The following is a 59,019-nucleotide window of genomic DNA, read 5'->3' as shown; positions in this document are numbered from 1 at the left end:
TGATTAAGATCATAGTTATGTGATACATATTGGTACAAAGATCATAGTTATGTGATGTATATTGGTATAAAGATCATAGTTATGTGATGTAGTATATTGGTAATAACTAATAAAAGAATCTTTTTACATCTACATATCAACTATTTATAATTTCATATTTTATCTTGTATCAATGGTTAGACGGTATTGGAGAAAGGCTTGAGTTTTTTATTTTCGTTTTTTTGTTTGTAATTAAGTGTTTGAAAACGGTATTTATAAAATGGTAGAATGAGATATCAGAAAAGTAGGAGAAAAAACGAATACAATAATGTCCACTTTTGATTTTCTCAAATAATACTTTTGATTTTTTTCAAATAATACTTTTGATTTTTTGATTAAGATCATATAATCATAGTTATGTGATGTATATTGGTAATAATTGACTCTTTTTACATCCACATCTACATATCCACTATTCATGTGATTATATTTGTTTATACATATCTGGTTAGACAGTATTGGTCCTATTGGAGAAAGACTTGAGTTTTTATTGGATTTTTGTTGTAATTAAGTATTCGAGAATGATATTTATAATAAATTAAAATAGTGTAATATGATCTAAAAAAATAGAAAAATGAATACAATATATGTTATTTACTTTAGTCGTTTTGTACAACTATAAAATTAAAAAAAAAAAGATAGGAGAAATGTATTATTTTTATCAGATTATATGATAATTTTATTATAATAAATACATTTACCAATACAAAAAATTATGATGCTAAAAATATAAGAAATGACAATGGATGGTTCAATTTGACCACTCTAAAATCTGAGATAACATTTTAGGTGTTTTTAATATTTATACGAATTTAAAAAATAGAGAAGCCTAAAAATTAGGTTTAGATTGGCAAAAAGTTAAACTGTGAATACAAATTATAAGAAGAATAATTGAATAATTTGACGAAGCTTTGTTATAGACTAATATACTAATTTGCATCTTAACTTGTGAGTATAAATTAAAAGAAGAACAACTGAATAATTTGACAAAGCTTTGTTATTAGACTATATATGTACTAATTTTATAATTAATAAATAATATGTATCCACCAGACTATATATGTACTAATTTTATAATTAATAAATAATATGTATCCACCAGACTATATATGTACTAATTTTATAATTAATAAATAATATGTATCCACCAGACTATATATGTACTAATTTTATAATTAATAAATAATATGTATCCACCATTTTTTTTATTAAAGGGTTTTCTTACGATATCCACCATTTTTATGTGGATCTTTTAAGTATATCCATTTTTGTATTGCCAATTATTACTTTTATTAGTTATTTTTGGAAAATATAACTTTTACTGACAGAAAGATAAAATCGAACTGATAGTTGGAAGATGAGTGAGGCGGCAGAGTGCTAGAGTCCAAGTCCACGGATCAGCACGAAAACTCTCTGATGTAATTCAGATTGCTTCTTTTTGTTTCTTACAGAATCTTACAGTTACACAAACACAGACTTATATTTATTTCCCGACAAAAACAGAAACTCATTTCTTTCACTCACTCAACTAAACTTTTAAGAAAAAAAAACCAAGCCCTCAGGTACTTTTTATTTCCCACCTCTTCAACAACACAGAAGAGACTTTAATAAAAATTTACTGAACTCAGTCAAACATTGCTTCTTGTCTCCCCCACCGTTTCCAAAGATTTAACTTTTTTTTTTTTTTGTAAGTAAGTAAGAAAATGCTGTAAAATAGAAACAAAAGAGCAAATACCGAGAACCGAATCTTCCATGTCATCTCAAAGGCATTTAATGATGTGCATCGAGTCTCACATGCTTATTTTTCTCCGAGGTGCTCAAAGATGTCTGTTCTCTTCTCTCTTCTTTCTTTTAGTTTGTTCTCATTTTAGTGTTTAATTAAAGTAATTTAGAGAATTATTTAGTTCTTTTTTCTTATGAATGAATCTATAATACGTTAGCAAGACGAACCACTTCCCAATGTGACAGTTCTAATTCTAAAATATATCTCTCCATTAGCACCTAGCTAAACTATTTATTCCTCCTCTAGAGTGGTCCTGTTAGCTTAGTCCTTTTTATTTTCTACATTTTCCTTTTTAGCTAGTATGCAATAATACAGGAAATACTCTTCCACTAAATATATGTACCATGTACGTACGTATAGATTTTATGATCGTACGTAAGCTCAAATTATATTTCCTCTCGGACTTTGAATAGTTTCAAATTGTTGTGGGTTAAATAAGTAGAAATACCAAGTTAGGTATTTTAATTTTAGATTTTAGTTTTCCAAAAATAAGAAATTTTATATATCTTTACTATCTCTAAATAAAAAGCAAAATCATATCTGAGTTATGACACTTCAAAAGTTACCGTGAAAACTTAGACAAAAGGAAAAAATATATATATAAACACTGAAAATTCAGTTAAACAAATTCATCCATTGATGATGTTGGCAAGGATATTGAAATTTTGTCACAAAGCAATCATTCATTAGAAAATATATGTTGATCATAAGTGTAGTATTATTTTATATAATCATTCATTTTACTGATTAAGAATTTGACATTTCAACAGCAAAAAATAATTTAGTTGACTGTTGGTCTTGTAGCGTTATTTAGGGGTTGATTGTGATTTGGGCACTTAGTTTTTGAACCACTTTTAGATTAGTTCAAATATGTAGGCAAATCTTGAGATGCATGCTATTTTTTAATAAAAGTTGATATCAGTTTAGAGGGGCTAGAAGACAAATTCTAGAGAAATCTGATGCATCATACATTAATTGTGGGGGCCTAACACATCCAAGTTGATAAATTTTGGGGAATAAAACTACTCATTAATTATTATATACAAATGCTATCAAGCGAATATGGTTGTAGAGATTATTGTGGGCGATGGTCACAAACTAGTCAAATGGTTATTTCATGCATGTCCCCGCTATTTTGGGGTTAAAAACATTCCTTAGATGCACCACATGAATTTGATATATTATTAAGAATCATAACCACTTTCTAACACTATAGTTTCTAGGGTTATGGAGTATGTTTTTCTTGGTAGATGATATTTTCTATTTTAACTAAAAAGGTTTAGATTCTTGATTTAAGATAGTGATCAATTTAGGTCGGAGATCAAATTTTGTTGGACGTATATAATCTAGCAATCGTAAAGTTTATATATATAAGGGACAACTACAATATTTTGATATTAATATATATTTTCTTCTAAACAAAAATGTAAAGAAGTAGATTGATTAGTGAAAGATAAATAACCTTTTTTTTTTTTTTTGACAAACATGAAAGATAAATAAGCTATGAGAGTAAAAGAGAGGAGTTTCACTTGGGAAACAGTGGTTAGAAAGCTTGGACTCATGTGGAATTCATTTAATGTGATGGTTGAAACTTTTCTTGAGGCTTTTATCAAAACCCCATTTTTTTTAAGAATCTCTTCAGACATTAAGTAGGGTTTTCTAATTAGCCTTGTGTCGGATCTCGTTTTATGGGTCTTGCATTAATTTCCTCTGGATTTATGTTGTTATTTTAATTATACTCACACAATGGACTCTTACTTAATCCCTCTCAAGATCAATAGTTAGAAAGTGATGCATGTATCATCGATCTCCTCATTAAGTATGAGTAATAATGTTGATGATGTATACTCGTCTTTCTTATAATACGTATATAAACACAAAACTATATAAATATGGTAAACATATATGTTTGAGAACTACAGAATATGTGAACAAACCATGATAGTTTAGTGATCGACAAATGACATATCAATTCTCATCTATTATAGTGTTGTATTGGCTATTGTACACGTGTTACGTATACTTTGATTAACATGTGTTTTAGATTTATATGAAACATAAACAATAATTTTTTTAGAGGAAAAACTCAATTTTTTTTAAAAAAAATCCGTATAACCTAATCACTAAGTTCTTTTTTTTTTTTTTTAACTCTATTGTAAAATAAAAATATATTGCTATTATAAGAAAATGCTTAGTTTGTATTTGCTCTAACCAAAATTGAATTTTCTTTTGTTGATGAAAATAAATAGCATCAGCCGAATATTTTTGTGTTTTAACTCAAATTTAAAGATTCAGTTTATCAATTTAGATTAAACGTTGAAATTATTATTTGATGCCTATATTTCTGTATCTTTTTATATACCTCAGAAAATAAAAGATAAGTGAACAGGTATATTTACAAGGATATTAAAGAGCATCTAACCACAACGTTAATAAAATGCCGTTTCAAACAACAATGTAAAATATTAATCAACACAGTCTAATTTGTTATTTCCCTTGACAAAGGTCTTAATGTTTTTGGTACGTAGATAGACAGAAGTCATATGGGGCTTGGCTAGAAAATCGAAGAAAAAGTGCACAAATACTTGTTCTTCTTGGATTCAAAAAGGTTAGGTCTTTGGATACTGTGTAAAAGAAACTACATCTACAAGACTACAACTTTTGGACGTTAATTAGGTTATTTAGGTTGTTCAAAACGATGTTCAACATCTGTCTTATTGTGGATTTTTAATGGATTAATTATTAGTCCATCATCTCCCTTAATATTTTATCACACCTCTAAACTTAACATCCATATTATTAACTATGTCATTCATTGTATGTTTTAACGAAATTCAAATTTGTTGTTACTCATACTTTTCACAACTTTTATTATCCATCACTTATATATTCAGAAAATTTATTCTCTCTCTAAACTCTTACATTCTACATGTACATCAATCTAAATTGATAAATCTAGCTACAATTAACCTTATAAATAAAGACTTCTCTACTTGGTGTATTTATGAGGAGACATTTAATCTTGTTTTCAAGCCAAAGGTAAAAGCAAGACAACTTTTTGACTGCTATTGTGCAACAAAACCTATGTTTTACTAGAAATGTGTGAAACCACACTCATTCGTTAATGCTAGATAAACATTAATTTGATTTTGTGGTGCCAAGAAAAAACCATTAGTCTGATATCTTCTTTAAGTTAAAGAATTGAGGCGTTTACCATGGTTTTTGTCTTACTTTGGTTTTAGTTAAATAAGACAAAGGTTCATCACCAAAGATAAGAGTTTGTGAATTTTTAAATTTTGGCTCTCCGTAATCCGATAAAAACAAATGTTGCTTTTTACGCATCGAAGTCGCTGACCTAAGATGCTTCGCAGAGATTCTGTCCCGATTTTTAATATTTTTCTTTAAAATCGGGGGAGAAAATAATGATAATTATCCCAAAGTTCTTAATTCAGTCCCTCCTCTTGTTTAACTAATCAATGTCTTCCCATAAAAACTCGGGCCTAGCTCCCAACATTATTATTCTCATAATCACTTTACAAAAGATTAAATTAGTGTGAGAGTATAGTATTAATTAATAAGGAAGTGTGTGTGAAGGAGAGATTGGTTGAAGTTTTGATGTGAATGTCTTTCAAGGCAACAAACATTCACGTTGGAGGCCATTTCTAAAGGAGTCTCGGTCCTAATTAGGGTTTCACGTCATTCTCACTTCCATAGTGTATTATCCTAACATTACCCACTCTCTCTCTCTCTCTCTCTCTCTCTCCTAAGTGTATTTCTTTTTCTTTTCATTTTTATTTTATTTTATTAAGTTATTGCCTAACCAACTTTTTTGTTTCGTTTTTCTTTTTGTGTTAGGAAAAGTCAAATAAAGGCCGCCATTTGAATTTTTGTTTTCAAAGCATGTAATATGACCAATTATGATTTTTAATAGTGTTAACTGGTAATTAGTGGATTGATGCATATCGTATACATATTTTAGTTGTTCTTCTCACTTCCGGCCTAAATATGATATCAAGTCAGCATAATTTAGTGAAAAGTTTAAAATAAAACCTATAATTTATGGTATTAGCGGTTTTTTATTTTAGCTTTGTTGTTAGGGTTGTAAATTCGAAAAAAAATTTGGATAAATTCTTACAGCGTGAATAAGAAAAAGAGATATATATTTGAGGTGGTTTCTTTTTAGTCTCTATGAATTATTTTTTATTGTGCAAATAGTAACTTATAAACCCCAAGACTTTTTTTAAAGCCGAATATAAAATATAGAATCTTTGTCATGATAACTCCAAAACTACGGAAGTTATTGATGATGTTGGTTGAGATATCTCAATTAGATGTTGTTAAGAAGGTGTTTTAATCAAGCTCTCAACAATGAGCTGGTTTAGTGGTGATGATCTTAGTCAAGTAGAACCACGATTTGAAACCAACTGGTTTGGAGCCTTGGAGCTAGGTCGTTCATTATACCGTTGAGCATGAACCAAGTTGTTAGAAAGTTGGAACAAATTCTGTTGTTATGCTCTCTCTCACTTCCTTAAGCAAGCGATTCTCGAATTTGTAAGATCATCAAGTAAGGTGTTGTGTAAACCTCTAAACATACAAGATCATTTTGAATTTGTAAAATCATTTGCGTTAATTTGTTCGTGTTGTCCAAAAGTTTCTAATTACACAACCTAATAAATATATTTCTTTGTGACCACCCATCTCACTCTCCTCGACTTTTGTAATTTAAAAAAGAGAGAAGATTAAGATATCGAGAGACTAGAATACAAATAAATAAAGAAAGATAAGAGAGGTTAGTAATGGTACGACTGTCGTGTGTGTTAAAGAAAGAAGAGAAGAGTCAAAGGACAACGTGGGGAAACTTCTCATTATGCATCGGACGCCAACCTATCACGCGCCTTTGCGGTGCTCACTTCTACATCTTTTTTTTTCTTTTTCTCTCTCATAATTTAGTATTACCATGTTAAAATGGGAGTCAAAATCTTCATTCTTAAGGTCAGAAACGTCATTACCAACGTCTTTTCGAAGGATCTATACACTGTTAATGTGTATACACGTTAATGTGCGTACACGTCCATCTTATAGTCTGAATTAAGGATCTATACACTGTTATGACGCTGTACAAAAAAATTCGTGATTAGTTTCTCGACGGTATGCTGCCAAAAAAAAACGAAAAAAGAAAATTGTCGACGGTATATAGTGAACTAATAATCAATTAATTACTGAGCTTTTTGAGTTTTTAGACACCAAATTACGTAAGATATACTCTTTCACCTTTATTTTATATGACGTTTAAAGTTCCGGCACATAAATTAAAAATTATTTAATTTTCTGTTTTCTGTATTTTAAAATATTATTTTGTTAGTTATCATTAAAAAATTTAACCAATTAGAAAAACAAACTGCAGAATTCAAAATTTTATAAACAATGAATAACAATAAATTTTGTATAAAGAATGAAAAAATCATATAAAATGAAACAAAACATTCTTTTTATTTAAACATCACTTGTTATGAAACATACGGATCTCGGAGTAATAAAGAAATAAATATTATAGAACTAGATGAATTAGGGATTATATATATTGAAAACCTTAGATTGATTAACATTAAAATAACAAGTTAATGTAATTGTAACGAGAAAAGCATTAATATTAGATAGTTACAGAACATATTAGTGGAATTTTATGGCTAAAAGGAAATACAGTATAACTTGTCCTAAGAAGAATATGAAAACTACAGGGATACAATATAACTATAGGTAGTGTTTTCATATTCAAGTTAAATAAAAATATATACACCATTTAAGTTAAGACGTTAAAAGAAAAAAAACATTTAAAGTTAGAATTAAATGAACACATGTGAACACCAACCTCGCTCTCTCTAGAAGAAAGCCTTCAAAAACCTATTATAAATACACACCTCTCACAACTCTCTCCCTTTAACTCTAAGCTTTTCTTTCTTCCTTCGCTATTCTCAAAGTACAAGAGAACTCCATACTTAGTAACTTGTAAGAATTCCAACTCCTGTTATTGGTGTGATCCTGATCATAGTAGAATATGGCCGGTCCGGGATCATCGCCATGTGCTTCGTGTAAGCTTCTTCGACGACGCTGTGCAAAAGATTGCATCTTTGCTCCTTATTTTCCTCCTGACGATCCTCACAAATTTGCCATTGTTCATAAGGTCTTCGGAGCAAGTAACGTTAGCAAAATGTTGCAGGTTCATCTCTTTCCCATTTCCCCATAACTATATTCTATTTTGGTTATCTTGTTTCGTTGAAAGCTTTAAACATTTTGCATATGCTTCTTTAAGTGGGTGTTTGGTCCCCTCTCTCTACCAAAACATTCAGTGAGTGTTTGGTCAAATACCAAACTTCTTTAATACATATAAACATATTTTACTCCAACAACCCTTATTAACTTTGATATTATTCTGAATTTATGCATGCTACCTAGAATGTTATATATAAAAAATGGTTACATGGTTTATATAAATTTTCACAGGAGCTACCGGTTCATCAAAGAGCTGACGCGGTGAATAGTCTGGTTTTCGAAGCAAACGCACGAGTTAGAGATCCGGTATACGGATGCGTAGGAGCAATCTCCTACTTACAAAACCAAGTCTCGCAGCTTCAGATGCAACTAGCAGTGGCTCAAGCCGAGATTCTTTGCATTCAGATGCAAAATGAGCCAACCTTACAGTCTCATCATCAAGTTCTTGAACTAGACCAAGAACACAAGGCTCTCTTGCTACAAAACAACAACAACAACATCAATAACTGCAGCAACAACAACAACACCAATAACAACTTAGGTTATGCCATGTCTTCTGGGCAGTTCAACTCTAACTTTGCATCTCCAAGCAGCATAATGCAAATGCAGATGCAAATGCAAATGCAAGACCCTCTTAAGCAAGAATCTCTTTGGACTTAGTTTATTAATTTTCTTTGGTTAAAAAACTCAGTGAAGTTTCGACAAGTTTACTTCTTGGCTATGTTGAAAAAGAGAATATGGGAACAGGTTTCGTGTAAGGAAAGTAGTATAAGTCAAAAGGTTAAATGCATGCATGTGATGGTGATGAGATGTAGTTAGAGAAGCTTTAGGATTAGAGATCTGTTTTTTTTGTTCTTCTTCCTTTTTTCTCTTATATAATTTGGTTTCTCACTTCCAAATTTTTCTTTTCCTTATCGTTTGAACAGTGAAAATTAGATCTAATTCCAATCCAAATTTTATTTTATTTTAAGTCTCCAAGAAATTGCTCTACCAAGTACCAACTACACTTTTTTCTCAAGCAAACCGACTCAAAACTTTGTCGCGTTCAAATTAAGAGGAAATTACAATATGGTTTTTATGGATTAGTTTAAGAATAGACTAAAGTCTCAGATATTAAATATCTTTATTAAACTTATGTTAATTAAAGTCCTACACATGCAAAAACAACACTATACTTTTTCGAGAATCAACTTTACTATATACTAAAAATGTTGTTTTTGTTTCTACTTGCGATAAACTGAAGTTGAAATCGAAGTAATAATAAAAACCTCAAGTTGCAATCTACATGATTCAACCTTTACGATTTGACTCTCAATAGATTTATTCGACCGACTTGATTTGATTAATCATAAGCTACACGTTAGAACATAAAGTCGCCTCTACTGTTGCTTTTGTACTAATCCATTTATATAAATATATAGATTTTAATTCACCAAAATTAAATTAGAAAAAGAGGAGGTGGTGGTGTTGAATTTGATTATGTTATCTATTGCTAGTGTTCATGTGATCAGTAGTCGAAATAAAATTATCAAAATACTGCCTGTCGTCGCTGTCGACATGGGAAAGAATCTGATGACTAAAAATAATCGATCAATTTCTTTCAAATTGCAATGATCTAAAATTTTCAAATACCTTTAACTTGTTTTTGACGATCGTACCACGCCAGAGAACTTATAACTGTCATAATCATATAATGTATATGGTATGATATAATTATTGAGTAATTATTGAGATAAATACTCTATCTTTAACTTTACGCGTAACAACTTCTTAGTTAGTTTGTTGAAAAGCCTTCTCTTAATTTGTATAGTATACTAGAAATTAGTAAGTTAGACGCATGTATACATCTAATTAATTACACGTAGACGTGCATGTGCTCCATGCACGTGAGCAAATTTATTTTCTTGGCCATGTGTGAACTGTTTTCTTATTTGGCAAACATAGGTTAATTTTAACAAGAAGCTGAGAGGGTGTGATTAGACAAAATTATATGATTACAATGGCAGAAAAAGTTAAGATTTTACAAAGAAATCCACATTGTTGCCTTTACTTAATTTATGCACACCTCAACGAACTTTCCCGTTGGTGCGCTAACGAATTCTGGCTCTGAAGTTGAAACAAAATATATTTTCACATAGGCGATTTTTAAATTGTTTACATGACAGAAGCATGTTAATTAATAATTAACTTAAGTTTGTGATTATAATAGAGAACCTAAAATCTTAATGTAAAAAGCCTTCTGGACAGAATGTGGTACCTACCTAGACCATAAAAAAAAATACAAATCGCCTATGGAAAACATATATTATCAGCTAATACAAATCGCCTGACGAAGTCTTTTTTCAAAAAAATATAGACTGTAAACTCTTTCTTATTTAGTAAATACTAAATTTAATTTAATTCATCTTCTCATCTGAACATGCATGAATGCAAATACAACATGCCCGGGACGAGTACTTACGGAGGACATACCACAACATCATTGAAGAAATTATATCTGAGTGTCGTCGACCATGGTCCCCTTCCCAAATTAGAGTTTGAAAGAGAAAAAGAAAAAAGATAATGCAGCAAACCCATCGATGGGACGAGATATATATAGAGGCCCATTACTATTAGTGTTTGCCTTTGTTTAGTCTGAGAAAGAACAATTTAACAATTATGGCTTCGGATTTGGTAATTGGTGACTTTCACTTTTTAAACAATGTTTGGACAAGTGGACCACCTCCATTGTTTTGACATGATGAGTTTATTTATACCCGGACTAAAAGAAGGACGAATCTAATTTCTCTTTGGGGTCTGAGTGTCTGACACTTTTCTTCGTTAAACCAAGGTTTTAAAAAACGGATCAAACCGGTAGGTTCGATCAGTTTGACCGAGAACCATCTCTTTTTCATAGTCCGGGTTGAGTTAAAATCTTAAAAGTGATAAATATTGGGTTTACAAAATTTTAACTAGTTAGAGTTTGTTTTTTCTAGTTTACTGGTATTTTCTAATTTTAATAGAATCTCTTTATATTTTGTTCACCTTGACGCTATCCCTAAGCATTACAGTCTGACTCCACTTGTTCATAATCGAGTAAAAGATCCCGTGTGCTCTATCGACAGAAAAATGAAGAAGAAAACCTCTCTTTGTTTATTATCTATACATAAAAGTTTACAAAAAATGATACAATCATTAGTTTAAATATTTAAATATTATAAAATGACTCCATAATATACCAAAACAAACGATTATAGTGAAGAATTAACAAAGAAATTATAAAATATGTATGCTTTCATTTCTGTAACCATAGTTTTTTTTTTTTTGAAAAACTCGGTCCGACCAGTTATATATACCACTCCAACCAGTCTGTCACTAAACTATACTACAATACCAAATCGGTGTTCGGTAGCCAAATCTTACCCCTCCACACAAAACAAAAATTGTCTGCCTTTATAGGAGACGAATGATAGAAAAATCGAATTTTGTAATCGCTTTTGCCTTTAAAAGGGTCAGACGCCGTGTACGGCACACCAATAACCAAAAGTTTGACCACCTTTTTTTATTATATACTTTCTTCACTCACACGAACCAGAGTCATACACTTCGCACCCGATGGATCCAACTGAATCATCACCAAACCAATTCCGCCACGTGGTGGCCATGCCTTATCCTGGTCGAGGCCACATCAACCCAATGATGAACCTCTGCAAACGCCTCGTCCGTCGATACCCTGACCTCCACGTTACTTTCGTCGTCACTGAAGAATGGCTCGGGTTCATCGGATCCGACCAGAAACCCGACCGGATCCACTTCGCAACTCTCCCGAATCTCATCCCCTCCGAGCTCGTCCGGGCCAAAGACTTCATCGGCTTCATTGATGCCGTCTACACAAGATTAGAGGAGCCGTTCGAGAGGGTTCTTGACCGACTCAATTCGCCGCCTCCTAGTGCAATCATCGCCGACACTTACGTTATATGGGCAGTACGTGTCGGTACAAAACGGAATATTCCGGTGGTTTCTCTCTGGACCATGTCGGCCACGATTCTCTCGTTCTTTCTTCACGCTGATCTACTCGTAAGTCACGGCCATGCTCTGACCGAACCATCAGGTAAACATCACTGAATTAGCCTCTCGAACGGCTCCTCTATATGGTTTCTTCTTGAATCTTGGTTTGTTCTATAATTTAAAGGTGATGAAACTGTTGATTATGTCCCCGGTTTATCTCCAACAAAACTACGGGATTTGCCTCCGATATCTGAGGGTTACAGCCACCTACTCTTCAAGAAAGCTAAGTTGTGTTTTGATGAGCTCCCGAGAGCTAAGTGTCTTCTCTTCACTACTGCTTGTGAACTTGAACCTAAAGCCATTGAGGCTTTCACCTCCAAGCTCGATATCCCGGTTTATGCTATCGGTCCTTTAATACCATTTGAAGAACTATGCGTTGGGAATGAGGGTAGCGAACCCGATTACATCCGGTGGCTTGATGAGCAACCGGTAGGTTCTGTGATTTATATATCTCAGGGGAGTTTTCTTTCGGTCTCTGAAGCTCAGATTGAGGAGATAGTGAAAGGAGTGAGAGAGAGTGGAGTCCGGTTTCTATGGGTGGCTCGTGGGGGTGAGTCGAAGCTAAAGGAGGCTTTTGAAGGTAGCTCAGGTGTAGTGGTGAGCTGGTGCGATCAGCTGCGTGTGCTGTGTCACAAATCTGTAGGCGGGTTTTGGACGCATTGTGGGTTTAACTCAACATTGGAAGGGATATATTCGGGTACACCGATGCTGGCGTTTCCGTTGTTTTGGGATCAGCTTCTGAACGCGAAGATGATTGTTGAGGACTGGAGAGTCGGAATGAGGATCGAGAGGAAGGAGGAGAAGTTGTTGATAGGGAGAGAGGAGATTAAGGAAGTAGTGAAGAGGTTTATGGATAGAGAGAGTGAAGAAGGGAAGGAGATGAGAAGAAGGGCTTGTGACCTCAGTGAGATCAGTCGAGGAGCTGTTGCGGAAAGAGGTTCGTCTGTTTCTAACATTGACGCTTTCGTTAGGGGTATTACCAATACAAATTAAGGCTCAATGAGCTTTTGTTGTTCGGCACATTGTTATTACAACTAATAGTTATAAATCTTGTTATGTCTTATTGAAGTTAGAATTCGAGACTTCAAGTAATAAAGAGATACACTAAAAACTAGGACGGTCGAATAAGATACCACATGTTTTTTTATCAGTAACAAACTTTTGTGATGTCGAAACAAGAGCAGAATGGTCAAGTTTTGTTGAGTATCTGTAGGTATGACATGACAACGTGCAATATTGACGATAATTTCTCATACTTGTTGTCTCGTGATTCACTGCAAAGAATGAAAGAAGCCTTTGCCATTGTACTGTGCGATATAACTTTGAAGACCCCAACGCAAGAGAAAGCGCATCCCTTTGAAATTGCTACTTTTGCGATACAAACTTATAAATTACTAGTAGTCGTCCCGTGCGTAGCACGGGTTTAGTTCACATTTTTTTGGAATTTTTTTTTTGTAATTTTAGAAATTATTAATTTTTAATTGTTAATTTAGTAATGATTATTTTTAATATATACTGTTTTTTTTGGGGGGTGTTTTTTTGTTTGGTATTACTTGAGCTATAATTGTTTTAACTTGTTCCTTTATTGAATAAGTAAAAGTAACAAATCATGATGCTTTATTAATAAAAAAATATACTAAGCTTAGAATAATTGTGTTCTACAGATAGATGAAGTTTATTATACATTTATGGTGGAATTTGTGATTGCATAGTAGAGTATTTATGGTTTTCTCTTTTTAGATCTTCAAGACATATTGAACATTCACCATGTTCTTCTTATATATGTCACTTTCGTTTGGACCATTTCAAGGTCTCCTATAACCACTCCAACATCTAAAAAAGTATAAATGAAGAAAATTTTAGATGAATGAAATTTGAAAATTTCCTCTTATTTTAAAACTAACCATATATATATATATATCATATTTTAATTGTATATATCATATAAACCAGTCAAGCTTCTTATACACATAATAGAATATGATGCATACAAATTAAAATTTAGGAATCTTTTAACCTACAAAAATGACTAAGAAATAATTTAAGGCAATGTTAGATAGATACAAAAAATTACGAAGGTTAGTATTTAGTAAGATGTGTGTCTTCCTATTTATAAGAAAAATTGTAGTTAAAAGCATATGTCAAATTCATTATATATTTGGGCAATAAATACACTATATACAGTTTTATATCTATAAGGTAAAGGTAATTTTTTTTACAACATTACAAACTAAATGCCTCTCTTTCATTGTTACAGGAGTTACATAAACTATTTGAGAGTTACAAATATGACATAAATACATTTAGTATATTTTCTTAATTATATGTAATACTAGCAATTGACCCGCGCTACGCGCGGTAGTTAGATGAAGGTGTATTCTGGATTTTGTTGTGTATTTTATTTTTTTGGTTACGTAAAGCCATATTTACGTTTGTTGTTGCATTTGATTTTGGTAGCTTATGTTGTTTTGTTGGATATTTTATATACAAATAGGTTTTCCTATAAAGTATTGCTATGATATATGTAAAAGAATATTGAGCCAAGATATGAGCGAATCAAAACTGTTATAAAATCTTCTGCAATATCTCTATTATATTTAGTAACAAAACGTCGTAACACTTAGTATCTGGTTTTTGCCTATAAAAGAAAGCAATACATGTCATTTGTGAAGATATCTTCTTCAAATATTTTCCCCGAAAAATTTTATAACATTTTTCAAGAGAAATGGGTGAATATGATAGAGTCAAAGATCTACATTCATGGAGATCTGGCTGGAAGATTCAAATGAAGGTATGGAGGAAAGTTACTCAGGAAAATGCCACAATTCAACTAATTATGTGTGATGCATTTGTAAGTATATAGATATTTACCTGTTAATATCATTTAGATTAGTTTAACAATTAGCAACATATGTTTCAGTAATTGTTTTGTTCATTTGGTATAGGGTGACTGAAACAAAGATTACTGAAGATATGTTCGAAACATTTGATCATCAAATAGAAGAAAATGATTGGAAAATATTTTCAACTTTTTCTGTCTGTTACAATGACCGAGCCGTCTTATTGTGATTACAGGATCATGTCCATCAATGAAACCACCGTTGAGAACTCAGCAGTGATTTCCAACAATCACTTTTTTGATCTCGAAAGGTTTGATAGAGTTTTCGAAGGATATCATGCTGTGAGAAATCTCCCATTAGGTATGTTTTTAATATATAATCGTATTTGTACATTCTTATATTTTTTCTTCTTTCTGTAATCAATAATTTTATACAAATATTTGGTTTTTTTTTAACAGACATAATGGGTGAAGTCGTGAATGTGGAACCTCTCTTTAATCTACATGATCCAAATGCCGAGATGCCAAATGAGATGATTAGGATCTTACGGTTTTCTCTAAGAGATTTGATATCAACAAATTCATATGTGCAAAATCAATGAGAAAGTTAACAAACCTCAAATCTCTTATGTAATTTCTATTTAAAACTTATGTAATTGTCTCTTTCATTTTAGTTTGCAACTATTTGATAGATATATAGAGATTTAAATTAATTTCATCTACAATTATATACTAATTTTTTTACAATTTTCTTCCTAATGCAGGATGTGCTAATGCGTGGAAAAAAGAGAAAAAGAAGAGAGAAAACGATTCTCCTGAGTTTTAGAGATTTCTAGACTTTACTTGAAAAATCTGAAAAACCAAAAACACACACAAGATGATCTCAATTTTTTTTAGAAAAAACAGCATACTAAATTATACTTACTGCAAAACCTATTTCTATATAAAATATATACAAAACAACATAAGCAACCAAAATCAAATACAACAACAAACGTAAACATGACTTTACGTAACAAAATAAAATAAAATACACAACAAAACCCAGAATACACCTTCATCTAACTACCGCGCATAGCGCGGGTCAATTGCTAGCTGAACGTGTGTTTTTAAGTTTCAGACGTGTTGGACTGCTAGCTGGAGATTGTGCTGCTAATTCCACAGAACTTTCAGCCTGTACTAATGTTAATAAATAGTGAAAAAAACAATGAGGGGATACCTCTCGAGGAAGAAATATATGTTGTCTGAACCATTACCTCTCGGAAGTTTGGGCTAGGTGCCTCTTCCAAAGTCTAAAAAATTCGAGAAATAGTAAATAACTGGTGGTGTGGAGTGAAGTTGAAAGTAGTAAGCTTAAGTTGGAATGTAAATTTCTTCCCAACAATATCAGAGACTAGTTTGAGAAATTGATGCTTCAGTTTCGGAGTTTTGATGAGCGTCAGCCTTGAAAAAAAAAAGAATAAGGAAGAAAGAGTGAGTGATAGGTGGTAGATGAGGGAAAAAACTGAGAAAACGTTAAAAGATGAGTGGATATATAGATACCATTTGCTTGTATGTTGGTTAACTTCACCATGTCTTTATCAAAGGCGACAAAGACGCCGCTAGTTTTGCCATCGTGAACGACCAGGTCCACATGGTATCTTGCATATTATGACAGAGTGAAGTAGAAAATGGTTAGAAATCAAATGAATGGCTTTAAAAATAAATAATTGAGCTTTGTGGTGTTGTTAGTAATATTACTTGATATCTCCAATTGCTGATGTTGAGCGGCACTTGAAGTTATTGCATGCTAGGGACGCCTCCTGCTTCACCATTTTTGTGCCACACTCTGCACAAGAAATGTAACTCCACCCACGCTGAGTTTGTATGTCCGTCACTGTTGCGGTGCACAGAAATTCAGCTTCCTATAATTAAACAGAACCCAAAAAAATATGATGTTGTTAATGTCGCAGTAATGTTGTACTATAACCAAAAAAATAAGGAAGATAATATGGGAGAAAACACCTGTGGATTAGCAGCGGCAACAAACTGACTGAGTTTTTTAATGGATACATGTTCATTCTTATGTGATAGACTCCTGGATGAGGATCTACTCCCAATAACACACTTTGCAAGGTCTTGAAGAGGAATGAACGAAATGATGTTGAAGGATGGGTGAAAGATGCAATGGAATGGAGAGATGAACAGCGGTGAAGGTGAAAGGGGATGATTGCAGCGGATTGAAGGGGAAGAATGAAGTGTACTTCTAAGAGAGATGGAGATCTCTTAGACTACAAGCTTGATTACAACTTAGATATGACACACTAAGAAGTAAAGAAGTTGAGAAGATATTACACACTTCTCTGATCAAACAATAGAAAGAAGATTTTTGATTAAAATGTTTGATGAGAAACAAATGAGAACTACATTGTCTTTTTATAGGAGAAGGGGGAGGAAAGAGAAGAGGAGAGAAGGGAGAAATAAATGCCTAGGAAATCATGCAAGAGCATTAACAAAATCAAGCTCATGCACAATTAGGAAAATACAAAAACAATAAATGCAAAGTTTGAACAAGAGAAAAATAGAAAATGGGCCAAGACAAAGAGATGGGCCTTGGACCACGAATTGGGTTGGCAAAGGGGGCTTTGGAAGTGCTACTTATGTCTGATTAAAAACCTTGTCAAGAAAACCCAATGGGACAAAACTTGCAAGGGAAAAAGAGTGCATAAGCAACACTTAACCTTTTACCGAACACCTTGAGCTGTGAGCAATGTCCAAATGGTTTGAACCACATCTTCCTGCTTCTTGTCCAGCTCCTTGATTAGTCCATTGATAGCTTGGTTGAACCTTCTGGATTTTGATCTGGTAAGAGGACCCGCCGGAACTATTAATGCCTCCTCTAATGCTTCCGCTGGTACAAGCTGCTCCTCCAATGCTTCCTCTGGTTCAAGCTGCTCCTCATGTCCATGTTCTTTGGTCGAGCTTTCCATGGTCTCATCATCCTCTACCACTTGAAAAGGATTTGACCTCAAATCCAAATTATCTGCTCAATAAGGAAGAAGATCAGAAACATTGAAACTGCCACTAACTTTGTACTTACCTTGGAGATCGAGTTGGTAGGCATTGTTGTTGATTCTTTTGAGCACTTTGAACGGTCCATCAATCCTTGGCATTAGTTTGGATGCTCGCTCCTCCGGGAAAGGCTTCTTCCTAAGATGAACCCACACTTGATCACCCTCATTGAAGATGACTTCTTTACGCCCTTTGTTCGCATACTTCTCATAAAGCTTCGTCCGGGCCTCAAGATTTTCCTTAGCCTTTTTGTGAACCTGTTTAACTAAANGAGCTTTCCATGGTCTCATCATCCTCTACCACTTGAAAAGGATTTGACCTCAAATCCGAATTATCTGCTCAATAAGGAAGAAGATCAGAAACATTGAAACTGCCACTAACTTTGTACTTACCTTGGAGATCGAGTTGGTAGGCATTGTTGTTGATTCTTTTGAGCACTTTGAACGGTCCATCAATCCTTGGCATTAGTTTGGATGCTCGCTCCTCCGGGAAAGGCTTCTTCCTAAGATGAACCCACACTTGATCACCCTCATTGAAGATGACTTCTTTACGCCCTTTGTTCGCATACTTCTCATAAAGCTTCGTCCGGGCCTCAAGATTTTCTTTAGCCTTTTTGTGAACCTGTTTTACTAAATCGGCCTTTTTCTTGCCATCAAAACTTAATCTCTCACTCAAAGGTAAAGGCATTAGATCCAAAGGAGATGTGGGGTTGAACCCATAAAAAGTTTCAAATGGAGAAAACTTAGTCGCAGAATGCATAGAATGATTATAAGCACATTCAACATGCGGCAAGAAATCTTCCCAAGTCTTAAGGTTCTTTTTAATGAGCACACACAACAATGTAGACAAGGTTCGATTCACAACTTTAGTTTGACCATCAGTTTGCGGATGACATGTAGTAGAGAAAAGCAATCTAGTTCCTAACTTAGACCACAAAGTTTTCCAAAAATAACTAAGGAACTTAGTGTCACGATCAGAAACTATGGTCTTAGGTATGCCATGCAAATGAACAACTTTCCTAAAGAACAAGCTAGCAACATGAGATGCATCATCAGTTTTATGACATGGAATAAAATGCGCCATTTTAGAAAAACGATCAACCACCACAAAGATAGAATCCTTACCAGCCCTAGTCCTAGGCAATCCAACCACAAAATCCATAGATATATCAGTCCAAGGATGCATAGGAATAGGTAAAGGGGTATACAAACCGTGGGATTGAACCTTAGGCTTAGCTTGTTTACAAGTCGCGCACCGTTCACATAGTCATTCAACATCTCTTTTCATGTTTGGCCAATGGAAGTGTTCTTGCATCACCTTATATGTCTTAGCAACTCCAAAGTGTCCCATTAAACCACCACCATGAGCTTCCCTTAGAAACAATTCTCGCAAAGAAGAGTGAGGCACACAAAGTCTATTTTCAAAGAACAAATAACCCTCATGGCGATAATATTTCCCAAAGGCAAACTTCTCACAAGATTGAAATATTTTGCTAAAATCAGAATCATTAGCATACAAGTCTTTTATCTGCTCAAAACCCAGTAATCTTGCATCCAAAGAAGTAAGCAAAACATACCTGCGAGATAATGCGTCGGCTACAACATTATCTTTACCTTTTTTGTACTTGATCACATATGGGAAAGTTTCTATGAATTCGACCCACCGCGCATGACGTTTTTTGAGCTTTTGTTGACCCTTTAAGTGCTTGAGAGACTCGTGGTTAGTATGAATGACGAACTCCTTTGGCCATAGATAGTGCTGCCAAGTTTGTAATGCTCGGACCAATGCGTAAAGCTCCTTGTCGTAGGTCAGATAGTTGAGTGTCGCTCCTCCTAGCTTCTCACTGAAGAAAGCTATGGGCTTATGATCCTGCATCAAAACAGCTCCAATACCTATCTCGGAGGCATTACACTCAATCTTAAAAGTTTTCATAAAGTTTGGAAGAATTAAAACATGAGAATTAGTAAGCTTCTCTTTCAAGGCTTGGGTGGCATTTTCTTGTGCAGCTTCCCATTTGAATCCAACATCCTTTTTAATGACTTCCGTAAGCGGGGCGGAAATGGTGCTAAAATCCTTGACAAACCGTCGGTAGAATCCTGCTAAACCGTGAAAGCTGCTCACCTCGCTCACATTTGTAGGACTTGGCCATTCTTTGATTGTCTTGACTTTCTCCTCATCTACCTTGATTCCATCTGCACTCACAACAAAGCCTAGGAAAACAAGATTATCTATGCAAAAGTTTCACTTCTTATAGTTCGCATAAAGCTTTTCCTTTCGAAGCAAATCCAAAACGAGTTTAAGATGCATGACATGATCCTCTAAGTTCTTGCTATAAACCAAGATGTCATCAAAATAAACCACAACAAATATTCCAATATGCTTCCTAAGGACATGATTCATCAATCTCATGAAAGTGCTAGGCGCATTAGTTCACCCAAACGGCATGACTAACCATTCATATAACCCATGTTTGGTTTTAAAAGCCGTTTTCCACTCATCACCTTCTTTCATCCGGATTTGATGATAAACACTTTTAAGATCAATTTTTGAAAAGATGCTAGAACCATGAAATTCATCAAGCATATCATCTAATCGAGGGATAGGGTGGCGATACTTAACCGTAATATTATTGATGGCTCGGCAGTCCACGCACATTCGCCAGCTCCCATCTTTCTTTGGTACTAGTAAAACCGGAATGGCACATGGACTCATGCTTTCTCGAATATGTCCTTTGTTCATAAGCTCGTTCACTTGTCTCTCGAGTTCTTTTGTTATGGTTGGGTTGGTGCGGTAAGCTGGTCGGTTCGGTAGAGCGGCTCTCGGTACAAAGTCGATTTGATGCTCGATCCCTCTGATGGGCGGTAAACCAATGGGATTGTCCTCCGGAAACACGTCCTTATATTCTTGCAAAACCAAATTAATCTTTCTCGGTAGCACCGGTTCGGGGTTAGTTGAACAAGCAAGAGTTTCTTTGTAAACAAAGAGTAAACTATTATTACTTACCTTGTTCTTACCCTTGGTATCGATTGGTTCGGTTGGTTTGGTGGCCTGTTGTTTCATGCTTAGCTGGTCTAGATAGACTTCATGTGGGGTCATCGAAATGAGAGTCGTTTTTTGGCCATTGTGTTCGAAGGTGTGTCGATTAGTGAAACCATCATGGACAACTTGTCGGTCTGATTGCCATGGACGTCCAAGAAGAATGTGGCTAGCGTCCATCGGTAGTATGTCGCACAGGATCTTGTCCTGATACTTACCAATTGAAAGAGGCACCTTGACTTGTTCCTTGACGGACATCTCACCTTCTTCATTAAGCCATTGGAGCGCATATGGTCTCGGATATTTAAGCACTTCTAAGCCAAGCTTCTCAACCATAGTCCTGCTCGCAACATTAGTACAACTGCCACCATCAATAATTAAACTACATACCTTATCTTTGACCAAGCATCGCGTGTGAAACAAGTTTTGCCTTTGCGTTTGATCCTCAGCCTTAGTTAGAACACTCAAAGATCTCCTCGCAACAAGCAACTCTCCTTTAGTGGGGGCTTCCAAACCCTCTTCCAAAGAGTCGTTTTCCAAACGCTCTTCTTCAGATTCTACTTCGCCATTATCTTTAAGGACCATGATTCTTTTGTTGGGTCACTTGCTTGCATAATGCCCAAGTCCTTGACACTTAAAGCATCGAATATCCCTTACCTTTGTGATCACCTCCTTACCCTTTCCTTTTGAGTCTGAATCTAGCGGTGTGGCTTGACGAATGGCTTGTAGTCTTTTTGGTAGCCGGACTTTTCCTCCTTTTGATAACTTGGTTTTCCCGAGCTGTAGTTGGTCTTGGCGGTGTTGTAGCTGCATCGGGAATTCCTTCTTTTGATTTGCTGTTCGAACATGACTGCCTTGTGAAGCATCTCCTCAAGTTCCACATAGTGCTGGGTTTCTAGACGGTCTTGGATTTCTTGGTTAAGACCTCCCATGAATCGAGACATGATAGCTTCTCCATCTTCTTGAATATCAGCTCTTAGCATAAGGGTTTCCATTTCCTTGAAGTACTCCTCGACTGACTTGCTTCCTTGAATCAAATTCCTCAAGCACTGATGTAGATCACGGCTTTCAGCTGGTTCCATGTTTCGATCGGAATTTCTCCGGCACGTCTGCGGCTGGTAACAAGTTGATCCCACCAACTTAATGCGTAGTCATAGAACTCAGTAGCAGCAACTTTAACCTTGTTGTCCTCAGTGACCTCTTAAGAAACAAAGACTAACTCAATTTTCTGCTCCCACTCCAAATAAGTATTTGGGTTGCTGGTTCCATGGAAAGCAGGAATCTTGAATTTTAAACCTCCCAATGGATCTCTAGGTTGCGGTCTGTCTCGTCGACGTCTGCGTTGACTACTGTGAGAAGAGGCGTGACTGTAGTACTCTCTTGTCTCATCATTTAGCCTTGGTTCCGCCTGCTTCTGCCTTTGTTGCTGATTTGCTTCTGGGTTGACTTGATTCAAGTGTAGAGCGCCTAGTTTTTTACTGAGCATCGTTGACATAGCTGCTGTGACTGATTTCATGATTCTCTTTTCCAGGCTAGAGGTGGATGACTCTTCCTCTTCAGATGTCACCATGGTACCTGAAAATAAAATCAAAGATCCAACAAGTAAATTGTTCCAAAAAACACGTAACTAGAAAACAGATTTGGAAAAATATGAAAACGAATCCAAAAATTCCATAATCAATTTGTAAAAATAATAGACTCAAAGAACACACTTTGCAAGGTCTTGAAGAGGAATGAACGAAATGATGTTGAAGGATGGGTGAAAGATGCAGCGGAATGGAGAGATGAACGGCGGTGAAGGTGAAAGGGGATGATTGCAGCAGATTGAAGGGGAAGAATGAAGTGTACTTCTAAGAGAGATGAAGATCTCTTAGACTACATGCTTGATTACAACTTAGATATGACACACTAAGAAGTAAAGGAGTTGAGAAGATACTACACACTTCTCTGATCAAACAATGGAAAGAAGGTTTTTGATTAAAATGTTTGATGAGAAACAAATGAGAACTACATTGTCTTTTTATAGGAGAAGGGGGAGGAAAGAGAAGAGGAGAGAAGGGAGAAATCAATGCCTAGGAAATCATGCAAGAGCATTATAAAGTCAAGCTCATGCACAATGCCTAGGAAAATACAAAAACAATAAATACAAAGTTTGAACAAGAGAAAAATAGAAAATGGGCCAAGACAAAGAGATGGGCCTTGGACCACGAATTGGGTTGGCAAAGGGGGCTTTGGAAGTGCTACTTATGTCTGATTAAAAACCTTGTCAAGAAAACCCAATGGGACAAAACTTGACAAGGGAAAAAGAGTGCATAAGCAACACTTAACCCTTTATCGAACACCTTGAGCTTTGAGCAACGTCCAAATGGTTTGAACCACATCGTCCTGCTTCGTGTCCAGCTCATGGATTAGTCCATTGATAGCTTGGTTGAACCTTCTGGATTTTGATCTGGTAAGAGGACCCGCCAGAACGATTAATGCCTCCTCCAATGCTTCCGCTGGTACAAGCTGCTCCTCCAATGCTTCTTTTGGTTCAAGCTGCTCCTCATGTCCATGTTCTTTGGTAGAGCTTTCCCTGGTCTCATCATTATGTACTGTAAATGTTTGTATAAACTGATGAATATTATTGAGTACAATGATCAACTTTTATACACATAGACATTCCTAGAGTATTGTTAAGAAAGTAATGACATGATACTATTTACATAATTGGAAGATACTAACTAGCGTGTGATTGATTTAATCATTGATGATGATTGATCTTGAAGAATCCTTGATACTAACTAGCTAGTGATTGATCTAATCATATATGATGATTGATCCTTGATTGATGCTTAATACACCTCCTCAAGATGGAGGGGCTTGGCGTAACTCTAATCTTGTTGGTGAGCAAAGTGAAGGTAGGCCGTGAGAGAGGTTTCGTTAGAGCATCGGCTAATTGATCCTTGGTGTTGACATGAACCACACGAACCGCTCTAGATTGAACTTGGTCTCGAATAAAGTGGTAGTCCAAAGCAATATGTTTCATTCGGGAGTGGAAAACCGGATTCGCACATAAGTAAGTCGCTCCCATATTGTCACAATACATGGTAGGAGCTTGTGGTAGTCGGATACCCAGTTCTTGAAGCAAAGAACAAACCCAAATTAACTCAGAACTGGTGTTGGCAACTGAGCGATACTCAGCTTCGGTGGAAGAGTGAGCCACGCCTCGTTGTTTTTTTGAGGACCAGGAGATGGGATTGTGACCTAAGTAAACAACATAAGCATTGGTGGAGACATAGTCATCAGAGTCCCCAGCCTAATCAGCATCCGAGTAGGCATGAAGAGAAAGAGAATTATGTCGACGGAGAAATATACCATGAGTAAACGTTCCACAAAGATACCTAAGTAAACGTTTGACAAACGATTTACCGCATCTGATATGTCAGGCCGTGTAAATGCCAAATATTGTAAACTCCCTACAACACTGCGATACTCCTTTGGATCACTCAATTTAAACCTAGAGAGAAGTGTAAGCTTCGGACTAGTGGCCATGGGAGTCTGAACGGGCTTAACATTGAGCATATTCATACGTGCAAGGAGGTCAAGAGTATACTTCCGCTGGTTCAAATGCAATCCCGCAGCTGTTCTTGTTGCTTCTATGCCAAGAAAGTAGGATAATGGTTCATGATCTTTGACAGAGAAGCGTGTGGCTAAACTTTCCAACATCTCCGAGAGAAGGGCATTGTCATTGCCAGTGACAATTATGTCATCGACATATACCAGCATATACAGTATGGAACGACCACGACGAAGAATAAATAAAGACGTATCGGCCAGTGAATTGACAAAACCAACAGAGAGGAGATAGTTTCGTAGTTCCATATACCAGGCGCGAGGGGCTTGCTTAAGACCATACATGGCTTTCCGAAGTTTGCAAACATGATGAGGTTTATCGGAATCAACAAAACCAGGAGGTTGAGACATGTATACCTCTTCCGTTAAACGACCTTGGAGGAAGGCGTTATTGACATCAAGTTGGCGGATAACTCAATCACAGTCAACCGCGACGCCGAGGACAATGCGAATCGTGGTAGATTTAATAACTGGGCTGAATGTCTCCTCATAGTCGAGACCTGGTTGTTGATTATAGCCTTTGGCGACTAACCAAGCTTTGTAACGGCTGACTGATCCATCGGAGTGATACTTTGTGGTGAATATCCAACGATAACCGACAATAGTGACATTAGGTGGAGGCGGCGGAACCAAATCCCACGTATGATTACATATTTGGGCGTTGATCTCGGCTGTCGCAGCACGTCTCCATTTATCATCTTTCAATGCTTGAACCGCCGTAAGAGGTTCACTAGCAGAGGAAGCAAGAGTCGCTGTTAGTAAGTAACGCTTGTTAGGTTTGGTGATACCAACCTTTGCTCGTGTAGACACAGGATGATTATTGGCATGAGGCGCTGGAGCAGGTGGATTGACCGGCGGTGGAGCAACTGTTGTGACCGGCGGGGAAGAGGATGATGACGAATACGAATTAGACCGGGTAGGGGATTGTGTTTCAGTGTTACTTTGGTCAGTTGGTTAGTTTTGGGAATGGACCGATGGGTCTGAATTTTGTGTTTGGGGCTGCTGAGAGCTATTTGGATTGTGGGCCAAATTTTGAGAAGATTGTAACGTTTGGGCCGTGGGTTGTGGCCCATTTTCAGTGGGAGCAGTTCGCTCAGCGGAAGAAGGAGAAGACGAAGAAGGAGGAGAGGTAGAGATAGAATCACGTACCTAAGATCCCGACGATGATGTGGCAGCAGTCGAAGAGGAATGAGTTGGAGTAGCAGCAGCGGGAAGAGGAGGAATCGATGACGATGATGGTACAATGGAAGACGAGTGAAGGACGGAGCATGGGGGTAATGATTGTACGAGTGGCAACACGGCGGGAGTGACATAGTTAGACGTAACCGAAGATGCGGCGGAGGAGCGAAAAGGGAATTCAGACTCAAGAAATTGCACATGGCGCGACGTGTATATACGACTAGAGGAGAGGTCGAGGCAGTAATAAGCGCTTTGAATCGAGGAATATCCCACAAAAGCACAACGACGAGATTGAGCAGCGAGTTTGTGCACAACATAGGGACGCAGCCATGGGAACCAAGCACACCCAAAAACATGCAGCTTGGTATAATTCGGCTCGGTGGTAAATAGTTTCTTGTAGGGGGATGTATTTACCAGAAGTGGTATAGGAAGGCGATTGATGAGGTACACGACAGTGGAGAAAGCATAAGACCAGTATCACATAGGCATGGAGGCTTGTGAAAGTAGTGTAAGACCTGTCTCAACAATGTGACGGTGCTTTCGTTCAGAGATCCCATTATGCTCCGGGGTGTGAGGTGGTGAGGTGAAATGAGCTATGCCGTGAGAGAAGAGGTAATGTCGCAGCGCAATATATTCTCCAGCATTGTCAGAGTACAAGTTTTGTATTTTCTCCATGAACCGATTCTCGATAAGAGCTTTGAATGCGGTAAAAATATCACGAACATCAAACTTATTCCGCATAGGATAGAACCAAGTTTACCGTGTATAGTGATCACCAAGTATGAGATAATACTTATAGTTGTCACTAGACACAACGGGGGATGTCCAAACATTAGTAAAAATATATTGTAGCGGTCGTATAGAAGAGATTGTTGAGGAAGCAAAAGGCAACTTGTGCGTTTTATTAATCAAAAACTCCGAACAAGACATAGGTGCGACGGTAGAAGGTAAAGGTAAAGAGTAATCGGAGACTAGATTCTGTAAAATAGAGATAGATGGATGGCCGAGACGATTATGCCATGAGGAGAGTGTCGTCTTTGGACCAGGAGATGCATACAACGCTGCAATATGAGACTTCGATAGGGGCCACTCGTACAAAGCATTTTTAGTTCGGCCTAGAAGCAATGGAACCCCCGTGCTGAGATCCTTCACCTGAAAATAAGCAGGAAAGAATTCCACCGACACTTGATTAGCATTACAAAGACGATACACCGAAATGAGATTTTTGTGAATATTGGGAACACATAAAACATTCTTCAATTTAAAAGGTTTTGAGAGAGTTGAAAGAAAGGTTGAACCCGTATGAATGATTGGGATGCCAGAACCATCGCCAATCAAAACATCTTTGCCACCAGTATATGGTTGATGCAAGGATAGGTTTTGGAGATCAGCCGTAAGATGATGGGTGGCACTGCTGTCCATAATCCATGGATCAGAGTTGGAGGAGGAACAGATGGCCATGTCAAGGTTGCCATGGCGTAAACGGACTGGTCTGGGAGGAATCGGTGGACTGGAGACGATTAATGAGTTGAGGACACCGTTTAGCTGAGTGACCTTGAATATTGCAAAATTGACATCGGCCTTGATATGGACGAGAGTTGCGATTGTTGTTGTTGTTTGAATGCCATGACCGAGATGAGGAGTTGTTGGAGCGCTGTCTGTTGGAGCCGTGATGAGAACCATGGAGAGAATTGTTGTTGTAGTCAGTGTTGTTTTTGCATTGCGTAGCGAGATTGGCGGTGACAGGAAGAAGCGAGGGAACAGTAGCAGCGGCAGAGAGAAGCTTAGCTTCTCAGTTAAGCAAGCGTTCATGAATACGTGAGAGTAGGTGGGACGTCACGACTCTCAATTTGATCAATGATGGGACGATAGTCTTCAGATAGACCATCAAGAATAAATTCAATTTGTTCTTCAGGATCCAAAGGCTTACCAAGATTGGCAAGGGTGTCAAAGTGTGTGGTGAGACCTTGAAAGTACTCATCGATTGTTCGATCAGCCTTCTTCCAGACTTTCAACTGATCGCGGAGTTGTTGGATGTGACCACGACTTGGCTTCGCATAGGTGGCGTCAAGAGTAGACCAGATCTCGGCAGAGGAGGTTGTCCTGGAGAGGAGAGGTTGAACAGAGAGAGACATTGAACCGAGGAGGGCTCTGTAGAGAAGATCATCTTGTCTTTTCCAGATCGCAAGAGCTGGGTTAGGGACGTCAACGTTATTGACGGTGGTTGTTGATGGTGGAATCGTCGTGGATCCATCAAGGTAACCAAGTAGACCATAGCCAGTGACAAGAGCACGTACTTGTGGCTTCCACATGAGATAGTTTGTGGGAAGCAGTTTGGTAACGTTGGTCATGTTGATCGTGAGAAGAGCACCATCGGTTGTGAGAAGAACATCAGTAACAGAAGGAGTTTCAGCCATGGCGTCGAGAAGAGAGATAGAGGAGAAAGAAAAATATATATATTTTTTTTTGTATAAAATTTATAGATCGTGAGTGACTCTTGATACCATGTAAATGTTTGTATAAAGTGATGAATATTATTGAGTACAATGATCGACTTATATACACATAGACATTCATAGAGTATTGTGAAGAAAGTAAAGACATGATACTATTTACATAATTGGAAGATACTAACTAGCGTGAAATTGATTTAATCATTGATGATAATTGATCTTGAAGAATCCTTGATACTAACTAGCTAGTGATTGATCTAATCATTGATGATGATTGATCCTTGATTGATGCTTAATATGTACTCCATGATATGGTGCGATTGAAGAGGTGCCATCTTTTTCTCTCCCCTTCAGCCTGTTTGGTGGTGTAGTTAGACATTGGTGTAGGTTGAATATTAAGATTGAATGTGTGAGTGAAATACAGGGGATTTTAAAACAACCCTTCCAATACCTTTCAGCGAACTCTTGTGTCGTTGTCAAGTCTCCATCAGAATAAAACTTGCTCCCAGACGTAGCATTAAGATAAAGTTCACCTGGAGAGTATGGCTGGGTTAGAAATGACATAATATTTTAAAACAAACTGCACATTTTATTGATGTCAGATAATTATGAACATGAACTGCTTCACCTACAAAGATATTTGGGTTTATATTGGTCGCTAAGAGTATATAAGTCCCCTCATCATTCTTGCTAAAGACTTTCTCCATTGAGGTTGCCTGGTCGTCAAATGCACTTAGACGGACATTCTGACCACTATAACAAAAGGCAACATGTGGTGAATGTAATCAAATGCTTAAATGGAGAGGAGAAGTTCTGTATCTTGAGAATTTGATGAAAGACAGTGAGGGCAAACCTTTGAAGACGCAGATGAACTAACATCCTCTCCAAAGTTTGTGACATCCCATTACGATACGCTTTGGTGGAAACTACTTCGCCCATGACATCTAATAAGAGCAAAACCCATATAGTTTAATTTTAAATTTCCAGGAAAATATACTATAGATGCAACAAAGTTAAAACACTTTTCAAGGATAGTCAACATATTAAGAGTTAGAAAACTTAGACAAACCTGGGAGCTCCGTATTGGTGTTTGCAAGCAACACTAACTCTTCATGAGTCCTTAAGCGGANAGATAAAGTTCACCTGGAGAGTATGGCTGGGTTAGAAATGACATAATATTTTAAAACAAACTGCACATTTTATTGATGTCAGATAATTATGAACATGAACTGCTTCACCTACAAAGATATTTGGGTTTATATTGGTCGCTAAGAGTATATAAGTCCCCTCATCATTCTTGCTAAAGACTTTCTCCATTGAGGTTGCCTGGTCGTCAAATGCACTTAGACGGACATTCTGACCACTATAACAAAAGGCAACATGTGGTGAATGTAATCAAATGCTTAAATGGAGAGGAGAAGTTCTGTATCTTGAGAATTTGATGAAAGACAGTGAGGGCAAACCTTTGAAGACGCAGATGAACTAACATCCTCTCCAAAGTTTGTGACATCCCATTACGATACGCTTTGGTGGAAACTACTTCGCCCATGACATCTAATAAGAGCAAAACCCATATAGTTTAATTTTAAATTTCCAGGAAAATATACTATAGATGCAACAAAGTTAAAACACTTTTCAAGGATAGTCAACATATTAAGAGTTAGAAAACTTAGACAAACCTGGGAGCTCCGTATTGGTGTTTGCAAGCAACACTAACTCTTCATGAGTCCTTAAGCGGAAAAACTCTTTTGGAATAACACAGAAAGACTCTTCTACCTCCTCAAAAAGAGTTGCTGCTGTGAACCGTATAGAAAAGTGGAAATCCGACAATTTAAAACGGGTGTTGCTTCTAGTGACGTCAAACGCAGATATTCTATACATAGCCCCATCACGCAGAGCGTGTTCGAATTTGGGAAGGTGGGTGACGTAANTGTAATCAAATGCTTAAATGGAGAGGAGAAGTTCTGTATCTTGAGAATTTGATGAAAGACAGTGAGGGCAAACCTTTGAAGACGCAGATGAACTAACATCCTCTCCAAAGTTTGTGACATCCCATTACGATACGCTTTGGTGGAAACTACTTCGCCCATGACATCTAATAAGAGCAAAACCCATATAGTTTAATTTTAAATTTCCAGGAAAATATACTATAGATGCAACAAAGTTAAAACACTTTTCAAGGATAGTCAACATATTAAGAGTTAGAAAACTTAGACAAACCTGGGAGCTCCGTATTGGTGTTTGCAAGCAACACTAACTCTTCATGAGTCCTTAAGCGGAAAAACTCTTTTGGAATAACACAGAAAGACTCTTCTACCTCCTCAAAAAGAGTTGCTGCTGTGAACCGTATAGAAAAGTGGAAATCCGACAATTTAAAACGGGTGTTGCTTCTAGTGACGTCAAACGCAGATATTCTATACATAGCCCCATCACGCAGAGCGTGTTCGAATTTGGGAAGGTGGGTGACGTAAATGGAGCTTTGCTTCAAAGTAGACTGCAAAAGAGGGAAATAAAAACAAAAGGGTAAGTAAATAATTCAGAATGAATGAAGGGGAGAATGGAGATTGAGGGTACCTTTTCGTCAATCAGAAGGAAATAAACCCCCATGAGTTGTCCACCTTTTTTAACGTTTCGAGCAGGCCAGAAACAGAGGATCCTACCTACGATTTGTTGGTCAAGTCTACCAGCTTTAAGGTCAGCGAAAGAAACAAAAGAGGAGTTCATACTTCTAAAAAGAGAATGTAAGGCCAAGTGTAAGTTGAAGAAATGACAATAGCAAGAGATTGGTTTATATAACAGAAGGACTTACGACAATTTAAGGAAAAAGTAGTGGACTGTCCATTAAATCAGAGAAGATGGAAGAACATAATTAGCAGTTACGAACGAAACCGTAGCAATTGTGATGGAAGGATAAGTGAAAGTGTAGAGGATTGGAAGACTTGGATTCACATCAAATGGTGAAACGGCATGGATCGTGAGTTAAGGAGAAGAGCACCGGTGGAGATGGAGCTTCCTTGACAGAGCGGAGGAGAGGCATTAATAGGTTTAATCCATAGGATAGAAAATCGTGTGGGCCTGAATTATCTCTGCAAAACTTTGGGCTAAGTACAATCAGAAAAAACCCAAATTATTAAAGAAGAAATGAATATGTGGCTGCACAATAAGAGAAGAAAAGGTAACTTTATATATATATATTTCTAAGTGTTATTAATCATTCATTGCATTACTATAAATACTATGGAAGTTACAAAATTGAGAGTTACAAAATATGAGACAGAATAGAAAAGTTCATAAAAGTATATTATTGTGAATTAATAACCAAAATTTATTAGTTTATTTTAATTGGACTTAAAATGGAAACAAATAATGTAATATTCAGATCATGTAGAATTTTTATATTAAAGTGAGGAAATAAAACAACCAATTATTATTACTCACCACTTGACGTTATCCTATACAACCAATATATATATATATATTTACAATCTTATAATCTATAATTTTAAATTATTTAATCATCAAAGTATTTTTAATTTTTTTTAAAAATTATCTGAAGCAAAATAGATGATATAAAGAGAAATGTATATTATGAAAACACATTCTTTATTGTCTTTGCATCACAATAAAAATTAATAAAAAATAAATTTATAATTAAGTAATTTAAAAATATTCTATATTCTCATAGCTTATTTTTAACAGGTGATTTTCGTAAATTATTTTCTATTTTTCCTACATTCTAAGATTAATATGCTTTACAACTTTTCTTTAACCATTTAGAAAGGAAAAAACTGATGAAAGTAAGTGTTTTAGTTTTCACTATAATCTGTAAGACGAGGTGTTTGTGTGTGGTAGTTGATTGCTTTTAGAAAACTAAACTTTATAAAAAACCAAACCAAACTTTTTTTTGGTTTTATGGACCTGTAATTAATTAGATCCAAACTACTAATGAGTTTTGTTAATAGATCCATACAACAAATGGATACAGGTGTCGGATATATAACACGCCAAGTGTCATCTTAGGTTTTTTTCTTTTTACAACATTACAAACTAAATGCCTCTCTTTCATTGTCATAGGAGTTACATAAACTATTTGAGAGTTACAAAAGAAAAAAAAACTATTTGAGAGTTACAAATATGACATAAATACATTTAGTATATTTTCTTTATTATATGTAATATTTCTAAATGTTATTAATCATTCATTTCATTACTATAAATACTATGAACGTTACAAAATTGAGAGTTACAAAATATGAGACAGAATAGAAAAGTTAATAAAACATGTGTGAAAGTTTATAAAAGTATATTATTGTGAATTAATAACCAAAATTTGTTATTTTATTTCAATTGGACTTAAAATGAAAGCAAATAATGTAATATTCAGATCATGTAGATTTTTTATATTAAAGTGAGGATATAAAACAGCCAATTATTATTACTTGTCACTTGATGTTATCCTACACAACCAAAATATATATATATATATATATATATATATATATATATATATNGATGTGTCACTTGACCATTATATATATATATATATATATATATATATATATATTAACAATCTTATAATCTATATTTTTAAATTACTTAATCATCAAAGTATTAGTTATTTTTTAAAAAAATATTATGTGAAGCAAAATAGATAATATAAAGAGAAATGTATATTATGAAAACACATTCTTTATTGTCTTTACATCAAAATAAAAATTAATATCAAATAAATTTATAATTAAGTAATTTAAAAATATTTTATATTCTCATAGCTTATTTCTAACATGTGATTTTCGTAAATTATTTTCTATTTTTCCTACATTCTAAGATTATTATGCTGTACAACTTGCCTTTAACCATTTTATCTTGGAATTGAGGCAACCGATTAAGAAGGGAAGAACTGATGAAAGTAAGTGTTTTAGTTTTCACTATAGTCTGAAAGACGAGGTGTTTGTGTGGTAATAGGTTGCGTTTACAAAACTAAACTTTATAAAAAAACCAAACCAAACTTTTTTTTAGTTTTATGGCCTGTAATTAATTAGGTCCAAACTACTAATGAGTTTTGTTAATAGATCCATATAACAAATGAGTACAGGTGTCGGATACATAACACGCCAAATGTCATCTTCTGAGCAAAAGTTGAGAAAAATCTTCTCATATTATATAATATATATACTAGATGAATACCCGCGCTATGCGCGGGCTTATAGCTTACTGTTTTTTAAACAATTTTGCTACTAATTTGGTTTTTTTGTGTAGAGTTTATCTATTTTTTAATTGTAGAAATCTTGAAAAATATGATTTTGACTGTGATTTTTATTAATACTTTAAATAGATTTTTTTATTTTGCAATTGAATTATTAGATACATGCATGGACAAGTTTGTTTTGAGAGCTTAAACATTCTACAATTCTTGTCTAAAACTTCTAAAAAAATATTCCAAATGAAAGCTTGATCTAAGGATGCATATTTTGTAACAAAGAGTTTTTTAGCTTCTCAGTTATATACTATGAAATACTAACATTTTTATTTATCAAGATTGCAGCTTGGTTAACTCTTTAATAGATATAATTATGATAGACATCTTCCTTTCATGTTAGCTCTTCAATTTTTTGAATATAACTCTAGAATTTTTTTTAATATATGAATTTCGTTTAATTTTCTTTTTGACAACTTCTAAATATTAGAATATGAAAACACTTTCCTCTTTGTCTATGTATTTTGCTAAACCAACATTTTACAATTTTATTCAATTATCTTCCATTTGATAGTGAACAAAACTCCAATCTTCTTCAAAAAAATATTTTTTTCAGGGACAAACTTTCATGAATTTCTCTACAATATTAACAAATATCTCTATCACTGCTGCAACTCTTCAAACTATTGACAAAATTGTAACTCCTAAACCATATATCCATAGATTCATGGTTTACGCCGAAAATTTAAGAAGTGGCTCTTTGATTCAATCCCGATGTCTTTTTTGTCTTTTGGTGATGCATCTACTTTCTTGGGACATGTTATAAGCTTCTCTAAATTTTTTATGTAAATATTGAAACTGTTTTTGTGATATAAAAAAAAATACATAAATAGGTCTCTTTGATTTTAATGAGCATAAACAGATGGCACTCTCTCCACTGCTGATGTGTCACTCAGATGGAGAGAGTTGGCCATCTTTCATAATATAGATATATATATATATATATATATATTGACAATCTTATAATCTATATTTTTAAATTATTTAATCATCAAAGGATTAGTTATCTTTTAAAAAATATTATGTGAAGCAAAATAGATAATGTAAAGATAAATGTATATTATGAAATCACATTCTTTATTGTCTTTGCATCAAAATAAAAATTAATATCAAATAAATTTATAATTAAGTAATGTAAAAATATTTTATATTCTCATAGCTTATTTCTAACATGTGATTTTCGTAAATTATTTTCTATTTTCCTACATTATAAGATTATTATGCTGTACAACTTGCCTATAACCATTTTATCTTGGAATTGAGGTAGCCGATTAAGAAGGGAAGAACTTATGAAAGTAAGTGTTTTAGTTTTCACTATAGTCTGAAAGAGAAGGTATTTGTGTGGTAATAGGTAGATTTAGAAAACTAAACTTTATAAAAAACCAAACCAAGCTTTTTTTTAGTTTTATGGCCTGTAATTAATTAGGTCCAAACTACTAATGAGTTTTGTTAATAGATCCATACAACAAATGAGTACAGGTGTCGGATATATAACACGCCAAGTGTCATCTTATGAGAAAAAGTTGAGAGTAAATATTGAAACTGTTTTTGTGATATAAAAAAAAATACATAAATAGGTCTCTTTATTTTAATGAGCATAAACAGATGGCACTCTCTCCACTGCTGATGTGTCACTTGACCATTATATATATATATATATATATATATATATATATATTAACAATCTTATAATCTATATTTTTAAATTACTTAATCATCAAAGTATTAGTTATTTTTTAAAAAAATATTATGTGAAGCAAAATAGATAATATAAAGAGAAATGTATATTATGAAAACACATTCTTTATTGTCTTTACATCAAAATAAAAATTAATATCAAATAAATTTATAATTAAGTAATTTAAAAATATTTTATATTCTCATAGCTTATTTCTAACATGTGATTTTGGTAAATTATTTTCTATTTTCATACATTATAAGATTATTATGCTGTACAACTTGCTTATAACCATTTTATCTTGGAATTGAGGTAGCCGATTAAGAAGGGAAGAACTTATGAAAGTAAGTGTTTTAGTTTTCACTATAGTCTGAAAGAGAAGGTGTTTGTGTGGTAATAGGTTGATTTATAAAAAACCAAACCAAGCTTTTTTTTGGTTTTATGGCATGTAATTAATTAGGTCCAAACTACTAATGAGTTTTGTTAATAGATCCAAACAACAAATGAGTACAGGTGTCGGATATATAACACGCCAAGTGTCATCTTCTGAGCAAAAGTTGAGAAAAACCTTCTCATATTATATAAGACTAGATTAGGATCCGCCCGATGTGCGGGTTTAGAGTTTTTAAAATAAAATAAAATTTAACAAAGAATATAAAGTAAATATTTTTAATAAGTAAAAACTATCTATAAAAGTAAATAGATACATCGAGGTGTCCAATGTAAATATCTTGTTTAAAAGGTGCGACTCTTCGGTTGAGACTATTAATCACATTTTTCTTTGAATGGCCTCACTCGTGGGAGGTTTAGGATTTATCTCTAACTCTGGTCTCATCAGAAGGTTTTCCATATGAGTCGGTGTACTTAAATTTGGATTTTGTTTTCTGGAGGGATGTCTCTCAACAGGGTGATCCTGATCAACTTCTTCAGTTAGCATGATTTTTATGGACAATCTGCAAAGCCATAAAAAAAAAATTAAGGTTTAGAGATCGAGACGAATGATATAATTGCTCAGGCTTTGGGCGATAAATTAGCCTGGGAAAAGGCGCTATCTTTTACGGCGGTCATATCGGCTCCATCTCCGTCCTCGAATGTCCATGTTTCTTCACCTTGTTGTCAAATTGATGGTTCTTGGAAAGCAACTAATGAGCATTCATGATTGGGCTGGTGGTGTTGCGTTGGTGAGGAGAGAACCTTGTTGTTGGGGGCCAAGTGTCTAAGACGGAGCCCCTCCCCCTGCATTCAGAGTTAGAAACGTTGTTGTGGGCCATGGAGCGGATACGTGCTGAGTTACTCACTATGGTGCATTCCCCTGAATATTGGCTATCCTTCTTCAACTTGTTCGATAAGTTTAATTCATTGGAGTTTTTTCACTATTCTCCATCTCTTGGATCCCACATGCGACAAATTTGAAGGCGGATTGTCTTGCCCGTGCTTCGCATTCTCTTATCTCTGAAGTTTCTTTTGTAAACCCCTTTCCTCTGGCTTAGAAAACTAACCGAAGAAATTTCTTTTAATTTATTGTTTGGTTGAAAAAAAATAGATACACTTTTAGTTAAAGAAAATAGTTGTAGATGAGTTCAAAAATATTAAAATTTAATTTAATTTAACAACGAATATATATTTAATTCTTTTTGTAAGTAAAAACAATGTATAAAAGTAAAGAGAATAAGCTTTTAGTTATAGAAAATAGTTGTTTTTTTTGCTATAATACACTAATGTATATCCATTTACAAATCTATTGTCTATATTACCACTAAAATTTTATTTGTACATACAAATATATTTTACCGTTAAAATATACTCTTTAGTCTTAACTACTACCAACAAATTGTCTTTATGAACACATTAAATAAAATGTTATATGTCTTTTCACTTTAACATTTTTATAGTTATAAAAGCACATACGTTAATCTTACATACTCCTATCATATATGTTACAATGGCAGTCTTTTGAATAAATTATTTGATTGGTGAAAAAATATGAGACGATCTTTTTTTTTTCTTTAAGAAAGTTTTACTTATCAGTTTTTTTCGTTTTACTAATTATATTATATTGGGTGAACGTAGTCGCCCATGAAGAAAGAACATGATCGTAAACCAAATGTTGCTCACACGATCGACATTATCACAAACCACAACTCTTCGTCAATTTTGATGATTTTATCTATCAGATTTGTTTTTGTTTATCAAACCGTCACTAGTAAAAATGTGTCGCATAGCCACTTCGCTGTCACGGTCACTCCGTGGCAGTTTTCAAAATAATGACGAAACAATCACATAAAGTCACAAAAATAAAAAAAAACAGCAAAAACGTGACAAAAACGTGGTAAAACCGTAGTTAAAATAATCACGATATAGTCACATAAATGACTGACACTAAAATTACTACGAAAAATTAACGTTAAATTCATGACAACATAGTCATGAAGTAAAAACGTTAATAAAATAGTGACAATTTAAGCAAGCCCGTTTTTAGGGGTGACAAGTGGGCAAATACCAAAATGTTTTTTTTGTTAAAATTCTAAAGCTAAAAGGCCACAAAAAACCCAAAAACAAAAAATTTAGTCTAATAAAGGCCTACCAATTTTTTTTTGCCTACACCCAAACTTTCTTTTAAACGGGCCTGAAATTAGTTACGCAATTGTCGTGGCTTGAGGAGTAGTCAAATCAGATAATTGAAAAACAGAGCTTCCGTCATAGTACAAGTCTGATTTAGGTGGTGAAGCAGAGAATATATTTTATTTTGTTTTCCGTCATAGTACAAGTCGGATAGAAGAGAATGACTATCTTCGTGGCTGTGAGTTAGTCACAAAAGAAACCGTGGCTCTTCCATGGATAAATTAGAGTCCCTTTATAAATAAAAAATCGATTTCTCCAGAGACATAATTGTTTTTTTGTTTTTGGTTGAAGACATAATTGTTTCAGTTCGTTTTCTCCTCTTCTCTTATTTCTTTTGCTTTTTGATATCTCATTTTCTCTTTCTTCCTCACCCTATCAAATGTCTCATTATTTTCAAAGAAGAGAATGGATGGATCGACATATTGATCCAATAAGAAATCGTGTATCAGAAGAGTTTTTAGAGGGAATTGATGTTTTCTTGTATTTGCTTGTAATTAAACATCTTACAAAGAGTCAGACACTATGTTGTGTCCTTGTGCACGTTGTAAAAATTGAAAGCAGAGAGATGCAAAAACTGTATCTAGCCATCTTTTTCGAGTTGGATTTAAGGGAAACTACTATGTTTGGTCAAGCCATGGAGAATGTTACTATGATGCTGGTGAATCCTTGAGAGCAAATCATTTTGCCGGTGAAGAAGCAATGTGGGATGAACAGCACACAAATTTCACGATTGGTAATGATGAGTCTGCAAATATTAATGTGTCATAAGCCCATGTACAGGAGAATCTGATGGAAACAACCAACGAAGAGCCATATCATGATAGCGTTTTCCAAGCTTTTGAAGCAGCCAATAAACCTCTTTACGATGGGTGTGCTGAAGGAGTTTCTCAATTATATCTTGCTTCACGTATGATGAAAGCAAAAAAGCGATTACAATATGGTAGAAGCATGTGTGGATGAGCTGTCACAGACAATCAAAGATGTTTTGCCCAAGCCAAATTCAGCTCCTGCATCATATTACGAGACAAAGAAATTGACAAGGGAACTTGGGCTGCCTGTTGAAAAAATTGATGTTTGTGAGGATAACTGCATGCTCTTATGGAAGGAGGATCGATCACTTCTATGTTGTCGGTTTTGTGGTAAAGATAGATACCATCCAAACAATGGAAAAGGAAAAAATCGACCAAAACCGAGGATATTTTATATGCCAATAACAGAGCGGTTAAAGCAGCTATACCAATTAGAGACAACCTCATCTCAAATGTGATGGCACGCTGAGCATTTATCTCCTGAAGGAGAAATGCATCACCCATCAGATGGAGCAGCATGGAAGCATTTTAATCAGGTATATCCTCATTTTGCAGCTGAAAGTCGCAATATATATCTTGGTTTGTCAACAGATGGATTTAACCCAATTGGTATGAATGGTGAAGCACATTCAGTTTGGCCTGTGATTGTAACTCCTTATAATTTGCCCCCTGGCATGTGTATGAAAAGGGAATATTTCTTCTTGTCGATATTAGTTCCTGGGCCAAAACATCCAAAGAAAAGTCTAGACATCTATCTTCAGCCATTGATTGAAGAGTTGAAGAGTTCGTGGAGTGATGGTGTTGAAACGTACGATATATCACAAAAACAAAAGTTTACGATGAGAGTTGCATTGATGTGGACAATCAGTGATTTTCCAGCATATGGCATGGTCTCTGGTTGGATGACCCATGGCCGTTTAGCATGTCCATACTGTCTCGACGAGACACAATCGTTTTGGTTACAAAATGGAAGGAAGCATAGTTGGTCCGATTGCCATAGAAAGTTTTTGCAGAAAGATCATCCTTATAGACGAAATGTGCAAGCGTTTAGAAGAGGAAAAACAGTTACATAAGATCCTCCACCATGGTTGAATGAAGAAGAGGTTCTATACGAAAGAATAGATAACATTGTTGGGTTATCAAAAACAGTTGATTGTGGAGGAAATGGACATGAGAAGCCTGCTCGAACTGTAAATGAATATAAGGTTCATCATAATTGGGTCAAAAAGAGTATATTTTGGGAGTTGCCGTACTGGGAGAATCTTCTTCTTCGACACAACCTTGATTTCATGCATGTTGAGAAAAATTTCTTTGATAATCTCATCAACACAGTATTAAATGTTCCAGGAAAGACCAAAGACAACATAAAATCAAGGTTGGATCTCTTAGCATTGTGTAGAAGATCGAGTCTTCATATACAACAAGATGGAATGATGCCTGTGCCAAACTTTAGGCTATCAAACGAAAGTAAACGAGAATTCCTTCTATGGTTAAAAAATTATATAAGATTTCCAGATGGGTATGCATCGAAGTTTGGTCGTTGTGTTGATATAAATCAATGGAAGTTATCAGGTCTCAAAAGTCATGATTGTCACGTTATCATGCAACGACTTCTCCCATTTGCGTTTTTGGAACTTCTTCCCAAAAATGTTCACACGGCAATTTCAGGTAATATATTAGATGTTATTTATGTACTTTAACTTGATAAAAGACTAATTTCAGCGATTATATATGTGTAGATATTGCACTCTTCTTTCGAGATATATCAGCAAAGATTTAACGAAATGAAGATGTTACTCTTTTGAAAGCAAATATCGCGGTGAAGCTTTGTAACTTGGAGAAAATATTTCCTCCATTGTTCTTTGATGTTATGGAACACCTTCCGGTACACCTTCCAGATGAAGCTGCTTTAGGTGGTCCAGTTCAATATAGGTGGATGTATCCATTTGAGAGATACATGTATCATCTAAAAAAGAAAGTCAAGAACAAGGCACACATTGCAGGTTCGATAGGAGCACAATGTCTGAACGAAGAGATTTCAAATGCATCAGCAAATTACTTTGGACATCCAGAAGTTAAAGATGAACCAATAGGTCCTGGAGATATTCATTTTACATATGATGATCCAGATGTGCTGAGCTTGTTTTGTCATGAAGGTCGAGTTGGTGGGAAAGCAACAAATAAATGGTTAACAGATGATGACTACACCGTACTCCAAACGTTTATGTTGCTTAGTTGTGACAAATTTGAGGATAACATATTTAATTTCAGAACTAAAACTTTTTTTCTTTCAAAAACAGGGTGTTTGAAGAGCATATGGCAGAGCGTAACCCGGAAATTACTTGTAACAAACTGCATATAGCAAAAGACCAACACTTTGCACAATGGGTTAAAAACTACGTGAGTTCTATAAAAAAACTCAGGTTGTTACTCTATAAAAAAATTGCAGGTTCATTGAAAATATCAACTATGGTATTCAATTTTGCAGATTAACAATGCAACCGAGTCATATGAATTTCCCTTGTGGATGTTAGATTTCGTACAAGGTCCAAGACGTAGTTATTCATCATGGCCTATATATTTCTCAAGAGGATATTGTTTCCACACACATAACCATGGACAAGATAAGAAAACTCAACATTATGGCGTTTGTGTTCGTGGAACGACCGACATGGATTATTACGGGCTAATAGAGGAGATCATGATGATAAAATACCATGGTGTTGTTAGATTGAAGGCTATGAAATTCAAATGCAGGTGGTTTGATACAACAGAAGGTCAGGGAATGCGTAAACATCCAGCAGGCATTATTGGTGTTTCACCATGCAGAAAATACCATAAATATGATCCAATTGTATTAGCTGGTAACTGTGATCAGGTATGTTTTATTACTTATCCACGTGTGCATCATAACTCTGCAACTGATTGGTGGGTTTGTACGAAATTTATGCCTCGAGAGAGATGTGAAACATCTGAAATTGCTCTAATTGCATTACAAGATGATACACATAATCATGTGGTAGCACCAAGTTCAATGATGCGAGTTGAAACACATGTCGTTGAAGATGCTTCAAACTATGATACGTTGCCGGTGTCTCCTCCTAATGATGAATACGTATCAGAAGACGAATTAGAAGATTTGTGTGATGATTCTGATTCTGATACTGATTCTGATGCTGATTATGGTTCTAGATAAGTTTAGTTCAATTCTAGTGTTTGGAAGTCAATTCTCTGTTTGGTTCTCTGTTTGGACAGTAATATTCAGTTGTATAATCAATGCTCTGTTTTGTTTTATCCTGCAGTTTTTTTGGTTAAGATGGTGATATTGGTTTTGTCATGTCATGGAGCAGAGACAACACATTTATTAATCGTGTTGTTTATCACCTCTGCATAAATCTATGGGGATAAGCGGTTACTCAACTAGGTTTCTTTCACATGTAAATTTGTATTCATTATATATTCTAACTCAATATAGTGATTAAGAACACATGTTAATTATCGTGTTTTTCTAAAACGAATAGGAAGATTCTTGTGCTTTGAGCTCAGCCATGTAGACATTATGATTTTCAAAAATCTGGAAGTTTCGATGATGAGGAAGTAAGTACCAAAGTTCCTTTTTGTTTCTTTGATTATTTCACTATGTTTTCCTGTGTTTTCGTTATTTTACTGCACTGCTTGGAAGATTTGTATAAAATAGTGTAGTTAATAATATAGCTAAAGGTTCTGTTAGATTCTAGTAGAACACATGTTTATCATATATAAGAACACATGTTTTTCTATAAGAACACACGTTTTTCTATATGTTATCGTATTTTGGTAAGTTTTACCAAATTATTAAAATTGAATTGGATCAGCGAAAAAACCAAATTATTTGGTTTTTCCGGGTCTCAAAAGATTAATCACAAAAAAAAAATTGGTTTCCCGGGTTAATGGTGAAAGAATAACTTTTACACCAAAATTATTTTGGTTTCCCGGGTTAATGGTGTATTACTTTTACACCAAAATTAATTTTGGTTTGCTGGTTAAGGTTAAAAGCAAAGAAAACTCTCGCCATTTTATCTTTGCCTCCATTCCTTTACATTAACACTTAGAAAAAAAATATCTCGCTCTCAAATCTCTTCCTCAACAAAACTTTTTTCAGAAACAAACGTTTTCTCTAATTCGAATCGGGATGACTTCCTCCGGTCAAGCCTTTGACTGTCGTCGCCCACGGCCTTCTGACTTGAATCTGCCGGGTAAATCTTATTCTTCTCTTTGTCGATATGAGTTTCTTCCCTTTCAATGTATAAACGTTTAGGTTTTTTGGTCTGTTTTGTGAGTTCATTTATGTGTTCTGCAAGGTCTTCACCTTTAGGTTCTCCCATTCCTCCAGGTCCTTCCATGCCTCCAGGAGCTATTGGATCTACAAGCGCAACATCTTCAGCTGGGAACAACTACGCTCGTAGAACCGAAGACGCATTACTACGTGCTGCCTCAAGAGAAGGCCAACCACATCTCCATCCAAGGAAAATCAATGGCGCTTTATGGTAAGTTAATTAGCAAAATTCTATGAATGTCTATAGCATGAATCTATAATCTTCTTTGTCTCTGATTCTTATTTTTCTTCTGCCAGGTTTGGTATAGACCCCTGTGTCCACAAATTCATCCGGACAACTTGGCAAGGAAACTGCATGGGACCATGGTCAAGCTGGAAATTTGTTCTTCAAGAGAGGAAAACTAACTGGTGGCAAACTTTTGTGGTAAGTGTTTAGATTTTCTACTACTATTTTTTACTCTACATAGCTAAGTTTACTTACTCACAAATACTAATGTTTCTTTTAATGTTGTAGCAAAACTTTTATTGGGAGTCTCGATTTCATAACCTGGTCTACTTCCTCTGGAAACTGCATATGCAGACTACAATCTGTCAACGCATCAGCAAGAAGAAGAGGGAAGGTAAGAAACCTAAGTACATCGATGATGAGGATTGGACTGAACTGCTGGAGCAATGGGCAACATAGGAAGAAATTCAGAGGAGCCAGTCAGCTGCTAATTCCCGTACATCAGATCCTGATGGCAAGGGGATGCACAAGCATTGTGCAGGTCCTCAAAACTTTTTAAAGATTGAGTATGATATGATAATGATAAACTGTTAAACCTCTCTTTTATGTTTCTATCTTAGTATAATCTGTAATAAACATCTGTTTTTTTTCTTTTATTTTGTAGATGGTTGCTTCTGGTCTTGATCAACCACCACCTTTCATGGATCTTGTGCGGAAGACTCACACTCGTAAAGATGGAACTTTCATTGATGAACGAGCTAAGTCCCTTGTACTTGATGTAGAGGAAGCTGTTACATTGATGATGAGTGATGATGGATCTCCGACTTCTGTCAACCAAACTGACCCAAGTGTTGCTACTCCTACCCACATTCTGCTAAACCAAGAATATCTCAAGGTACTCTTGAAATAACTTTCACTTTTGTATTACATGTATGATGTTTTCTATGATGTCTGCACTTTTCATTCTGAATCCATAAGAGAATGTTAATTGTTTTGATTTAGTTTTTGTTGTGACTCGATGTTTTTGACTTCTGGTCTGAATGTTTATCTTTGATTGTTGGTTGATACTCATTTGGTTTTATATCCATTCACAGCGGGGTAAGTCTAGCAAAGGACGCATTTATGGAATAGGCAGTGTTCAATATCGGGATTTCGATCCTTCTGAGACTGTCCCAGCTTCTCTTCAACGCAATCTAGACATAGACTTGCGTATCTCTGGTTTGGAAAAGAACTCTGAAACTGTCAACACCAATGTTGAAACGCTCAAGGCTGACATGAAGACACTGAAAGATGATATGGTTGCCTTGAAGAGTGAGTTTAAGGACGAGATGGCTGCAACACGAGCTTCACTAAATGTGATTCTACAGGCTCTTGGGGTGAATTCTCCTACTCTCCAACAGGTTAATCATACTCAACCTTCTGTTCCTGCTGCAACACCTAGTAATTCCACTGCCATGAATGCCACAATGCCTAATACTGCCTCGACCTCGACTCCACCTTTGACGTCAGCTCAACAAGCTGACTTTGAACAATGGTGTGCTACTCATGACCAAAACTTTACAAGCAATTAGATAAGTGGTGTGCTTGATTGTTTATCTTTTACTTTTAGCTTTGCAAAATATTTGCATCTTTTGTAAGACTTAATCGGCTTTTGTACGTTTTTTGGTATCTCTTGGATCTTTTTGTAAAACTTTGGAAATCTATGGTATTGTATTTTAAATTTTATATTTCATGTTTTCAGTTTTTATAATTTCTATTTCACATCTCAGATTTATAAATTTAGGGTAAATGTTTCAATTTTTTATTGAATCTGCAATCCACGATTAGTCACATAAATATTTGTGACATAGTAATTTTGTCACAATGGCCATGTCACGATGGTTCGTGGTTAACAAATGCCACTGTTTAGACACAAGTTCTTTGTGTCTACTTTAGTCACTGAATAGACATGAACAAAATCGTGGCTAACTGACCACGAAAATATGCCTGACCATTTCGTGGCAATTGCTCTCACGAAATATGCGTGCCAAAATCGTGGCTAACATACCACGGAAATCTGCCTGGCTATTCCGTGGCAAATATTGTCACGAAACACGCATGCCAAAATCATGGCTATAATGTCACGAAAAGCCACGAAATATTTTAGTCCACGATCATATAGACACGATCTTTTTCCGTATCATGAAAATCTGTTCTTATTCACGGAATATTCCATGGCTATAGACTCTGTTTTTACTAGTGCATAGATTCCGTGAATGTAATAATCGATCCGAACTTAGAATCTTAACCTTTGATTATTTAAAAGATAGCGTAGACTAAACACACAATGAAGAATCATATATAAGGCCATATTTGTTGTATAAGGAATAATGCTAGACATTTGGTGCTAATAAAGTTTTAATAAGCGCAACCAAACTATACATTGAACACAATAAGCGTGGGACGAACTAGTCAAAATATTGTCAAATAAAAATCAACAATATTTTTCCTACGGCGATGTTCCCATAACCACTTAACTTTATATTTTGTAACATCAGGAGAATCTTATAAACTAATTGACCCGTTGTGTTAAATAAAATTAAACACATAATACATAAATATATATTTTTAAGAAACATAAATAAATTTTTCGTTTGTCACATTAATACTATGAACCAAAGATTTATCATAGCTAAAAGAATCATCAATCGACGGGTATGTTTTGTTCTGCTAATTAATCGGGTCGATACAATTCAGGCAAAGAATATGAGAACATATTAAAAAAGAATGAAGGTTGCAATAAAAGAATCTGACTACTTTCCAAACAAGCAACTTAGCACGTCCTCTAATGTATTTGAAAGTGCCACACACGAACCCAAGTTGAGAAGATAATATAACATTTAGACACGAAAAAAAACTATATAAAGGTGTTCATTTTCAAGTATACATCATAACCAAAACAAACACATAAAACGAGCAGTAATGGGTGTGAAGAGATCCTCAAGAACGATGGGTTTAGGGCATTGCATGGTCTATGTTGTGGTCCTCAGTGCCATTGCGGCTACAGTAACATCATACCCTTACTCATCCACCCAAACACCACAATACAATTCTCCAACCCATGAACACAAATCACCTAATCCACCTAAAAAATATTCCCCATACTACTCAGCATCACCACCACCGTCACCACAATATAGAAGACAAGGTCCTAAGTACACGCCACATCCAAAACCTTATGTTTCCAGCTCCCCACCACCATCTTACTATTCTCCTTCTCCTAAGATCACTTACAAATCATCACCTCCATCATACGTTTATAGCTCTCCACCCCCTCCACCTTATTACTCTCCTTCCCCAAAGATTGACTACAAATCCCCACCCCTTCCATACGTCTACAACTCACCACCTCCGCCATACTACACTCCTTCTCCAAAGGTACACTATAAATCCCCACCGTCGTCATACGTCTACAGCTCACCACCTCCGCCATACTACAATCCTTCTCCAAAAGTAGACTACAAATCCCCACCGCCGCCATATGTCTACAACTCACCTCCTCCGGCATACTACTCTCCTTCCCCAAAGATTGACTACAAATCCCCACCTCTTCCATACGTCTACAACTCACCACCTCCGCCATACTACACTCCTTCTCCAAAGGTACATTATAAATCCCCACCGCCGCCATACATCTACCGCTCACCACCTCCGCCATACTACAATCTTTCTCCAAAAGTAGACTACAAATCCCCACCGCCGCCATACGTCTACAACTCACCTCCCCCGGCATACTACTCTCTTTCTCCAAAGGTTGACTACAAATCCCCACCCCCGCCATACGTCTACAGCTCACCACCTCCGGCATACTACTCTCCTTTCCCAAAGGTTGACTACAAATCCCCGCTCCCGCCATACGTCTACAGCTCACCACCTCCGCCATACTACTCTCTTTCCCCAAAGGTTGACTACAAATCCCCGCCCCCGCCATACGTCTACAGCTCACCACCTCCGCCATACTACTCTCCTTCCCCAAAGGTTGACTACAAATCCCTGCCTCCGCCATACGTCTACAGCTCACCACCTCCGTCATACTACTCTCCTTCCCCAAAGGTTGACTACAAATCCCCGCTCCCGCCATATGTCTACAGCTCACCACCTCCACCATACTACTCTCCTTCTCCAAAGGTTGACTACAAATCCCCGCCCCGCCATACGTCTACAGCTCACCACCTCCGCCATACTACTCTTCTTCCCCAAAGGTTGATTACAAATCCCCGCCCCCGCCGTACGTCTACAGCTCACCACCTCCGCCATACTACTCTCCTTCTCCAAAGGTAGACTACAAATCCCCGCCCCCGCCATACGTCTACAGCTCACCACCTCCGCTATACTATTCTCCTTCTCAAAAGGTTGACTACAAATCCCCACCCCCACCATACGTCTATAGGTCACTACCTCCGCCATACTACTCTCCTTCTCCAAAGGTTGACTACAAATCTCCACCACCGCCATACATTTATAGCTCACCACCTCCACCATACTACTCTCCCTCTCCAAAAGTGACATATAAATCTCCTCCACCCCCATACGCCTACAAGACACCCTACTATTGATTTTGATTTTGAATTGTTTCATTAACAAGAAACATGATTGAAGTAATTTTTTTTCATGATTTGTTTTCTTCGAGTCTTCTTATTTTGTTCCTATGTTCAACTATCTCTTGTTAAACTTTTTATTTTATTAATAAAAAAAAATTCTTTCTAAATGTACTTTTTGTATGTTATTTGTTCGAATTAGTGTTAAAATCTCTAATACATCCATTTTACTATCTAATGGATTAAAAATATTTGGGCTAGGTTATGGATGTGTTGGTTTGTTAAAACCATTAATTATTTGTTTGTATATATGAAATTTCTTTAGTTATTTTTCTTGAAGAAAATATTTTTCTTTAATAAAAATAAAATTGAAACTTATACCAGTCCATATACAAATAATGGCATATTTCTTACTACTATTCGCGAAATATGCAAATATCTTTTTTTTAATTTTTTTTCAACTAAATTATTTTTGTCAACTTTTCCAACTAGATTTATATTGTTATTATGTTACTATGTTCAATTGTTAATCAACCATTTTAAATTAAAATTGGTAAATAAAAAGGTAGAAAAGGATAAGAAGAATTTCTTTTCAATTAATCTCTAGACACCTTCACACACATAGAGCTGACACGTTTTTTTGTTTTTGTCCGTTTTCACGTGTTACGTTACTCCTTGATTGGTGGTAAATGGACGACGAATGATAATAAATATATCTTCGTCCTTCATATTTTGTTGGGAATATCCTGGAATCAGTTGTACTTTTTTTTAATCTAATTAAAATTTTAATGTCGAGATGTAGAGATACATATGTATGTTGTTGAGGTGGGATTAGAGGAATAATGTTATAAACTTATAATCCAATTTGAAGTTGGGTTTACTAAAAGGTCAACGGTTTCCTAAACAGTTAAACCTAATTGGACTTTGGTTTGCATAAACCCACGGTTCGAAAAAACGTTTTAGGCGTCCGCCTAGACGGGGCAAAGCTATAGCGCCGCCTAGATGACCGCTTTGACCGCTTAAAATTATAGTATCATTATTTTAATGTATTTTTAAAATTTTAATTGCACAAATTTAAAATTTATAAAGTTTATTACTATAAACATAATTATAAATGTTTAATATATTGTTTAAAATGGATTGAAATAATGTTTTTGTCTATTATTTTGTTTTTAATATTTTTATTATTCTTATACATATTTTGTATAATTATGCATATAATATCAGATATATATTAATTTATAGTGTAAACGCCTAAACCGCCTAGATTTTGATTAGGCGTTATAGGCTCTAGGCGTTGGATCACCCTCTAGTTAACGCCTACCGCTTTCTTAAACATTGCATAAACCTAATGTGATATATAACCGCAACAAATCGTGAGAAGTACATCAGTCACTTCAAGTTTCTAAAAACGTATAAAACAATAAATGTGAGATAGTCAGCTACACAAGTACACAACTACTTGAAAAAGCAACTAACTTGTGTAATCATTTGATCACGTTTGTTATAAAAGTTGGCGTCGAACCAGCCTATATCCTCTGCGTCTTCTCAGTCTCTCACTCACAGACAGTAACCAGAATCACTCGTTTCACATCCAATGAATCCAATCGAACCTCAGCCACTCGGACTCCGCCACGTGGTGGCAATGCCTTGGCCAGGAAGAGGCCACATCAACCCAATGTTAAACCTTTGCAAACGTCTCGTCCGGCGAGACCCGAACCTCATCGTCACAGTCGTCGTCACAGAAGAATGGCTCGGGTTCATTGGATCCGACCCGAAACCTAACCGGATCCACTTCGCCACTCTCCCAAATCTCATCCCTTCGGAACTCGTCCGGGCCAACGACTTCATCGGCTTCGTCGACGCCGTCCTCACCAAATTAGAGAAGCCCTTCGAGCGGCTTCTTGACCGTCTCAGCTCTCCACCTCCTAACGCAATCATCGCCGACACTTACATCATTTGGGCAGTTCGTGTCGGCGCAAAAAGGAATATTCCGGTGGCTTCTTTCTGGACCACGTCTGCCACGATTCTCTCTCTCTTCATTCACTCAGATCTTCTCGCAACTCACGGCCATTTCCCAGTAGAACCATCAGGTATATATACTCTGTTTCAGATAGCAAAGTTCACATTTTTGTTTCAGGTATACTCTGTTTCTGATATACTCTGTTTCAGATAGCAAAGTTCACATTTCTGTTAGATAGAAATCGTAAAGTTCAATCCCTTTTACTCTGTTTGTTTGTAGAATCAAAACTTGACGAGATCGTTGATTACATCCCGGGTTTGTCTCCGACGCGAGTCCGTGATTTGCAGATCTCTCAAGGCTATTGTCATGAGGTCTTCAATGCATTCAAAAAGTCTTTCAGTGAGCTATCCAAAGCTAAGTACCTTCTCTTCCCTTCTGCATATGAGCTCGAACCAAAAGCCATCGACTTTTTCACTTCCAAGTTTGATTTCCCTGTTTACGCCACTGGTCCGTTAATACCCTTTGAAGATATATCCGTGGGAAATGATGGCAACGAACCCGATTACATCCAATGGCTTGACGAGCAACCAGAAAGCTCTGTGCTTTATATATCTCAAGGGAGTTTTCTTTCGGTCTCTGAAGCTCAGATGGAGGAGATAGTGGTAGGTGTGAGAGAGATTGGAGTCCGGTTTCTTTGGGTGGCTCGTGGGGGTGAGTTGAAGCTTAAAGAGGCTCTTAAAGGTAGCTCGGGTGTTGTGGTGAGCTGGTGCCATCAGCTGCGTGTCCTTTGTCACAAAGCTGTAGGCGGGTTTTGGACGCATTGCGGGTTTAACTCGACATTGGAAGGGATATATTCGGGAGTACCGATGCTTGCGTTTCCCGTTTTTTGGGATCAATTTCTGAATGCGAAGATGATTGTTGACGAGTGGATGGTCGGAATGAGGATCGAGAGGAAGAAGAAGACAGAGCTGTTGATAGTGAGTGATGAGATCAAGGGACTGGTAATAAGGTTTATGGATGGAGAGAGTGAAGATGGGAAAGAGATGAGAAAAAGGGTTTGTGATCTCAGTGAGATATGTCGAGGTTCTGTTGCAGAAAGTGGTTCTTCTGATGCTGACATCCACGCTTTCATTAAAGATATTACCAAGATCGTTTGAGTTCTATTGTTGAAGATTAGGGGCTATTAGTATTTGTTTGAGTTTGTTAAAGATTCAAATTTAAGATTGTTTGTAGAACTCTTATTTGTAAGTTTATTTCTTAGACTCTTTGGTAGAAACTGAACTGTGAGGAGACATATATGGTTTGCCATCTTGCTTAGACGTCAACATGCATTGTTTACATTCAAGTTTAATTTAAATTGATCATTCAGTTTATGCATTTTTCTTTTCTGTTTTAATATCAGTGTTCCTTAGTTACACGATAAGTTGTCGTAAATTTAACACCCAAATATATTGACGTTGTGGAGTTTTTGATGATTTACCTAGGTTTCTTAGAAGGGTGATATAAATTTGTACCATCAACGATAATAAAATCTGTAACCTTCATAATGTCATAATTAGTTCTCTCTATTGGCATAGGGGAAAAAAACAGAATAGTCCCTATAAGCCTAAAATTTATTTGTGTGGCACACAATAAAACATAAAAAGCATAGATAATTAAATTCCCTTGTAGAAATATCTAAGACACCAATAAATTAATAGTAACTTAACCTTGTACTGAAATCATCTAGGATAACAATGTTAGCATTTTATAGTTGGTATGATATAATTTTAACGCGGTAACATAGATGTTAGCAAATAGAAAATGCACATCATCGCAAGTATAAAGTAACATATAGGTTCAATCCAATTTGTAAATAAATACCTCTTCAGAAAGTTAGAAACAACGGGAGCATTGGCCGAGGTGAACTATCAAGTTAATAACCATATTAGCGGATTTTGTCCAATGTTCGCCATGGGCGTTCGGCGAGTTCGGGTTTTTCGGTTATTACAATATTCGGTTATTGAAAATCTCCACCGAATAGATCCGAAATTGAATTCGGTTCGGGTCGGTCGGTAGTCGGGTTACACGGATCGGTTATCTGATTTTATTTGTCTTCCGAGAACAACCGAACCTTGTATCAAATTCGGTTAATTTAACCCGAATAGGACATTTTCCTAAGTACAACCATACATAAGCTGTTAAGTTTTTGTACTGGTAGCTTAAAGCTGTGTTGTGAGCTTAAAGCCACTAGTACAAACCATTACATACCATTACACACAATTACAGAAGCTGCTAAGCTAGTTTAATAACAAACCATTACATCAAGTCATCAACAAAAGGCTGTTACTCTGCATCAAAAGGTTCTCAAAAGGGCGGCTTCAAGGTCAGTATTGTTAAGGTTGCTTTCCGCATCAAAAAGGACAAAACACAGCTTCATAGTATGTATTATCCGATCCATTGTTAAGGCTGCTTTCCGCATCAAAAAGGACAAAAGTGCAGCTTTCTACCTACCTATGAACATCATAAGAAAGACTTGACAATATAAATCAAAAACAGAATCAAAAGTTGACAATATTTAAAGTTTTATTTAACCAAATCATACCTGCCATGATATGAAGAATCATGGAACTGCAACCATTGAATTCCGAGAATCTACATAAGAAAACAAAAGGGAAGAGATTAGTTATATACTTATAGTTATGAAAAGATTTGAAATGATTAATAAAGAGTAAAGAGAGAAGTTAAACTTACCAAGAGATTCAAAAAATTCAACTTCTTCCAACATTTGGGCCAAGTTCGCTACTATTGCTTCAACTTTATAGGAACACTTTAACCATTGTTAGGTGCACAGCAAAACCTCAACCATGTAAGGAGTTAAAGAACTCCGATACGAATCCAATACCCTCCCACTCGTACTAAAAGCTGACTCTGAAGCACCATATGAGGCTTGAATGGCTAGAACATCTCGGACAAGATTGGAAACTTACAGCTATTACGCCTCCACCAATTGAGTACATCGAAATAAATCCCCAACTTGTTTTCTACTCTTGGCTCAGGTTTCTCGGTTAGATACATTTGTAACTCATTGCACCTATCATCACTACTACTCCATCCAACCACCTTATGAAATATTGCTAGCATCCCCTCACAATCATCTTCATCATCAGAAATCCCAAAGTTTTCAGGCCGTACTTGCAAAGCTGTAAAATCTTTGATGTCTTCTGGTTTGCGCAGCTTGAAACTGTAATGATCATACAGTTTCGAGAGCACACTTGAAACTTTGGCATTGAGTTGCCTACTCTCTATGGTGTCCTTACCATACAGCTGGTCAAAGCAAAGGGAAGCAAACTTCATCTTGTTTCGAGGATCGAATACACTGGCCACAATCACTAAGGGTTCATGTTGTTTAGTCCATCCCAATACTTCTCAAACTTATCTCTCATGACATGTGCTTGCTTTCTGATATCCTCATCAGGATTGGTACACTTACTCATCAGATTCCTCTCAATGTCAACAATTTCATTGTAACATAAAGAGGAAGTAACTGAATTAGAAGCATTGAATGTCAGAGTACACCGGTAAAATATCTTCAGGAACTTCACTAACCTTGATATTTCCTCCCAGTTAGAAGAAGTGGGTGGCCCAACTCGTTTCATCTTTGTCTTCTCATCCTCTTCTTCAAAGTAATCGCAATACAACTTATCCTCAGCTTCCATCTTTTCAAAAGCCACCCTCAACTTCAAAGCAGAATTCAACATCAGATATATTGAGTTCCAGCATGTGACAACATCTAATGGCACACTGCCTCTACACAATTTTCTTGTGTCACACCTCAATGCAAAAGATTTAAGCCTAGTGAAGGAAGATCGGACATACTTCACTGCGTTCCTAACAACAACAACATGATGCTTTGCTTTCTTCAAACCATCTCCAACAATCAGATTGAGGATATGTGCACAACAACGCATATGTAAATACTCACCATCTGCAACTAATGATTCTTCTCCTCTCAGCCGTAACACATCCTTAAAAGAATCCAAAGCCTTGTCATTGTTCTTTGCATTATCAACTGTTACCGTAAATACCTTCTTAATTCCCCAATCATCTAAGCAGTCCATCAACTGCCCTGCTATGGTGTCTCCTTTATGATATGTGATTGGTTTGAAGCTAAGGATTCTCTTCTGCAAATCCTACTCAGTATTAATCCAGTGATCTGTGATCACCATGTAGCTGTAGAAAGTTGTAGGACACGTCCATATATTTGTAGTTAGAGAAACCCTTTGTTTCTCTACAGCAAAATAGTGCTTCAACGCTGCCTTCTCTTCCAGATACATCCCAACAATGTCTTTACTGCAAGTCCTTCTAGAAAATGTCTTATACATTGACAAGATATTGAAGCAAAACCGCTTCCAACCCTCAGATTCTACAAATGACAAACGCAACTCATTGACGACTACCATCTCATTAACATATTTCCTAAACAGATGCGGATCATAGTTAATCACCTTCAAGTTCCCCTTATTATCACTACTTAGAACCTTTTGCTTCTCTTTTTCTACCCAATCCTTGTACTGTTTGCATCTATTGATATGACCTATCATCGGGCTAGTACCCACTGTCTTTGAATCACAAGCAATCTCGGCCCCACAATACTTACAGTAACTCTTACTAGCTTCTTCATCTCTTTGAATGAAATGTTCCCAAACTGGAGCTCTCTTTGCATACTTCTTTCGTGGCTTGGGTGGCTTATCAGCACCAGATGGAGGTCTCAGACGTTTCTTCCCAGTTTCAACATTTGTGTCATGTTGTTGGGGTTGAAGTGTAGGTTCCCTCTCGTTGTACTCTTCAGACATCTACAAATTCATTACACAAAACCTTGAATTAGCTCAGAATAAGATTCGACAATTGAAGTTTAAAACCACACTAACATTCGACAATTGAAGTTCTCTTCACATAACATTCGACTCCAAAACAGATTAATAAAGAATCAAACAAATTTCAGGAACCCTAAACAAATTAGAGAAATTGAACGATTTCATATATTTAGGGTTTAGGTTTCAATTTCTCTTCACATAACATTCGACTCCACAACAAATTAATGAACCCTAAACAAATTTCAGGAACCCTAAACAAATTAGAGAAATTGAAACCTAAACCCTAAACTTATGAAATCGAAACATAACACTCGACTCTAAAACAAATTAATAAACAATCAAACAAATCCTAGTAACTAGTAAGAAGAACAGAGAAAGAGGATCGAAAGAGCTGACCTCTATGAACTTTTCAATTGAGGTTGTAATCGACGACGACGAGTATGAGACTGAGAAGATGTAGAATTCAACAAGGAAAAGAGACGCAGTGAGAAAATCGATCGGAAAAGATGGCTGAACTGATGAACTGCTACAACTTTGTCGGAATCGACATTGTCGGGATCGAATGAGGTAGAGGCGAAGGAGACAAAGTGAGATAAAACACGTGTTACTTAGGGTTAGGTTATTTATATATGGCAGCGGTATAGTTGTGGATAACTGATCGGTCCAATTACCGAACCGACCCGAACAGATATCCAAATCACAAAATCAATTGCGTCGTTCGGTTTGACAAGATCACTTTGGTTCTCGCCGATAACCGTAAAAGTCGGGTTAATCGGTTTGGTTTGAACGGTTTCTGCCGTTGTCTCAGGACAAGTTTAAGTATATATTTATTAAGTGATACCACAATATTGTTCTCAATATGTTGGCCTAAAACAGTCACTGAGAGAGTCCAGAGAAGTAAATTACTTTACAGATTTCAAGTATCTTGACATTACCTTATAATTCATTTGTTATAGCAAGCCCATCGGTTATCCCTTTGGAATATCTCTTATTTTTTTAATAATAAAAGTTTTTAAAAATAATGTTTTAATCGTAATTATCCAGAGACTTGTGTCTCTGCCCAAACCGTTTTAGATACCTAGAAACACCGAAACGTGTCAATAATTCATTGGTTACTTTTTGTTTTGTTTTGTTTTCCTTTTCCTTTTCTTCTTCATTTGCTCCTCTCTCCCGATACGAACGAAGAAAAAAATATTAGCATAAACTGATTTATCAAAATCAAGGATCATGGAGTTGGGGTTTTCTGGGAAGTGAAGGATGATCCAGAAAAGAACTTTCAAAGGATTGATTTGAACAAATCATGTGGCTTTCTTTCTTGAGACCTAGAGATCGATTCTCCTTTAGCAGAACACAGGTTTTGTTTGATCGGCTTTTTTTTTTTAATTCTGGGTTTATTATGTATTTATCTCTACTATCCCGCAACCTGTTTCAATTGCGATTAGTTTCTGTTTCGTTTGATTGTGACTTTGATCATTGTAGCGGTTTTGAATTTTGTTATATATGAAATGGCTAGTTTGCTCCATGACTGCCAATTCTCAAGTGAAGGGTATATGAAATGGCTAGTTTGCTTCCAATTATTTAGTAATGTTGTGCTTGGGATATAAACGCTTTGGTATGTCATATTCTGCATATTCAGTTTTCTTCAAGAACTCGATCCTGTATTTTTAGATTGTGTTTTTTTAGAGGTTTAGGAGTATTGTTTTTACATTGTACAAAGCTTAGATAAAACAGTCTTGATTTATCTCTTGTTTTGGTTACGTTGTAAGTCTTGTTGTGATTCTTGTTTGGTTGTTGACAGTGAATTAGTTGTTTTGTCACACTTGAACACAAATAGCTTGGTAGTTGTAAGTCTTGTTTTAATTCTTGTTTGGTTGTCGACATTGAATTAGTTGTTTTGTCAAAACTTAATCACAAACTGCTTGGTAGTTGTAATAGTGGTTGACACAATCAAAATAATTGCTGAATAATTTTTGACACAATCAAAGTAATTGCTGAATAATTTTTGCTTCCTTGTCTGCATACATCTGGGTATTGAGTGAATCTGTTTGTTTCAATAGGTTTTGAGTAGGATCTGTTTTGAGTGAATCTGTTTTGAGTAATATGGGTTTTGAGGAGCTAGTTTTGGGTATTAATCTTTTGATTTGTGAGGAAAAAAAACACCTAACACTTAACCTTTGAGTGAATATGTTTTGAGTGAATCTGTTTGGGATCGTAGTTTCTGAAACTGCTGTTCTGTCTTAGATTTGTATACATAAGTTTTCTCTGTGTGTATTTGGTGTATTCATCTTGCTTATGAGTTTGTAATGTTTTGTTACTCTTACAGGTTATATTGGTCTTGTTCACAGCCTATGGCTCGGCTGCCATGGGGCAGCTTTTCCTCTTCCATGTAGTTCCCATAAGAAAGCTAACTCTTACAGTCTCCTAGCTAGTATTTATCACCAGAAGTAGTTTGGTTTGACAAGTAATGCTCAAATATCTGAAGGGGATAAGAACATATGACTATATATTAGCGATGAGGGAGGAGAATCAATTTGCAGAAGTGGACCCTTTTGATGAATGAGATTCATCTTCAGATGAAAGCTCAGATTTTGATTCACCTGAAAGACCAAGACACACGTTTATCTCCAAATTCATGTTCAAGAAAGCAAGTGAGGTGGTTGTCTAAAAGCTTTTGTTGTTTTCCTTCTCTTGTTATGGCTTTGAAGGATTCTCAAAGATTCTGTTTTAGATAATCTGTTTGTGAATAATTGCAATCTCAATGCACATGAAAATCAGAGACATCCATGTTTAAGGATGACTAATGGGAGAAAAAATAAAAACAATGGATTGAGAATCTAAAGTTAGATTAATATTATTTTTAATCTTATTAAAAGTTTAAGACACTAAGATGAGTATGACAATGGACACGCCCTTACCTGATAAATAAGAAGATATCCACATACTAATTAATTTAACTATTTTTAACAATTTGTCTTCCCACATGCTGCAAACTATTCTCTCACGCAAGAAAAGATGGAAGCTGCAAGGTACTTAATTTGTTATCACACACCTTTCATTATTATTTAGTGTTGTATATGTTTGCTTCATATGGGCTTATTTGGTCTGAACTAGAAACTGGGTCCATATTTGTGTGAAGCCCATACCAGATCCGGGGTGTGTGGCCTGCAGGATTAAACCGACATAAGCTTTAGGGGTTCACTATATAAGGAAAGCTAAGGTTGAAGAAGAACGTGGTAAGTACAAAGACGCCCTAAAGAAGCTGGTGGTATGTTGGTGGCGGCTGTAGGGCACAACGCAGGGCGCTGTGCAGGGCAGATGCAGAGACGCAGGGCGCAGTGCAGAGAGCATGTGCAGGGCGTCGTACATAGAGCTTGAAGCTGTGTGCAGAACTGTTGTAAATGTTTGCTTCATATGGGTTTATTTGGTCTGAACCATGAGTTGGGCCCATATTGGTGTGTAGCCCATATAGGATCCGAGTTGTGTAGTCTGCAAGGATAAACCGACATAAGCTCTAGGGTTTCACTATATAAAGGAAGCTAGGGTTAAAGAAACAGGTAAGCGGTATGCACAAAGACGCACTAAAGAAGCTGGTGGTACATTGGTGGCGGCTGTAAGGCACAGCGTGCAGGGCAGACGCAGAGACGCAGGGCGCAGTGCAAAGAGCATGCACAGAACGTCGTACATGGAGCTTGAAGCTGTGCGCAGAACCATGATAAAGGAGCATAAACTTGGCTGGGGTCGAAGGGCTGAGAGTCGGGCATAACCTTGTCTAGGTTTAAGGTGTTTTCAGGACACTCTGATGAGAAACGAAGGTGGAGGTGTTTCTTTGGGGTTCTGGAGGTGTTTCATGGTTATACATGGAGGGGAGAGCTGAATCAGAGACAGAGAGAGTGGAAGAAGAAAAGCATCTATTATGTGTTTTCTTTTTCAGGTTTCTTTGTAGTTACTCTCTAAGCTTTGTATATGTAACATTGTGTGTATATTTTGGTTGATTAATAGTGGATGTTTGTGGGAGAAAGTTCCCACACAAGATGTACCCTCTGCATGTTTATGTTATGCTGTGAAATATAAGAGCAGTAGGGACAAAATCGTGGTATGCGGTTCACTACAAAGGTGAATCGGAATCTGCGATTCTCAAACATTTAGTTAATTAGTTTGATATCGACTTACAATTTGAATCCATGACATTGGATGACCCCGTGATTTTTTTTAAAAACACTCCCATACATTCGGTTAACATTCACTCATCCAAGTACTACTATACGTTATTAATCTATATGGAAAACTAATTTATTTAATTAAAATAGAAATATATATATTTAAAAACAAACGGACAGCGGATATTGTTCAGGACCAAATTGATTTGAGCTATCTGAATAACTTTGGTTTTGTTTTAGTAACATT

The 59,019-nt window shown here is 35.9% G+C and overlaps 6 protein-coding genes, 3 long non-coding RNA genes and 1 pseudogene across 11 annotated transcripts; 6 read left to right on the top strand and 4 right to left on the bottom strand.

Annotated features, from left to right (window-relative positions):
- LOC104700479 (LOB domain-containing protein 12-like) lies at positions 7,775-8,983 on the top strand. Its single transcript, XM_010416003.2, has 2 exons — positions 7,775-8,039; positions 8,324-8,983. The coding sequence occupies exons 1-2, from the start codon at positions 7,878-7,880 to the stop codon at positions 8,750-8,752; spliced, it is 591 nt and encodes a 196-aa protein (XP_010414305.1). The 5' UTR covers positions 7,775-7,877; the 3' UTR covers positions 8,753-8,983.
- LOC104700478 (UDP-glycosyltransferase 87A2) lies at positions 11,590-13,394 on the top strand. Of its 3 annotated transcripts, none has more exons than XM_010416000.2 (3): positions 11,590-12,182; positions 12,264-13,076; positions 13,213-13,394. In XM_010416000.2, exons 1-3 carry the CDS (start codon positions 11,687-11,689, stop codon positions 13,245-13,247), a joined length of 1,344 nt encoding a protein of 447 aa, XP_010414302.1. In that variant the 5' UTR covers positions 11,590-11,686; the 3' UTR covers positions 13,248-13,394. The 3 variants fall into 3 exon arrangements, with proteins under 3 accessions (XP_010414302.1, XP_010414303.1, XP_010414300.1); XM_010416001.2 differs by having other exon boundaries at positions 11,591-12,182; positions 13,209-13,394; XM_010415998.2 differs by having other exon boundaries at positions 11,591-12,182; positions 12,264-13,394.
- Positions 27,668-28,276, bottom strand: LOC104704358. Its single transcript, XM_010420464.1, has one exon. It carries the CDS (start codon positions 28,274-28,276, stop codon positions 27,668-27,670), a length of 609 nt encoding a protein of 202 aa, XP_010418766.1.
- Positions 28,420-29,439, bottom strand: LOC104700477. Its single transcript, XR_753583.2, has 5 exons — positions 29,382-29,439; positions 29,166-29,256; positions 28,945-29,065; positions 28,764-28,845; positions 28,420-28,667 (listed from the first exon to the last, which is right to left on the bottom strand). It is a non-coding gene; the product is annotated as an uncharacterized LOC104700477 (long non-coding RNA).
- Positions 29,452-30,213, bottom strand: LOC104700476. The gene is made up of 4 exons (XM_019227011.1): positions 29,992-30,213; positions 29,776-29,866; positions 29,555-29,675; positions 29,452-29,502 (listed from the first exon to the last, which is right to left on the bottom strand). Exons 1-4 carry the CDS (start codon positions 30,191-30,193, stop codon positions 29,452-29,454), a joined length of 465 nt encoding a protein of 154 aa, XP_019082556.1. The 5' UTR covers positions 30,194-30,213.
- Positions 30,249-31,303, bottom strand: LOC104704357. The gene is made up of 4 exons (XM_019227010.1): positions 30,887-31,303; positions 30,533-30,806; positions 30,317-30,407; positions 30,249-30,255 (listed from the first exon to the last, which is right to left on the bottom strand). The coding sequence occupies exons 1-4, from the start codon at positions 31,034-31,036 to the stop codon at positions 30,249-30,251; spliced, it is 522 nt and encodes a 173-aa protein (XP_019082555.1). The 5' UTR covers positions 31,037-31,303.
- On the top strand, positions 39,358-41,562 carry LOC109125583. The gene is made up of 3 exons (XR_002032698.1): positions 39,358-40,346; positions 40,418-41,078; positions 41,167-41,562. It is a non-coding gene; the product is annotated as an uncharacterized LOC109125583 (long non-coding RNA).
- Positions 46,166-48,000, top strand: LOC104700475 (annotated as a pseudogene).
- On the top strand, positions 49,204-51,053 carry LOC104700474 (UDP-glycosyltransferase 87A1-like). The gene is made up of 2 exons (XM_010415997.2): positions 49,204-49,889; positions 50,039-51,053. Exons 1-2 carry the CDS (start codon positions 49,394-49,396, stop codon positions 50,914-50,916), a joined length of 1,374 nt encoding a protein of 457 aa, XP_010414299.1. The 5' UTR covers positions 49,204-49,393; the 3' UTR covers positions 50,917-51,053.
- LOC104700473 lies at positions 55,716-57,469 on the top strand. Its single transcript, XR_753581.1, has 2 exons — positions 55,716-55,969; positions 56,939-57,469. It is a non-coding gene; the product is annotated as an uncharacterized LOC104700473 (long non-coding RNA).

This window comes from Camelina sativa, chromosome 7 (genome assembly GCF_000633955.1).
Source record: "Camelina sativa cultivar DH55 chromosome 7, Cs, whole genome shotgun sequence".
Classification (NCBI taxonomy): domain Eukaryota; kingdom Viridiplantae; phylum Streptophyta; class Magnoliopsida; order Brassicales; family Brassicaceae; genus Camelina; species Camelina sativa.
The sequence above is the reverse complement of the archived record's forward strand: the minus strand, read 5'-3'. Positions and strand labels throughout refer to the sequence as shown.

Coding starts and splice junctions, on each gene's coding strand:
- LOC104700479 (XM_010416003.2), top strand. CDS start 7,878: ATGGCCGGTCCGGGATCATCGCCATGTGCTTCGTGTAAGCTTCTTCGA. Junction 8,040..8,323: donor ACGTTAGCAAAATGTTGCAG/GTTCATCTCTTT, acceptor AAATTTTCACAG/GAGCTACCGGTTCATCAAAG.
- LOC104700478 (XM_010415998.2), top strand. CDS start 11,687: ATGGATCCAACTGAATCATCACCAAACCAATTCCGCCACGTGGTGGCC. Junction 12,183..12,263: donor TGCTCTGACCGAACCATCAG/GTAAACATCACT, acceptor TATAATTTAAAG/GTGATGAAACTGTTGATTAT.
- LOC104704358 (XM_010420464.1), bottom strand. CDS start 28,276: ATGGCTGAAACTCCTTCTGTTACTGATGTTCTTCTCACAACCGATGGT.
- LOC104700476 (XM_019227011.1), bottom strand. CDS start 30,193: ATGTATAGAATATCTGCGTTTGACGTCACTAGAAGCAACACCCGTTTT. Junction 29,867..29,991: donor CACCAATACGGAGCTCCCAG/GTTTGTCTAAGT, acceptor TGCTCTTATTAG/ATGTCATGGGCGAAGTAGTT. Junction 29,503..29,554: donor ATATAAACCCAAATATCTTT/GTAGGTGAAGCA, acceptor TAAAATGTGCAG/TTTGTTTTAAAATATTATGT.
- LOC104704357 (XM_019227010.1), bottom strand. CDS start 31,036: ATGAACTCCTCTTTTGTTTCTTTCGCTGACCTTAAAGCTGGTAGACTT. Junction 30,807..30,886: donor TCCTTCTGATTGACGAAAAG/GTACCCTCAATC, acceptor CCTCTTTTGCAG/TCTACTTTGAAGCAAAGCTC. Junction 30,408..30,532: donor CACCAATACGGAGCTCCCAG/GTTTGTCTAAGT, acceptor TGCTCTTATTAG/ATGTCATGGGCGAAGTAGTT.
- LOC104700474 (XM_010415997.2), top strand. CDS start 49,394: ATGAATCCAATCGAACCTCAGCCACTCGGACTCCGCCACGTGGTGGCA. Junction 49,890..50,038: donor TTTCCCAGTAGAACCATCAG/GTATATATACTC, acceptor GTTTGTTTGTAG/AATCAAAACTTGACGAGATC.